This window comes from Protopterus annectens, chromosome 12.part0 (genome assembly GCF_019279795.1).
Source record: "Protopterus annectens isolate FY-2018-M chromosome 12.part0, PAN1.0, whole genome shotgun sequence".
Taxonomy (NCBI): domain Eukaryota; kingdom Metazoa; phylum Chordata; order Ceratodontiformes; family Protopteridae; genus Protopterus; species Protopterus annectens.
The window spans coordinates 961,443,926-961,516,014 of NC_056746.1; positions in this window are offsets into that span (position 1 = coordinate 961,443,926).

The following is a 72,089-nucleotide window of genomic DNA, read 5'->3' on the forward strand; positions in this document are numbered from 1 at the left end:
ATGGGACAGCAGCCGCATAGAGGTATTGGAAATCGACCTGAGAGTGGCCATTCGGGTAGAGTACACCTGTTTGTCCTCTGCCGACATGGACTCTGGGGGCGATCCGGCGTATTCTTTGATAAGATCACGCTGGAGCCGTATGACATGTGCCATGTAGTTCAGCGACCTTATGGAGAAGGTGGCTGAAGCAAACATCCGTTTCCCCAAATGGTCCATCGCCCGGGACTCCTTGTCAGGGGGATGGACCGAGGGACTCTCTTGGGCCAGTTCCCTCTTAGTGGTCGCCGCCACCAACATGGCATCTACAGGGGTTTCCTTGCTCCAATGAGACCTGTCCAAAGGCGGGCTGAGAACTCTGTCAGGCCTCTTAGGGACGGGCTCCACAGTGTCCGGCTCCTTCCAAACCCTGGTAGTGATCAGATCTACCAGGGGATCAGCCAGCGGGGACACTCAAGAGGTAGACGGGCCTGCTTCAAATGCCTCCAGCAACACGGACTCATCCGAGGAAGGCTTTGGGGCAGACCACCCCCCCAATCCTGAGCATCTCCATGATGTCTCCAAATGAGATGTCTTCGGGGGGTGATATTGGGGAGCCTTCCCCTTCCTCCAAGGCCGTGTCCTCAGTCAAGGACTTGGGGGAGTCCAAGTGCTTCCTTTTGCACTTGCGCTTGTGAGGGAATTCCTAAGGGGGGCTGTCTGAGGAGGCCTCACCAGCCAAATCTTGTTCCAACAAGGGAACTACCTGGGACGTCTGAGCAGGCTGTCCCTGGGGCCGGGTGATGGAAGTTGGACCCATCTGCGAGGGAGTGCAGGGTGGAGCCGTAGCTAAGGCGGGGGGCCTGGATTCCATCAACAGAACCCTCTCTACCACGTAGAATGCTGAAGGAGAGTCGCTCACCCCAGGATCTGAGAGCCGACTCTCCCTCGGATCCGATGGGCAGATCGGGGCCGGGGCCGAAGCCGTCGGATCCGAAGGGCCAGTATGCTCCGACTTAGTTAGAGCCGAAGGCACACTGACCACCTCAGATCCGAAGCTCAGCTCTCAGCTCCGAGAGCTAGGATCCATAGAAAAGGGACCCAACAGGCTTGAAGGTACTGTCGGTACCAAAGTACCCAAGACTACCGGCGCCGACAATCCCCCGGCTCCGACACTACTCGGCTCCGAAGACCCGGAGCCCAGGAAGCGGGTTGGGGAAGGAGCTATCGGGGTGAAAAAGGTGGTCGATCCCCCCCCTCTGGGGGAGCAGGAGCACTCCCATATGCAGCTGGGCCTGGAGGAACCTTCTCATCATCCGGTCCAAGTCTGCATCCGTCAGGCTTCTGATCAACCTTTAAGAGGCCACCGAGGCGGGACGGGAGTGCCACCTCGATGACCTCGAGGGAGATTGGGTCTCCTCCTCCTCCGGCCCCAGCGAAAAGCAGGGAGAACGGGTCCAAGAAGGAGAAGGCCCGGCTGTCCCGGGGGGAGAGACCCGCTTGGCCGGCGGGGCCGACGCAGAGGCCTCGGCCCGCCGCTTGTATTTCTCGCGGCGCTTCTCCATCCTAGCTTTCCTATCCTCCTGGCCTGAAGTGGGAGGTTGAGTCCTGGCCAAAGGAAGGGAAGGGTCCGTGGATGCTGCTGCAGCCACGGCAGGAACCACGGAGGGGCCGGAGGATGGAGCCAAGTCCGGGGGCAGAAGTCCCGCCAGGATCAGCTTCGACCTCCAGTCCCTGATAGCCCTGGGGTTGAAAGCTACACAAATAGTACAGCCAGAAGAAAGGTGTTCAACCCCAAGGCTTAAAACGCACCGAGTGTGGCCATCAGCCGGGGAAAGCTGATGGCCACACTCAGTACATTTAGAAAAGAATGTCTTGGAAGCCTCAGACATTTAACTAAAAACACAAGCACTAGGCCCCAAGACCACACACACACAAACACACCCTAACACTCTAAAATTCAAGGGGGAGGGAATGCAAAACCCGAGGGAACTCTCTAAAATTAAAACTAAACTAGTTCCAACACTTAAAAATCACTCAAACTTTAGAAAGTTTAAAGAAAAAAGGAAGGATTTTTCTCACAAGACTCAGACGCTCAAGATCAAGCTGCTGTCCAAACCGCAGCAAACTAGATCTGAGGTCAGGAAGGGATGGCAGGGAGTTATGGGTAAGGGGGAGGAGCTTGGAGCTCAGATCTTAGCTGCTGGAAACTGCTGGTTCAGATCTGATATGGATCCGATAACCCATAGGTTGATGCACAAATTAAGTTAACTACTTCAGATCTGGGTGTTTGGGCGAGGTGCATCCTGGGATACCGGTTAGCCGAGCCAATTAGAGACTTTGTGCTAGAAAATAGTCGGCCGAGTCGGAGCTGATTATCAGCTCTGAACCCATCAGTAATGAATGTAGGCGAGATAGGACCACATGACATCACTGATTTTTCTAAACATAAACCTAGGGAACAAAATCAAGAAAAGAGAGGCATAAATGATGACAAATGATCAAAGGATCAAAGTCGAAATAATTCAGGGAAATTAAGGTATGTCCTGTAGAATACACAGGGAACCTACCATATAATCCTTCATATGGCAGGGGTCAGGAAATAAAACGTGAGATAGAGAGTACAAAATACACTCTAGATAGTGATGACATGAACAATTAGCGAGAAGCAGAACATGTTGCCTGTGTAATCAGAGATGTACCCAGGATAACTGATCAAAGCGAATTTGATTCTGATTAGCGATGTGCCCCCCATCCAAGTAACTTTTCTGACTACTTTCAAATGCAGAGAGGATGGAAGTCCATTAGTGGACGTATGGATGGAGGGGACATTATAGAAGGATGCATTAATTGACACTGGGGCAGCAGTCTTGGTCACTAACAAACAGTTACCTGTTAATCCATTAAAGCAATCCTATATTCAATGTTTTGATGGCAGTACTTACATGGCTGTAGCTAGCAAACTACTTAAAATATGTTTCACAGAAAAAGGAGCTCCAGTGGAGGGCACATGTCTTATAAATTCCAGCTGTGAGACAATTCTCAGGATAGAGATCTTAGGTAAACTAGGAATAGTAATTGACTTTACTAACAGGGTCTTGTGGGCCACCAGTGAAGATGACAGACCTAATACTGTCAGTTTTCCTGTTTTGTGATAGATGTAGACAAGAACAAAAAAAGACAATGACAAAAGGCACTCAGAAATTCAAGACGAATAGGAAAAAATTAAGCAACAATTTCAGCCCTTATGGGCAACTTCAGAAAGAGATTGTGGTAAATTAGAAGTGCCGGTCAATGTAGGTAGTCACAATGATTACATTCTGCATTTCAGAAGCAATATCCAATTTCCAAAGAGGTGGAAAAGGATATGAAAAGGTGTATAGAACGGGAATGGGCAGGCATAATACAGAAAGGTCATAGTCTGACAAATTCACCAATTTGGCCACTGAAAAAGAAGGATGGGAGTTACAGATTAGTTATTGATTTATGCAAAGTTAATCAATTCACAACCCCTCGGGCACATTTGGTTCAGGGGGTGTCGGAATTGGTAGTGAGAATAAAATCTCAAAGTAAATGGTTCACAGTCATTGATTTTGCTAATGGACTTTTTGCAGTACCTTTACAAAAGAAGGATTGGCAACGGTTTCCTTTTACCTTTGACATTCAGCAGTATGTAATGACATGATTGCCCCAGGGATTTCAAAATAGCCCTGTGATTTTTCACCATGTTGTAGGGGAAATTTTAAAACCCTTAGAGACATATGACAGCATCATTCATTACATTGATGACATCCTCGTTCAATCAGAGATGGTAGAACAGCATGAAAAACTTCTTAAGAAAGTTTTAAATACATTACAGGATCTAGGATTCAAAGTTAACTATGAAAAGGTTCAGGTCTTTTCACTGGAAGTGGTTTTTGGGAACAATAGTCCACCCCACTGGCAGATCTCCTTGTAAGGAGAGAGTAAAAAGAATTCTGGAATTGCCTCAGCCATTGACCATTCCAAAATTGTATACATTTCTAGGGATTATGAACTATAACAGAGGGTTCCATAGACGATTACGCAACGGCTGCTGCACCCCCATATAAAATGTTAGTTGATCAAAAGGAGGAACCACATTTGAAATGGGGACGGAAGGAGGAAGAGGCTTTTGAACTCCTAAAGAAAAAATTGTCACAGGCCACTGAACTAGTAGCACCTGATAATAGGCAAAATTTCATCTTACAGGCAGCTGCAGGAAATGAGACCATTCTGGCAGTTCTCCTGCAATATTGGCCTTGAGAAAATAAGGGAAAGCTAGAAAGGGCACTCCGACCAGTGACTTTCTGCAGCCTGAAGTTAAAGGAAAACTCCGGGCTCCAACATATTTAAACTCAAAAGCTAGTTTTCCTTTACCCTCATAAACTCAGCCTAGCCACCTGCTGTTACAGGAATGCACAAAAAAGTTTTTCAGTCCTATATGTCTCCCCTACCTAAGTGTAGTGTAGGGTTGCCCATCCCCCGTTCTTTTGTATCGCATTCTTTCTGGTGGAATTTGGCACCACCTTCATGATGTACCTTCGACACAGGCAAATCAGTAGTTCCTTGTTCTGATGTTCCGCCCACACTGTGACATAGACATTATCACACCTGCTTGGTAAACAGCTGCTACAAATTAACACATTGTGGAACTGCATTAATGACCACAGTTTCCTTCAGGGCTGAAACATTATCGGAGCCAGTACTGCCTTTAGTGAAACTGCTGCCAAAGTGCTTGAAAACTAACACCACCTGCACTGTTTCGGTAAGGTGATAGCAGAATGCACCGCAAGTGCAGCTGAGCTTTTTATTTTTATTTATTTCTTTTTTTTAGTGTTAATAAAATTGGTCTCATACCTCGCAATCTCTTGGAGCATGAAAACTGAATAAACACTCAAAAGCATATGGGCATTGTTTAAATATTGCTGTTGCAAACTTAGAAAGTTGCGAAAAGAACAGTTTTTGGATTAGGTTAGATTTTCTGAAGATTAGGAAGCCTGAATGTCAAATGTCTGTTGTTATTTTGTAGCTTCAATCTTTAATAAATTGCCCCCGATTTCCTAGAAAAACAATTTTTTTTGGGATCACATGAACAAAAAATATAAGCCATAAATCAGGGCATTCGTGCGAAAATCTGTATGGTATAGAGTATTTCGGGCATGCCTTGGTGTGTGTGTGTGTGTATGGTTGGGTTTCTCCTGCTGATTGCATGTGGGTTAATGAATGCATGGGTGAAAGCATAATGTCTCCATGTGTGAATGTTGAACAGACTGTGTGTGTGTATGAGAGAGTTAGCGATGCCTGAGAGAATGAGCAGTGAATGTGTGAAAGCAGAATGTGTGTGTGAGTGAAGAAGAGACTATGTATGTGTGTGTATGAGAGAGCGTTAGCGATGCATGAGGGAATGAATGAAAAGTACGTGTGTGCAAGCAGAATGTCTGTGTGTGTGAATGCAGGAGAGACTGTGTATGCGTGTGTATGAGAGAGTGTTAGCGATGCATGAGGGAATGAATGAAAAGTGCGTGTGTGCAATCAGAATGTCTGTGTGTGAATGCAGGAGAAACTGTGTATGCGTGTGTATAAGAGAGTGTTAGCGATGCATGAAGGAATGAATGAAAAGTGCTTGTGTGCAAGCAGAATGTCTGTATGTGTGAATGCAGGAGAGACTGTGTATGCGTGTGTATGAGAGAGTGTTAGCGATGCATGAGAGAATGAATGAAAAGTGCTTGTGTGCAAGCAGAATGTCTGTGTGTGTGAATGCAGGAGAGACTGTGTATGCGTGTGTATGAGAGAGCGTTAGCGATGCATGAGAGAATGAATGAAAAGTGCTTGTGTGCAAGCAGAATGTGAACACAGGAGAGACTGTGTATGCGTGTGTATGAGAGAGCGTTAGCGATGCATGAGAGAATGAATGAAAAGTGCTTGTGTGCAAGCAGAATGTCTGTGTGTGTGAATGCAGGAGAGACTGTGTATGTGTGTGTATGAGAGAGCATTAGCAATGTATGAAAGAACGAATGAAAAGTGCGTGTGTGCAAGCAGAATGTCTGTGTGTGTGAATGCAGGAGAGACTGTGTATGTGTGTGTATGAGAGAGCATTAGCAATGTATGAGAGAACGAATGAAAAGTGAGTGTGTGCAAGCAGAATGTCTGTGTGTGTGAATGCAGGATAGACTGTGTATGCATGTGTGTGTTATCTTTCCAGTGGCTAGAGCAGTTTATTTTCACAGAATAGCAGACAGTGAAAAGGTAAATGTCTCTTTTTATAAATGAGGGGAAAGAATGTAATATGCTCACCTTTTCTAAATAAGGATGCCATCTAAACACTTCTACATTTTGATTTCCATAACTTCCAAAGATTTCTAGGTGCACTTTTGCAGAACATTTGCTTCAGCAGTTTAGCACCTGCCTAAAAACTGCATAAAATAGCATGTACATATTTCATAGGTTCATATGTGTAAACTAGGTTGACTACTGTTGGGGTGTTTATAAGCCTAGCCATGCATACCATATGTAACTCACAAGTTGTTTGAGCTTTAGAGGTTATTTTAAGAATTATATGTATGCGAGGATATGATTTTCAGAATGCCTCTGTCTATTGGAGGCATAGGTGTTAGATGGGAGCAGATTTCTAATTTCCCATCCACTGGTCCAGGATATACTTGAATAGGGTTAGGGGGGAACTCTGCCACACATGGATAGGAAGCCTGTTCCAGAGGAGGAGAATTCCCAGTGACACATACTTGTTCCTCCAATATGTCCTATTTTAGTTGCAAGCAAGGTTCAAGTCCCTAGATCGAGTAGTTCTAATGCTACTGGTTTTGCAGATGAGCAAAAGGCCCATCAGCCTGGGATCCAAGGATGCCTTATATGGCAGGCACAGATCACCTCTCAACAGCCTGTAGGAAACCAAGTATAGAGACAGGGCTTTGAGGCAATCAGTATAGGACGTGTTGTTTATACTCTGAATTCTTTGTTTTTTTGGGTGTTAGACCTTTCTGTAGGATGCTAGTATCTTGTTGGGATATTATAACAGCTCCTAGTTTGCAGTCATCTGCGAATTTGGTCAGCCAGAGGCTTTTTACATTGGCTTTGACTTCAGAAAAGTAAATGCCATAAAGGAGCAGGCCCTGCACAGAACTCTGAGGAACTCCACTAGTCACTGGCATTTTTATGGAGGTGGTCTCTCTATCCTAACTCTCGGGTCCTATCTGAAAGCCAGCTGGCTATTTAGCACAGAACATAAAGTTTAATGCCTAATTCGGTGAGATTGTTTACAATGCCCAAGTATGATATTGTATCAAATGCCTTAGCCAGGTAAAGGTAAACAGTGTGCACCCATTTTTCCCTCATCCATTGCCTTGGTGACTTTTTCAAAGAAGTCCACCAGCTGAGTAGGTGTGACCTGCCTTTGAGAAAGCCAAACTGTGGTGGATCCAGTGTGTGAAGGTTTTCTATGTCATTATTAATCATATCCATGATAATTCTTTCTATGATGTGCATATGAGACTAGTCAGACTTATGGTTCTGTAGTTTCCTGGGTCTATTGATGGACTGGCCTTGTGCAGAGGGATGATAACTGCAGTCCTCCATTCATGGGGTGGAAAGCCTGTCTGGAGGCTGTGGTTAAATGGTGACTCCAGAGGTTCAGAAAGGTCACACTTCAGGCTATTTAGGAGGCATCCTGGGATTTTATCGGGACCCATCGATTCATTGTTCTTAGCCTTAGACAGTGCATTTAGGACCTGCTCCTGGGTGATGATTGGAAGTGGGAGTTTATGTTTGATGGTATTATATGGGGGGGGGTGTCCAGTGGCTGGGTGGGAGGGTAAATTTGGAGCTGAATTTGTTGGTCATCAGATTTGTTACATATATTTTTGGCTCCATGCAAGTGGCTCCATTAACAATCAATTCTGCAGGCTTTTTTTATTGCCTTTGAGATTTCAGATATTGCTAAAGGAAACCTTGTGGTTGTCCTTCACCTGGGGGGAGCTATCTTTATCTCAAAACTGGCTTTGTTAGACTTACTTTGCCCTCTAGTTGTTTGTTTAGTCTGATGAGGGAGTTTTTATCCTGCCTAGTGTTGCACTCTTTAATTTTAACTGTGACATTTTCCTTTTGTTCTAAAATCTGTTTATGTTTGGATTCCACCAGGCAGGCTTGTTTTGTGAGTTTGTTCAGGGCTTGTTTCTGATAGCCACAGCTGTCTCAATGCATCTATTAACATTATTGTACAGGGTTTCTATGTACAATTCTTCACAGGCAGGTGTGTTCTCTGGGTTTGGAGGGGATTGAAATTTTGTCAGGTAATCGCTTAAAGGAAAACTCCGGGCTAGAACTAAAAAAATATGTTTTTTTTTCAGTCAAAAGTGCATGTGCGCAAGCAGAATATGTGTGTGTGTGGGAATGCAGGAGAGACCGTGTATGCGTCATGTGTGTATGACAGAGCTTTAGCGATGCATGAGAAAATGAATGAACAGTGCATGTGTGCAAGCAGAATGTCAGTGTGTGAGTGCAGAAGAGACTGTATGCCTGTGTATCAGAGAGTTAGCGTGGAATGTCTTGAGTATGCAAATGCAGAAGAGACTGTGTGTGTGTGTGTGTGTGTGTGTGTGTGTGTGTGTGTGTGTGTGTGTGTGTGTGTGTGTGTGTGTGTGTGTGTATGCCAGATAATTATCGATGAATGAGACAATGAACAGTCCCCTGTGTGACAGCAGAATGTCTGAGTGTGGCAATGAAGAAGAGACTGTGTATGCGTGTCATGTATCTGGCCATCTGGTTTGTGTGCCACAAAAAGGAACATACGTTTTTTTTTATTGTTTGTTTGTTTAAACAGCTGGGGTTATAGCTTTAACTGTAATAAGCTGATCTATTACAATCGATCGATCAGCTTATTACAGTGATGTGCTCTATTTTTTTGGGTATTCTTTTTAGCCTTTAACTAGCATCTGCCACTGCAACTAAGAGCAGCGGGCTATAGATCTAACTGTAATAAGTCGATACTATCAATTGGCTTATTACAGTAAAGCCTTTTTGTGGGGGGGGGGCTGTTGCTGAGGGGGTGGTGCTGGATCATAGCCATACGCTTCAACCTCTTAGAACAAAAAATCTTGACAATGCCACAAATAATGGGGGACAAATATCCAAAAAAATAGGGACACTTTTTAAATATTGCTCTTAAAAAACTTAGAAAGTTGATAGGACAGGTACATAGCTTTCAACCTCTTAGCATAAGAAATCTGGCCAAAGTCCTCAATGATTTTCCACAAAAATCAAGAATACCATAACTTTGAGGAGGAACAGATTAAAAAATATGAGGCACAAATCTGGATTTTCTGCAAAAAATCTGGACAGTTGAGAAGTGGGAATTTAGCATGAATTTTCTAAAGGGTATGAAGTCTGAAAATTCTCTGGCCTTTATTTTTCCTTCGACTTCACTGAGTTACCAACTGTTTGCCAAAAAACACAGGTTTAACAGAAACAGACCAAAGATATGAGGCAAAAATCTGGACATTGTGGAAATATGTACAGTTCAGAGGTATGGTTCATAGCACTGCCCATCCTTTTCTAACTTACAACTTTTGCCCGTAAACAACTATATACAACACAGAACAAAAAATTTGCCCTAAATCCAGACTTTCCGGCGAAAGAATATATAGTTGAGTGGTATGCCAGACGTGTTTCGGTGTGTGTATGTATGTGCATGAGTATCTTTCTTGCTCTGATTGCATGTGGGTTCCTGAATCCATGCACGAAGGCAGAATGTGTGTGAATTCAGAAAAGACTCTGTATGCTTGTGTAAGAAAGACAGCGATGCATGACAGAATGAACAGTGTGTGTGTGTGTGTGTGTGTGTGTGTGTGTGTGTGTGTGTGTGTGTGTGTGTGTGTGTGTGTGTGTCTAAGCAAAATGTCTTTGTGTGTGAATGCACAAGAAACTGTGGAAGGCGTGTGTATGAGCCAGTTAGCGATGAATGTCTGAGTGTGTGATTGCAGAATAGACGGTATGTGTGTGTATGACAGAGTTAGCAATACATGAGAGAATGAACAGTGTGTGTGTGAAAACACAATGTCTAAGTGTGTGAATGCAGAAGATACTGTGCGTGTTTCGGTGTGTGTTTATGTACTGTACTATTTAAAAAGCTCTGTATACACCATTACATCACAACCTCTTTTTTCTCAAGTGAGTTGTTCACGGGGTTATACAGAAGCCATCATCAAATTATATAGTGCAGGGAAGGGTTCTAAAGCCAGAGGGTGGTTGTAGGAATGCTCTGACTTTTGTTTAGGTGATAAGTGGTATGAAGGGATACTGGCTAGGATTCAAAGACAACAAGAGCTCACCTGCATAGCACTAATTTTAGATGAGCTCATTGCTCCAAGTACCAGTGAGCGAATTATTGATATAACATAATGGGATTGTGTCTGCATGCTGTGCAAAGGACAATGTAATATAGCAGAGTTACAGTGATACTATGATGAACAAGACTATAGTGCCATCATCTTCACCAGCCCCCTTCTTCCCATTATGTACATGGGGTTGTGGTGTCGGACCAACTGTTGCCATCTCTCTCTTGATTCAATGCCGCTCTCATGCCCTCTTCACCCATTACTGACTGTCACAGCTCTTCTCTCACACACAATCCGTCCACCTCTGCTGGATGACCACATTTTCTCTTGCCTTCTTCCTGTATGCCCCAAACTTCTTCTTCACCATATTGTCTTCTGGCTTTTATGCACATGTGCCTGAGTCACTGTAATCGATTGTATTATGCTTGACCTTTTCCTGCAATTGTAGCTACTCTGGATTTTGCCCTTATGTCCTAATTTCTTCATCTATCCCACAGTGTGCATCCTACCTCCCACCTGAGGAACTTCATCTCCATTACATCCAGCTTCTCAACTGCTCTGGCTGTACTGCCTACGTTTCTGTGCGATACATTACTACTGGTCGCTTCACTGTTTTGGATGCCTTATTTTTCAGCTTCTTTAGCATTTTGGGGTCATACGCAACACTTAACACTCTGTGCAGGATGGCTGCAGGACCTCTGATTCATGCTTTGACATCCTCATTCTGAACTCCCATCTCCTTAACCACCCCTGCCAGATAGTTGGAGATGTTAACCTGTTCGGTTATTTTGTCAGTTCTCAGCTTCTTTGGAAGTGTGCTATTTGCTGCCATTACATCTGTCTTATCTGTACACAGTTTCATCTCATGTGCTTTGTTTTGCATTCTCAAGTCCTTTGCTAAAGTTTTTGCTCAGAGTCTGCTTATAAATTCACCTCAAGTACTTGCTAATCTATTCCATCATCAGTATGAACAGCAGTGGGCTCATAGATGAACCCTGCTACACACCCACACCCATTGCGAATCACTCTGAGACCGAACACTGCTCATACTGGAGACATTGGGTCCTTATACATAGCTTGCACTAATTTCATCAATGCTTCTGGGACTTTGAACCACTGCAGGACTGCCCGAATCCACTTTCTTGGAACCTTATCATATGCTTTCTCCAAGTTTCGTAATGCCCATTTGGACTCCTTCCTCAGCACTAGCTTCTTCTCATCTATCTGTCTCCCTGCAAACATTGAGCCAATTTTGCTCTATCCTGATCTGAATCTGAAATTCTCATCTCCCATCTTACTTTTAACTGTTTTGCATACATGTTTATCATCTCCCAAATTGCTTTCATCTACTCTGTGTATGTGTTTATCAATCACTCTCTTCAGAACTTTCATGTAATGTGACAAGATTTTGATACCTCTGTACTGCCCACAGTTGTAAATGTGCCCTTTGTTCTTAAACACTGACATAAGTATGCTTATTTTTCAGTCATCTGAGATACACATTTTTATCCACACTACTGTGAGTACCCTCAAATGCTGTTTCTCCTCTATCTCACCCAGCATCTTTGTCATATCTGCTGTGACCTCACTTGAGCATGCTGCTTTCCCTGACTTCATCTTTCTTACTGTGCCTTCCAACTAATAGTTTATTTGTCCCATCTACTAGCATATTTCCCAAAAACCTGGTTGAATGTCACAGATGCCCTGTTCTTTGCTTTCCCAGGTATTCCATGTTGGGCAACTGAACACTGGCCGGCCAGTATTGTATTGACGCAGGGCTGCTAGGTTTCAAGGCAGGCACATACTGGCCAATAGGGGCACATAACACCAATCCCACCATTAGTATTAGGTTACGGGTTCCTGGTACTGGGCACTCTTTCAGACTTCAATCTGTAATCATTTGCTCACAATACAAACTAGAAAATAAAGTCCTCTGTCACATACTGTCTAAACACTGGACAGTAAAATAGTTTTACTACTGAAATGTTCTGATGAGAGGTTACAACCAGCACTCCAGTCAGTATTCATGTGAGGCAACACATGATAAAAGCACCACACGTAAAGTGAAGATGATAAAAAAAAAAAAAAAAAACGTTTTTGTAGTAGTCGCTCTAGCGGGTGTACTCCACCAGTCTAAAACATGAAAAAGTCCTTCTATCAGTCTTATTAATGTACTCCTTGTGACGTCTAGTGCCAAGTGACAGTACTTGAAGGTACAAACAATCAGGCTGCAGAGAAAGGTCTGATGCTTTGTGGTCCTTAAGTATTACACAAACATTGCAGCCATTTACTTATATTATACTTGATATCAGTGTGTACTACATCTATTCAGCAAAAGCTAACCAATCTTAAAGTTGTACATGTTTACTGCAGTCTTAAGATGCAACTATATACCCCCTTAATCCTTTTTATTTCCTCCAAGTATGTTGGGTTTCTAATACCAGGACGGGAATGCATCCCATTCCTAAGTCAAAGTATGGTTACAGTTAAGGTGTACAAGTGGGCTATCAACTTGCATTCTGTTAACCACAGTTGTAAAAGTGGAGACTATAGCATTACAAATAATCAAATAATATTTGTTGTACTCTCTCTCCATATATATATATATATATATATACATACATATATACATACTTATACATACTTTATTTTCTCCAAATCTTTAGGGTTTCTAATACCATGACGGCAATGGACCCCATTCCTAAGTCAAAGTATGATTACAGTACATGAAATTAGTATTGTTTCAATCTTTGTCAGCCACAAGTGCTCTTTGAATCAGCTCCACTGTGCCCAGTAATGACTCCTCCTGCAATTAGCATGGGATTACATGCAATGCTAACATAACTAAGATTGTATACTCTTTCTATAAGGCCCATTGTTCCTACTACTATTGGAATTGTCTGTCTGTAATCCAGATTGCCCTTGTTTCTGCCTGCAAATCCAGATATTTTACAACTTTGCATCTCTCTATATGCAACACACTGTTGTCACTGGGTGTAGAAGTTTCAAGGATCACTTCTACTTTTGTCTTCTCTTCATGGATCACTACATCTACTTTTCTAGCAGCTATCTTTTTATCTGTTGCTAATAGGTGATGCTGTACAATGTACACTTCAGTATTTTCCATGATTCTTTGTAGATAATATTTCTAGTGTTTTTCAGCCACTTCAATACTATAATGACTGCACAATCCTCAGTGCTACAGTCTTGCTGCATTATGAAGCCTTTCAGTATACAGTCCTCCTGCCACTGATATATCACAACCACCGATGGGTTGTGTGACTGTTTCCAATTCTGTTTTACAAAATCTACATTTCTCTGTTTCTCCTGTATGCTCAATAGACTTTCTAAACAAATGTGTATGTAGTCCACTGTCTTCAGCCACCAATAACAAACTTTTCATGACTTGGTTTGATTTTGCCTAACCATTCATGCTTTCAGTCCTGATCACCATGAGGTTCTTTCAGAAGTTTTCTATACTCGGAACTCTCTTATGAATTTACCTAATTTCTTGACTTCTCATCTGGTCCCTCACCTTATATTCTTTAATTTGTTTTTTGGCACATTCAGTTGTTTCCTGATTGTGATCTACTGGTTTGATTTCCATTCTTGCTTGATGCCGATATGCTTCTGCTAGATTAAGCAGAGAAGTTATCTTAGATTTTTCTCCTCATGTTTTAAACCTTTATCTATGTTTGGGTCTTGGGAGGTCATCAGATCTGTGTGTGTTCCCAGGATTACAGATCAATACATGTAATCAGTTTCAAGGAGACCCATACCTCATTCAGAATGGCTAAAATGTAGTCTTGGTATGCACTTATTTTTTTTAAATCATTTGATAAGCAGCAAGCATCCTTCTTGTTTTCCTCTGTAATACATTTTGTGGTCATTCAGTCACTCCAAAACTGTAAGTTATGACAGGAACAGCAAATTGTTTTATAGCTTGAATTTTGTTCTTAGATGTCATCACTGTTTTCAGCATTAATTTGTCTAATGTATTCCTTAAGTTTTATTTGCATTTGTTCATGCTTTAGTGTTCATCCTTCATTAGTTCCCTTCCCAATTATTTCTACACTCTTGCTCGCGTTGTTTTAAATCACATTCCTGTCCCAAACAGATATTTTCTTACTGCTGAAATTTTTCTTCTTTAAAGGTTACCTTAGCACCTTCATCATGACCAAATCACATTCTTATATATCATCTGAAAAAAATTTGACTCCTTGCACTTGTGCTTTCAAATCCTCATCTGATGAGCAATACAGCTTTACAACACTGGTGCAAGAATCATCTCCTCAAACTGAATGCTGAGAAATGCATCATAATCCCCTTTGTGGAAAATGTCATTCCCAATAATTGTCACAGTAATAACAATGTACTAAGCATGCAATCAGTTGTGAGGGATGTGGGCACCTAGGTTGATTGAAACTACCATGTTGATCACCACATTGCCTACATACCACAGAAGACTTTCTAAATGTCACACCAAATAAGTAAGGGTATTTCATCCCTGAACAAGGATGTCATAACATCCTTGTACTCTGCCTTTCTCACACCCATTATGAAGTACAGTGCCCTGTTCGACATGTACCTTGCAAAGCCCATGCAGCAGTTGGAGAGACCTCAGAGGTTCCTGACCAGTAAGATACAGGGACTCAAACACCTATCCTGTACTGATAGGCTGACAGCCCCTGTCCCTCTACTCAGTCTTTTCCAGACTGCTCAGAGGTGACCTGTGTGTGGCACCCAAGGCCGTATCAGTTGCAGCCTTGATGGAGTTGCTGCATATCTGTAGGTGTCATTAAATGAGCTTGTTGTGTGTCCCAAATACTCCACCACCTGTTGAATAGACTCCTCTCCATGTCAAGCAGACTACCTCAATAACCATCTTAAAGGTGAACCGGGATGACTGGATGACAAACAGGTAATACACCTCTGGGATACCAACCTGTGTTCCTGGTGGACAGCAGAAACCGGTGCTATGTGGGATCATGGGTGAAACTTTTAGCTAGGCTTATAAGGGCCTCCTGGCCAACTGCCTAGTATTGTCTTGTGAACCTATGAAATATCATTCAGCTGCAGAGTTGGTGCTATTAAAGATAGGGAAAAGTTGAAGCTACATAGGATCATTGTATCATAGGAAGCTACTACGCTAGTGTCTGTAAGGCCCTAGAAGGCCTAGCCAAGTTCTACCCTTATTTCCACGATAAGCACCAGTTGCCCCGGTCCAAGATGGACACAAGTAAAACATCCCATGGTCAATGTGCTGTTACCCTTCCAATTGTCCAGATAGCGTTTGAAGAGGGCAAGTGACTTGTTCTGTTTGACATGAAGTGGGAGTCCATTCCAAAGATGTGGTAAGTTCTGTGAGACCAATCTGTCCCTCTCTCAGGTTCGATTAATGTCACCTACCAGGTTCAGTTCTTTAAAGCAAGTAACCTGTCTACTATTTCAATGGTGGATATGCAGAAATTCCAGTAAAGCAGGGTCAAAAGATTGCTTTATATGCATGACATCGACCATCTCTAAGTAGTCTGTATGAGACAGAATAAAGTGACAATGAGTTCAGATGATCCACAGAGGACAGATGCTAAAATCCTTGAATTTTCCATGTCAGCAAGCTTTGTGGTCTCATGAATTCATGCAGGTGCTTGGTCACGTACATAACAAAACGGACATTCTACTAAATTATTGACCTGATGAGGTACATAGCTGATATAACCTTTTTTTTTCTGGATGCATTGCCCTTACTTATGAGATGAGCAATATACAATGCCCTTCTTACCATAGTGGACACAAGGTAATCAAAATAAAGGTTGCTTTGAGTGTGTACTTAGGGTGTTATTGATGTGGTAGTTAGCACAAACATAACACTAACAGAAATGGATGATAATGCATTTCTTTTTCATAGAGTTTAAAAAAATTACTTTGGCACCAATCATTTGTTTGTGTTAAACCCTCATGTAGGATATTAACATTGTTTGGAGATTCACTGACTGCATCCAGTTTGCAGTCTTAAGCAAAGTTTGTCAGCCACAGATTCTATAGTTTTAGCTTGTACTTTGGAGAAATAGATTCCAAACAGTAGAGGTACCAGGACTCATGCCTGTGGAACACCACTGGTTACAGGTCTGCTGTTTGCGGTGCATTCCCCTATTTTGACTGTATGGGTGCTATCAGTGAGACACTTAATGACCCATTTAATGATCTGAGGGTTGCCAACTAACTGGGTGGGTTTCTCAGTGATGCTTCGGTGGGGGACAGGCAAGGATGCCCCCCCCTAGTCCAGGGCCTTGGACTATCTCAAAGTCGTCCACCAGGTTTAACAGGCATGATCTCCCTTTCACAATTCCATAACTGAGTAAGGTGAAGTGTGTGGCGATTAACTAACTATACTTTATTTTTCTATGCGAGGACCCCCACCACCATTGAAATGATGTCTCTTTCAAGATACTCTAATGGTCCGTGATAACCAGACAAAGCAGAATGATTGTGTGTAGGACAAAATTAAGGGTGAAGCATTTCTTCAATTCCAAATGGAATTGGGTCCCTGGCCAAAGCACAATTTCAGTTCTGCAGCCAGCAACTGAATGAGACTTAGTAAAGCCCCCAAGGACATACCTTTACATTCATGTAACCAGACAGGTATCAAGGAGCATAACTAAAAAGGAAAGTAGCAGTGTGCATGTGTATTATTAAACACCGATCACCACATACACACACACACACACACACACACACACACACACATATATATATATATATATGTCTTTACTTATAGCAAAAGTACTATACATAATTCTGAAAAAGTAGACTTGTGAATGCATATGTCTGAGAGTTTTTCTAGCTGCCTCCGTTTGTGTATGCTTAGTTATTTATGTGCATATATGTATGGTTCAGTATTGGTATGTGTAGTACTATTTATGTATTAAGTGCTTATTGCATATAGATATATATGCATATAGAATTACACACACATATATCTATATATATATATATATATATATATATATATATATATATATATATATATATACATATATATAGATATACATATATATATATATATATATATATATATATATATATATATATAAATATATGTGTGTGAATGACCTGAGACGTACCTCCCTGGACTACATGAAAAGAGACATAAAGGAGCTCTCTGAGCATGTAGCCCAGGCCGGTATGACCCTGACCTTGAGGAGCATCTTACCCTCACCAAGAATGATGCCACAATATGAAGACAAGATTATCAATTTCAACAATTGGCTTAAGTACTGGTGTCATTCAAAGGGGATCCAATGCCTGTCAGCTTGGGATGATATGCTCGAGAAGCCACGATGCTTCGCTAGGGACGGCTTGCACCTGTCACCCCTGGGCTTTCGGATATTGGCAAAGGCTCTTGCTACCCCCATAGTGCCTTTTTTAGGCAAGGCTCAAAAGACAAACCCACCTCCATAGGTATCACAAGGGATAAGAAACTAAGAGTAATGCTACTCAACGCCAGAAGTCTAAACCTCAAGATGCACTCAAACTCTCCTTAGCATGGAGAACATCGATATCTGTGCAGTAATAGAAACCTGGTTCAGGGCTCCCGAGAGCACCCCAGCACTACCAGGTTATACCTCATACCATGCTTTTCGGCCCCAAAACTTGGACCGAACCACAAAAGGAAGGGGAGTATCAATATTCATCAAAGATACCCACACCTCCAGGTTGGTGGCAAAGCACGAAGCATCAGAGACTATCCATGTGCAACTAACAGTGGGTAAAACTGCCTTCCAGTTTATAGCCTGCTACAGACCACCCTCCCAAACCCAGGTACCCCACTCGACCTTTCTGAGAACACTGGAAAATATGAAGGTCTCTCCAAACACCATTATATTGGGCGACTTCAACTACCCAAACATAGACTGGGAGCATTACTCTAGCTCCAACACCCTAGCCCAAAGGTTCCTAGAATTTATAAACTCAAATGCTATGGAACAACTTGTTACCACTCCCACAAGTGGGGAAAACATACTGGATCTGATCATCACCAACATGGGGACTCTATGCTCCAGACCAGAAGTGTATCTCTCACTGGTAAGATCAGACCATAAACTAATCTCACTGGATATTCACATCCCGACCCCACCCCTGCCCAGAAAACCACAGTGAAAAACTTCTCTAAAGCAAATTTCACACTCCTCAAAACCGAGGTGGAATCCTTCAAAGCCCCCGGGCCTGTGGAAAATACGGCCCAGACCGCAGAATCCTTTATAAACGCATTCTATGAACACCTTCAGGAATGCATGGATCATGCGATCCCAAATAAAACCAAGACCCAATCCTCCAAAGGCAGACGTCCTGTCTGGTGGACCCCAGCCATAAACAAACTATACAATAGAAGGAGGAAGCTACTAAATGATAGAGCAAAATCCCAAAAAGGGAAGGTATCACTGATCAGTATTAGCAAAAAACTAAGGGCACTCATAAAATTGTCTAAGGCCAGCTTCGAGAGAAAAATTGCACAGGACACTAAGGATAATCACAAGGCTTTCTTTAATTATGTTAGGAACCTGGGTGGTAATTCCCAGATATGCTCAGAATTAGTCCAAAATGACAAAAATACACTGAACCCACAGACATTGCCAACATCCTAGCTGACAGGTTCAGCGCAAACTTCTCCCCTCCCACCAAAGGGCAAATATCTATTCCAGCAGAGTGGTGCACCCTTGACATATCACATGCTCACGTTACAGCCGCCCTCTCCAAAGCAAAAAACACAGCATCAATGGGACCAGACGGTGTCCCGGGCTGCATCCTACATGAACTCCAAGAAGAGCTAAACCCAAACATAAAACTACTGTTCAATCTCAGCCTTACTACAGGATATGTGCCCAAAGAGTGGCATACAGCAACAGTGGTCCCTCTCCATAAAGGTGGTGAGTCAACGGATCTTGGAAACTATCGCCCCATAAGCCTGACTAGCATGGTCTGCAAAGCTATGGAAAGGATCATCATGGACCTCATAAATAAAGATATTGGGGACCTACAGACACTGGATCCTACCCAGTTCGGCTTTGTTAAGGGCAGATCCTGCCTCTTAAACCTGGTTGATTTCTTTGAAACAGTCACCAAGGCCATTGACGAGGGGAAGGTGGTCCACACAGCCTACCTGGACCTCGCAAAAGCCTTTGATACAATACCCCACTCGGGCATTATAGATAAGCTCACCAGCTTAAATATAAACCCCTATTTCACTAGATGGATTGCAAACTGGCTCAAGGACAGAACCCACATGGTTAGAATTGCTGGAGCCATGTCAGACTCCAAACCAGTTACAAGTGGTGTCCCACAAGGCTCAGTTCTGGGACCTCTCTTGTTCGGTATATATTTCTCGGAGGTACAGGCCAACACAGAAGGACTGTGGCTGACCAAGTTTGCAGATGACTGCAAAATGGCCGCCATAATCGACTCTCCAGCCGACACAAGCATCCTCCAAAAGGGCCTCATAGAAACAGACAACTGGTGCCAGAGCCATGGCCTCAAGCTAAATGCCAAAAAGTGTATAGTCTTCCCCTTTGGCAAAAACAAACTGCCCACAAATTACCACATAGGTGGTAATCCATTAAGTACAGAAGAAGTAATTAGGGACCTAGGGACCCAAGTTGATAGCAATCTCTCATTTGACAACCACGTGGCCAAAGTGGTTAGAAAAACATTTTATATAGCCCACCTAATCATGAAGGGATTCACATCTAGATCAGGGGAGGTCATCGTGCCTCTTTACTCATCCCTCATCAGGCCCATAATTGAGTACAATGCCCCTTTTGGGATGTACCTTGCCAGACACCTGCAGCAACTGGAAAGACCCCAAAAGTACCTCACCAAGAGGATCAAAGGGCTCAAACAGATGCCATATGCTGCCCAGTTAAAGAAACTCCAGCTCTACTCAGTGGCATACCGTCTGTTCAGAGGCGATCTGTGCCTGACGTATAAAGCCATGTCCAACTCGGAATTAATGGACATGCTGCACCTCAGAAAATCCAAATCCCATCGAGCTATGCGCTTGAGAGACTTGAACCTCAGCACTGAAATAAATAGGACATGCCGGAGGGACAGATTCATAACCCAGAGGCTCCCTTCACTCTGGAATAAAATCCCAGTCCAGGTTAGGCAGAGTCCCTCATTGACTCTCTTCAAGAGGAATCTTGATGAGTGGATGGGAGATCGTAGGTTTACCCCGGGTATCACTTCTGTGTCACTGTTAGACAGAGGTACAGTATACTAACCTCGAAAAAGGGCATAGCAAAATAAATTTAAAATGGGTGGCGAAAGCCAAACACATTCTGGCTAGGCTTATAAATGCCCTAGGGAAGATAGCCTAGTATGAACCTATGAACCTATATATATATATATATATATATATATATATATATATATATATATATATGGTTCCACTTCATATCATCGAATTATCATTTCATTGAATTGCAAACCATCGAGACCAAATCGTCGAAAACCCATTTCATCGAAAACTCATTTCATTGAATCTCAAATCATTGAAAACTATGAAGCAACTACAAATAACATTCCACAATGTTTTTACTACGTTTATGCAGGGGGGCAAGCCCCCCTGCACCCCCCAAGTGGGGGCTCCACCCCCATAATTAAATATAACTCCAAGGTCGCACTACGGTGGGGTTGGGAAATTAACTTTTTCCCCCACTGAAGTGCAACCTTGGAGTTGGTATATTTAATTACGGGGGGTGTGCAGGGGGGGTTGCACCCCTGCATACACATAGTACAAAGTGTCTGGGATGTTATTTGTAGTTGCTTCATAGTTTTCAATGATTTGAGATTCGATGAAATGAGTTTTCGATTAAATGGTTTCTAATTTGGTCTCGATGGTTTGCAATTCAATGAAATGATAATTGAAGGAATGATATATATATATATATATATATATATATATATATATATATATATATATATATATATATATATATATATTTATGCATATGTGCATATATAGGGGTCTGCCTAGGAAGTCTGACAAACCAAAAGCCTGATTCCCAACAGACTGAAAATTCAACTTATTGATCAACTTTGTATTGTGGGGGTCACACCAATCATCTTGGGGCCAGCACCCCCCACACCCCCCTGTAAAGTAAGTTTACCAACTATTACAATCACACAACAATGGAGAAGGAGCAAATTCCCTCCTTTGGTATTTATATATAAAAATGTCTTACAGCGACTAGCAAGCTTGTTTGTTTACTGTATTGATATAGCGACTAGGAGGCTAGTATGTTCACTGTTTCATTACGGTTTTAACATAACATTGTTTTACAACTGAAACTGCACTGTGATTAAAATTACACAAGTAGCAGCTATAGTAACTAATTAGCGACAGGAACATAATAGTAAGAGTAATATTAGTTAGTGATAGAAGTTTATAATATTCTGTACTGAATTGTCTCAAACACTGTAATTTTATTTTTGTCTGTCTTGAACATAAAGCGCCGCACTGTTAAAAGTATTTTGAACCTGAAACTACCTGTGCTTGGAACGATATATGACGTTAATTGATTACTGTATAGCGACTAGGAAAGTAACTGAAAAGCTGGTTTAATTATCATTTGGTGCACTGCAAATCCCTTAAATTAAGGAAACTGCTTTACTTTTCTGCTCTGTTCAGAAAAGCCATAGGTTAGCTAATTGCATCTGATATGATAGGCTCTTTGTAATACCATCTATCACCCATGTGTACTAGTTAGGCTAAAACAGGAAGTACTACTGGTCATATTTACTACACCAAGGTGGTATTCAATGACTATGTGTGGATATGTTGAACTAGTTACTCATGTTATCTAATTAATCTTTTCCCCATCAGGTACTATCCCCTTCTAACAGCTGTCCTGCAAAGCTTGTATTATTATAAGGACATTACCCTGTGGAAACTTAAGCTGAAAACCTGCTATCCCTTATGTTAATTCCATACCTTCTCTCCACTTATGAAAATGAGTTTTACCTAGGATTTCATTACCCAAAATGTCAAACCACCACCCCAGTTGTATAAAATAAGGCAGGTCACCCAATAATTAGTCCTACATCCATCTCCTTAACCACAATACACTATCAGCCTTTTAAATCTACATACATCAGCTCAAATTCCAAACATCATCAAAAACTAATAAACAAATTCCTGACGCTTACTATAAACTTACACTATAACCTCACAATGGATGGAGATATTCACCCAAACCCTGGCCCATCAACTCTAGATGGCTCAACCTTATACGGTAATAACCCTACCAAAACAGTACCTATAATTTGGTCCCCCAACTCCCTCCTGGTCTGCCATCTAAATATTAGAAGCATAAACAATAAAGTACATAACTTACATGCTCTTTTAGAAGTCCACTCCCCTGATATACTGTGTCTAACTGAAACCTGGTTAAAGCCATCAACCTCAGATAATGAAGTCTTACCACCCGGGTATAATATACTTAGACTTTACCGCACTACTAGGAAGGGAGGTGGGGGTAGCTGTACTCTTCAAATCTACACTAAATGTTACTTTAGACCCCATACAGCCACCCCAGGTCAATAATGTAGAAATACTTTCTACCAAATTTCAGATTAATAAAAACAAATGTATAAATATTGTCTGCAATGCACATTAATGGATGGAGAATCGTAAATTCACTCTAGTTTTCAAACCAATAGGATCCTTGAACCAGTGCTAAATCTTTCTGGTCTAAACCATTTTGTTTACACTTTGAAGTTCAATATGTTATCTTTCACTATCTTGTGCCACTATTCCCTCTACTACCTTTCATGGTAAAGCTGGATCTAAGACATGCCTATTGTCACATTCCTATTGCCAAGCATTTCATAATAGTAGTAATTCATAAGATTAAAACCATATATGATGTTACTGTAGTTCATGATAGTGGCATTCTGTATTTTGGCCAATTGCTCCTCACTTTGTTCATAGCATATGAAGTGGTTCATTGAACACGTCTGGTGTACTGGGTGTTCCAGCTGCTTGAATGTCAGAAACATGCAGGCAGGGACTCAAATGTCTGTAAACCCATCTGATCATCTGCTCATGCTCAAACTTGAATGTGAGTTCAACACAGCTGCTGCACCATCTGCTCTATTCCTAGGAATCGGATGCAAGCAAGTGTTTGGCGTGGACCACATAAGTGGATTTGAGGGAGATGGGAAGGTGTTTTAGATTTAGGTAGGGGAAAAAGAAGTGGAGTAGAGGCTACAATGTTATGGAGCAGGACGGGGATTTTAGGTTTAGGGAGCAATAGAAATGTTAAGGTTATGGAGGGGACAGGGATTTTATGTTTTTGCCTACCTCGATCTGGCTAAGGCCTTCGATACAATACCCCACTCGGGTATCATTGAAAAACTCATCAGCTTAAATGTTAACCCATACATCACAAGATGGGTTGCAAACTGGCTGAGTGACAGAACCCACAGGGTCAGAGTTGCTGGCGCCATGTCAGACTCAAAGCCTGTCACAAGTGGTGTCCCACAGGGCTCAGTCCTGGGCCCACTCTTGTTTGGCATCTACTTTTCCGAAGTACAAGCAAACACAGGAGGGTTATGGCTGACAAAGTTTGCAGATGACTGCAAACTGGGTGCCATAGTAGAAAACACATCTGGCACAGATATCCTTCAGAAGGGTCTCACAGAAACGGATAACTGGTGCCAGAGCCATGGCCTAAAGTTAAATGCCAAAAAATGCATAGTCATACCCTTCGGAAAAACAAGGTTACCCCTAGCTACCAAATAGGTGGCAATCCACTGAGCACAGAAGAAGTTATCAGGGACCTGGGGACCCAGGTTGATAGTAGTCTGTCATTCGACACCCGTGTAGCTAAAGTAGTTAGGAAGACCTTCTACATTGCCCACCTTATCATGAAGGGATTCTCATCTAGATCAAGGGAGGTCATAGTCTCCCTTTACTCATCACTCATCAGACCAATGATTGAGTACAATGCCCCATTCGGAATGTATCTGACCCGGCACTTGCAGCAGCTGGAGAGGCCACAAAAGTTCCTCACCAAAAGGATAAAGGGTCTCAAAAATCTGTCCTATGCTGCCAGACTGAAAGAACTCCAGCTCTATTCAGTCGCCAGCTTGCTCAGAGGTGACCTTTGCCTAACATACAAGGCCATGTCAAACCCAGATTTGATGAATATGCTTCACCTCAAAAATCTAGATCCATCAGAGCCACAAGGGCGGGAGACTTAAACCTCGACACGGCTATTAATAGGACGTGCTGGAGGGATAGATTCATCACCCAAAGACTCCCTATGCTGTGGAACAAAATCCCGGTACATGTGAGGCAGAGCACCTCGCTGGCCTTGTTCAAGAGAAATCTTGACCAATGGATGGGAGATCGCAGATATACCCCAGGGATTACCTCAGTGTCACTGCTCGACAGAGGCACAGCAAAATAATGGGTATAGTTCCCCATACTAAAGGAGTGGCGTAAGCCACAAAACGATGGGCTAGGCTTGTAAATGCTCTCGGGCAGATAGCCTAGTATGAACCTATGAACCTATGAACCTATGAGTATTTTGTGGTTGGGGATAGGGATTCCAAGTTTAAAGACAGATCATAGACCAGAGTGGGAAGGGGATTTTAGGTTTAAGAAGTAATGAGAATGCTATGGTTAGGGGGGGTGGGAATTTTAGGTTTACTGAACCACAGAGAGCATGAGGTCCAAGGCAATTTAGGTTTAGGGAATGATCTAGAATGGGGGGGGAAGTGGAATGCAGGTATAAGGAGCAATTGGGGCTTTAGGGCTGGGGAAAAGGCATGTTAGGGATCTTCATTTATGACATTCTTTATGGTTATTATAATTATTATTTTTGTGTGTGTGTGTGTGTGTGTGTGTGTGTGTGTGTGTGTCTTCTCATTTTATTTGTTTTCTGAGTTTACTAATTTATTTGTAAACAGTTTTTGCAAAGGACCGTAATAAACATGATTTTTTCTGTAAAAAGCCTTAAAATAGGAAAAAAGTGGCCTGCTCCTCTAATGTGGTAAATAGCTGCATATGTGTTAACAACACTGTGGGTGTGTGGGGGGGGGTGAATGTTGTGTGTCATATCTTTCAATATTTAGCCCCAGAGTTACAGACAAAAATATTTATTTATTTATTTATTTTTATTTTACATTTGTTGACCGGGATAGTCCGACTGGATGCATGTCCATTTTCAGTGGACGCCCGGGGAGAAAAACTCCAAGGGTAAGCAGATACAGCATTACATAATACCAGCGTTACATAATAAAGACTATTTACAGAGATTACATAAGTAAGCAAGTTAAACAAGTTCAACAGGTTTGAGTTAATCCCGAGTGCAAGTCAGGATTAAATTAAATTACACAGTAAAATGGTTAACAGATTTTTGCACATTCTAGAGAGAGTTAGCCAGGCTTGATACAGTGACATTGCCAGTTAAGTGACAAATGTTGTTTGAGTCTAGTTTTATATTGACCTAAGGTGGAAAGTAAGGTAATATCAGCTGGAAGAGAGTTCCAGGATCTACTTACAGAGTTTGCAAAGACAGAGTGACTAGCTGTGTTATTAATGTTGCTAGTCTGAATTAGTAGTTTGTTAGAGGATCGAAGCGGTCTAGGATTGTTACAGGGGGTGATAATATTTTTAAGTGCAGGAGTATTGTTCGGATGATAGAGGATTTTATAGGCCATAATCAGTTGGTTATACTGGATTAGGCTGGGTAGTTCAAGCCACCCAAGCTGATTTTGATTGATGCAATGATGTGTCCTAAATGGCCTTAGGGAAATTAGGGAAAACCCTCCATATTTCATACTTTTACTGGTGCTGTTATCTCAAAATAACTTCAGAATTTAGAATGGATGTAACAAAAGTTTGAGAACAAATTAGAGGTGTTCCCCCAAATTCAGGCGGGACGAGAGGTAAGTGTGGGCTTGTGTATTGGACCTTTATGGTTTATGACAAAGTGAATTACTTTTTAGTTTCAATAAATAAATTAAATATATCGATACATACATACATGTGTACACACACACACACACACACACACACACACACACACACACACACACACACACACACACACACAGACGCACATAATTAAATATTTATTAGCAAGGCTTCAGTAACAAGATGCATGAGGGTTACTAAAGACATTTAGTACCTTCAGAGAAACCCAGCTGTGAATCCCCCCCACCTCTGAATGCCTTTTTGTGTTGTGTTGTAACTGGTGGTGATAGAAGATGCAAGCTCAAATGATGTGCTAACAGCTTGTCTTTGTATTGTACAGAGACAAGTTTGCACACATTTAAATATCTCCAACTTGTGAATGTTCTTCTTTGTCATTTAATGAGATTGTTTACTACAGCTGTGGCCTATGCTGAGACAAATTTGGGTATGAGGATGATTTGTGATGAAATGATTTTGACCTAAACTGGCTGAAAAAATGTATTATGAAGTACATCTGACCTAAGTAATACTTTTTTTTTGTTTCTTTGTTGTATCGTACCAGACAGTACATAACATACCCAGACTCCCAGTAGTAGTTTTCCCTGCTGGAAAATATAATCTTCAAAGATAAAACAAAAAACATCTGCAGTTAAAATAATTACAATAAATTAGTGATAAAATAAAAACTTTTAGTTATGTACTCACCATAACTTCAGATGTTTGGGATCCATCTCGCCTACATTCTGACTGATGGGTTCGGAGCCGATCCCTCGGCTCCGACTCGGCACGCTTATGCCAAAGAGCGAAGGCTCTTATTGGCTGAGCTTACTATATCCCAGGATGCACCACTACCAGTCCCCCAGATCTAGTTTGTCCGCATACATGCACACATGCACGCACTGCTTATATAACATCGTCAGATGAAACAAGATAAAACAGTAGAACTCAAAACCGCTCAATCTCTTCTGATCTCCAAGGCCGGGGAAGGAGGGTGGGTAGGAATGTAGGAGATGGATCCCAAACATCTGAAGTTATGGTGAGTACATAACTAAAAGATGTTATGTGATCCTATCTCGCCTACATTCTGACTGATGGGACAGCGTCCTAGCACCTGAATCCTGGGTGGCTCACTGGAAAACACTCCTGAGTACCGTGGAACCAAATGATGCTCGCCCTTTAGATGCCACATCCAATTTATAGTGGGAAATGAAAGTGTGCGGGTTGGACCAAGTAGCCGCAGCACAAATCTCAGAAATAGCGAGCTTGGAATGAAAGGCGATAGAAGTAGCCATAGCTCTGGTAGAGTGAGCTTTGATAGATGTTGTAAGTTGCTTATTTGAAGAGGAATAAGCCTGAGTTATACAATCTCTAATCCATTTGGAGATAGTAGCTTTTGTGATGGTTTTACCCAATTTATTGTCTGAAAAGGACACAAACAACTGGTCTGATTTACGAATTTGCTGAGTCCTGTCTAGATAGAAGCGCAATTGCCTGTGAACATCCAATTTATGGAGAGTGTACTCTGCTTCGTTGGAGAATTTTGGAAAGAAAACTGGTAGCTCTAGAGATTGTTGGAGACAGAGATTAGAACAAACCTTTGGGACAAAAGATGGGTTAGGCCTAAGTGATACTCTATCCTTGTGAAAAATCAAGTACGGTGGTTTGATAGATAGGGCTTGAAGCTCTGAAACCCTTCTTGCAGAGGTAATTGCAACTAAGAAGGCAGTTTTCCAAGACAGATATTTTAACTCACATGTAGCAGCCGGTTCGAAAGGGGAAGATGTTAAGGCACGAAGCACCAAATCAAGATCCCATGGAGGCAGGATGAAAAACTGGGGTCTTAACAGCCCCGCACCTTTAATGAAAGTTTTGCATAATCTGCTGCTCATCAACGGTGGATCCATGAATTCGTGAAATTTAGAGATAGCTGCAAGTTGCACTTTAATAGTAGAGACTGAAGATCCTTGATTAAACAAGGATGTTAAAAATTTCAAGACCTCTGGTATCGGGGCAGTGATAGGGTCTAAGCCCCTGAGTTGAGCCCAGATAGCAAACCTCTTCCACTTACTGAGGTACAATTTCTTAGTGGTGGGTTTGTGGGCCGAAGATAAAATGTGAATAACTTCCGGGTCTAAGGTGTGATTTCTGACTAAAGTCGGAAGTGGAGGAGCCAAGCTGTCAACTTCAACGTGCGAAGGGACTGATGTTGTCGTCCCGACTGATGAATTAGCAGATCCGGGGTTAGATCCAAAACCCAAGGATCGCCCACCGCATGTTTCTTCAGGTAGGGGAACCATACCTGACGAGGCCAGTACGGAGCAATTAGTATCATTGTGGACCCCAATTGAGAAGCTTTCTGAATGACTTTGGGGAGAAGTGGAACCGGAGGAAAAGCATAAAGTAGCCCTGTTGGCCAAGGTTGTGCTAGAGCATCCATAGCTGCCTCCCCCTGATGTGGAGTCAAGGAGAAGAACCTTTTGCACTTTGTGTTTTGTGGTGTTGCAAACAGGTCGCAGCACGGCGTCCCCCATCTTCTGAAAACCTGAGCTGCTACTGTTTCGTTCAGGGACCACTCGTGAGGAGAGAGAATTGTCCTGCTTATTTCCCTGGAATGTGGGTCGCTACCAAGAAGCGGTTGGTAGCTACAGCCCATTCCCACACCCTCATGGCCTCTCTGCAAAGGGGGTAAGATCTGGTCCCTCCTTGTTTGTTTAGATACCAGACCACCGACATGTTGTCTGTGTGGATAGCGATAATGCCTTGAGGGAGAAACTTGTGGAGGGTCTGTAGGGACAGAAGTATAGCCCTCATCTCCAATACATTGATGTGGAGAAAGGTTTCGTCTGGAAGCCAGGAACCCTGAACTAACCTGCCCAGACAATGCCCCCCCCCCACCCTGTCTGGGAGGCATCCGTCGTCAGAGTGGCCACCGGAGGGGGGATAACAAAAGGTCTTCCCTGATTCAGATTGGACGGGTGAAGCCACCAGCGGAGGTCCCGTTTGCACGTTTCTGTAATCATAATGGGGTGATTGAGGGGAAGATTCTGAAAGGACCATTGAGTCGATAATAGCCACTGAAGAATCTTCATGTGCAATCTTGCCAGAGGAACTAGGAGAACCGTGGCAGACATCGAACCTAAAAGTTGCAGGACCATCCTGGCTGGGGCTTTGGATCTTGAAAGCAGGGCTTGAACTTGACCTTGTAAAGTTTGAATCCTTTCAGTAGGAAGAAAGACGCGCATCAATTTTGAGTCTATCTCTGTTCCTATGAACCTTATGCGCTGAGAGGGCAGCAAGACAGACTTTGACCAATTGAATGTAATTCCCAGGGTAGCACCCAGGGAAAAGGTGGCTTTGAGGTTGTCCATTAGTAGATGTCTGGTGGTGGCAGTCAGGAGCCAGTCGTCCAGATAGGGAAACACTTGGAATCCAAGACTCCTCAGGTGAGCAGTCACTACTGCCAAACACTTGGTGAACACCCTGGGGGCTGTGGTGAGACCAAAGGGCAGTGCACAAAATTGGAAATGACTGTCTCCCAGGCTGAAGCGCAGATACTTCCTGGACGCCCGATGTATCGGTATGTGATAATAGGCGTCCTTGAGATCTATGGAGCACATCCAAACACCCTTCTCCAACAATGGGAGAATGGATTGTAACGTGACCATTTGGAATTTGGATTTCGTGATGGATTGGTTTAGTCTGCTGAGATCCAATATTGGTCTCAGGTCCCCTGTCTTTTTTGGCACTAAAAAGAACCTTGAGTAATTTCCGGATCCGATCTGGTCTGTGGGGACCGGTTGGATGACTCCTTTTCTAGCAGCTCTAACGCTTCGCCGGCTGCAATTTCCCTTTGATTGGGTGGTGGGTCCGGGATTTTTTTGGACGGTGGGTGTGACTGTGTGAAGGGAATGGTGTAACCTCCGGCAATAATCGAAGCACCCATCTGTCCTGAGTGATAGACTCCCAGGCTTTTAGGTGCTTGGCAACGGCACCCGACTGGCTCCGGAGCAGCACAGCCGGGCAATCCCTCATGAAGTGTGGGAGGCTGAAGAGCCACGAAAGGACTCGCGGTCTCCAGAATTGCGGGGCCCTCTGCCGCCTCTGGGACGGCGTCTCCCAGAAAAATTTCTCCGTCCTCTGCCTCTGGAAGGGGAATCTTCCTGCTGTTGAGGAAAAAACTTACGTGATTTACGGAACCACATCTTCCCTCCTCCTTTAGCCTTGGAATAAGGCCGAAAGGGAGTGGAATAACGTGCACCTACGGCAGATAAAGTTTTTCCCTCTTGCTCACAGCGGGTAAGAGTGTCTTTAACCTTAGGTCCAAACAAAGAGGACCCATCAAAGGGAGCGTCAGCGAAGGAAGACTTGAAGGCCTCCGCAAAATGACACAAACGGAGCCAGGCTTGTCTCCGTAGAGCCACGCCTGTGCCTGCCGCTCTACCCCCTTCGGCCGCATATGAAATGAGCCTCATGGACGAAGTTAGAAATTGAAGTAAGGATAGCCAACTGAGAGCTAACCGACTGGGCTAGCTGCTCAGGTAGGTTACCCGAGAGGGAATCTGACAGCTCCTTGACCAGATCCCTCTGTAGCCTGGTAAAATGTGCCAAATAATTCAGGGACCTTAAAGTAAAGGCCGCTGAAGTCAGGGTGCGCTTCCCGTACCAGTCCATGCTCCTAGACTCCTTATTAGGAGGATGGACGGACGTTGAAGCCTCTGCCACGTCCTGTTGTGTAGCAGATGCCACCACCATGGCATCTACAGCCACGCCTTTAGTCAGGAACTCCTTCTCGGGTGGGGCAGACAAAAATTTGTTAGGACGAGAAGGCACTGGTTCCACAGTATCTGGATGTTCCCACGCCCTCCGACAAACCAAATCCAGGAGCTCGTCGAAGGGCGGAGACACCCAGGAGGCGGAGGGCTGAGCCCCAAAGGCCTTGAGAAGCACTGACTCATCAGCAGAGGGGGGTTTGGACATCCAGCCTCGTTGTTTGAGGATCTCTAAAATGTCTGCAAATGAGACATCATCCGAGGACGACTTTGGGGACCCCTCTGCATCATCAAGATCAGTGTCCGATGTAAGAGACTCGGAGTCCACGTGCCTCCTCTTGCACGATCTCTTCCTTGGGGGCTCCTCTGAAGACAACTCCGAAGAACCCTCAGGAGGAGGGGAACCCCAGAGGGGTAACCTCAGGCCCCGGGGCTCCGCTGCCTAAGGACAGGGGAACTGCCAAAGACCCAGTCTCCACGCCCAGGGAAGGTGCCGGTAAAGCCGGAGAGATGGCCGAAGAAGACTTGGCCAAGGCACTCCTCATAGCTCTGAAAGCCGGACCCCCAGAATCCTGGGAGTGTCCGGTCCCGGAGCCATGATAGCAGACGGAAGTCCCGCAGCAAGCACCGAGAGGGAGGCTCGGAACCGACAACATAGGTCCCGAAACTTCACCCCCGGGTCCAGCCGAAGAAGTCCGTGTGCCAAACTCGGACCCGAAGGCCGGGGTTGGAGTAAGGGTCGGAGCCGACCCTAAGACCTCCACCGGCTCCAACAGCACCTGCTCCGACGGAGCCGCGGTCGGAGGAGGAATGGCAATGACATGGGCATGGGCTGTCGGCTCCAAGCCAACTGGGTCGGAGCCGAAACAAATTTTGAAAGACTGGGGACTGGAACAGTCTTTGGAGCACCCTGTCTATGTCCAAATCTGACATCCTCGATGACCTAGAGGATACTGAACGGGTTCGAGATGGCCTCTCCAACGGCCCCAAGGGGCTAGGGGACCGGCTCGGCGACTCGATGACTATCGGTGCGAAGGAATACCCAAACTAGCTTCCATCGGTGCCGAGGAGGACTTAGGCGCCGAGGAGGAAGTGTCTGAGTGGACAACCTTCATCGGCTCCGAGACCAGTGGAGCCGAAGGTGACCCGCCTCGATGCCCCAGCCATCGGCTCGAAGCCAGAGGAGTCGAGACTGGTGGCATCGAGGCAGACCGTTCCGCCTCGGCTCCAAGTCCTTGGAGCCGAAGGAGAAGCCTGCCTATGTCTTTTGGCGGTCGGATCCGGACGGACTGGTCGGAGCCGCCTTTCTTTTAGCAGGAGAAGGAGAGGATGCTAAAGCTTCTTCAAAGGAGGGTTTTATAAGGCCTTTAATATAAGCTTATTTTTCCTCTCTTGGAGGACCCTCGAGGAAAAAGCGTGACACACGCTGCAGGACTCCTGCAAATGTTTTGCACCCAAACAATAAACACAGAGAGAGTGGTCATCTGTTATAGACATTTTAAAGTTGCACTTGGTGCACTTTTTAAAGCCTGAAGGCCTAGGAACCTGAGACATTCCGGTAAATTATTCAGTGAACTAGCCAAACACAGTACAAACACTGTAATTATGACAGAAAAAGAAATTTTCTCTGCTTTGTCCTTCTTTTTAAAGAAAGAGAAACTATAAAGGATCCGAGATCCCTAAATAGAACAGAAGTCACCTAACAACCAAAAAGACCGGGAAAGGCCTTTCCACACAAGAGGTACTTCTAGTCAAACAACACTCACAACACAAGAATTTACCAAGTAAAATTCTCCAAACGCACTCAAAACACAAGATAGCTGTTAAAACAGCTTTTAGTTGAAGTATAAAGAAATTCCTGACAGGAAGTTAGTGAAAAATAATCACTACTTAGCTCAGCCAGCTCGAGACCACGTCTTCACTTGTTAGTGGCAAACGAGATCTGGGAGACTGGTAGTGGTGCATCCTGGGATATAGTAAGCTCAGCCAATAAGAGACTTCGCTCTTTGGCATAAGCGTGCCGAGTCGGAGCCGAGGGATCGGCTCCGAACCCATCAGTCAGAATGTAGGCGAGATAGGATCACATAACATCATTGGTTAACAATCAATACCGGTTATATGACAGTCATTTAATATTTAGAGACATTTTAGACAGTTTGTAGAGAAATTATATGTAAGTTAGTCTATTACAAACAGGAATTGCAATATGAAGTAAGGGAAAAACAGGGTTATGGTATATTTAGAGAGAAAGTCATGGAACAGAATTTGATGGAAGTAAGTGAAGAAGGGAGAGTAAAGAGGTACAAGGATTGAAATTTTGTCCTGAATTCTTATAGTTATCCACATTGGTTTTAAAGGTTGCAAGGTAAATACTTTTTGCTTGATATGTAAAGTCATTCCATTTTACAAATGTGGAATGCACTGGGTAAGGCCAACTGAAATCGTTGATGTGATAGTGCAGGTTCACAACTAGTTTAATTGTGATGAAGGTGTTCTTAGAGTGCTAGGTCATTCATACCATGAGAACTGTAGTGGACATGACCCTGTGAGGGATTTGTAGGATGCTTTGTAGAGGAACATATTTTTTTACTCTATCAGAATATCTGGGGGTACTGAAACCAGAGATTTTTTGTTGAGGAAACATTAAAGGGCTTTCTTTTGACAAATCCAAAACTGATGGGGCTCCACATTTAAGAGATTTTTCAACATCCAGATTGAGGAGGTCTGCACACAGTACAGCCTGCCTTAGTCTATCCCTCTCTGCTGACTGTCTTTGCTATTTTAACATATGTTGCTCCTGTAGTCTGCACTGTTGGTAAGAAAAAGATCCCCAGGTACCTCAGTTCTGATACTAGTGGTAGTGGGTTGCTGTGTGTAGCACTAATAACTAGACAGGGGAGTGCTCTGTGGTTCTCCACTGGTGTCCGAACTGGAGATATAGCCACTCACCTGAAATTTCTGGGTTGTAATTGTGAGTCAATTTACTATCTATCAAGTAACTCAGGTTCATAGATTGTTACTAGGTTAACGACCACTAGAGCCCTTACAAGCCTAGCTGCTCACCCCTAACCATTTGGGTCCCGAGTGTCAGGGACATCCATACTGGGAGGGGGGCATGTTAGGGAGTTAACTAAGGATTTGTGGGGCGGGTGTTAGGATAATACATTTCTTATTGACAGTCTCTGTCCATAAAACTGAAAGAACTCCAGCTCTATTCAGTCTCATACCGCTTGCTCAGAGGTGACCTGTGCCTGACATATAAGGCCATGTCAAACCCTGATTTGATGAATATGCTTCACCTCAAAAAATCTAGATCCCTCAGAACCACAAGGGCGGGAGACTTAAACCTTGACACGGTTATTAATAGAACGTGCTGGAGGGACAGATTCATCACCCAGAGACTCCCTATGCTGTGGAACAAAATCCCGGTACATGTGAGGCAGAGCACCTCGCTGGCCTTGTTCAAGAGGAATCTTGACCAATGGATGGGGGATCGCAGATATACCCCAGGGATTACTTCAGTGTCACTGCTTGACAGAGGCACAGCAAAATAATAGGCATAGTTTTATTCAAACTAAAGGGGTGGCGAAAGCCAAATAACTATGGGCTAGGCTTATAAATGCCCTTGGGCAGATAGCCTAGTATGAACCTATGAACCTATGAACCTATAAGGGATATGCGGGTGAGAATGAGGGGAAAATTTATGATTTCCCATCCAATTGTCAAGATTTCATTTGGAAAGGGTCAGTTTTACATGGATGAGAAGCCTATTATATAGCATGAGGATCCCTTGGGACACATATATGTGTCTTTTCTGCTTGTCCTGCTTATGTCACAAGTGAAGTTCTGATTCCTGGATCTAGTGCTTTGGTGCTGTCTGCTTTGCCCATTTGCAACAGATCCATCAGGGATGAGTCTGATGAAGCCCTGTAAGTCAGGCAAAGATCCCCTATCAGCAGTCTGCAGGGGACTGACTACAGTGACAGAGCCTTTAGGCGATCAGTGTAGGACAGAGTATTCATGCTCTGAACTCTCCTGGTGAGAAATGTTTGTGGGTATTCCAATGGTTGCAAGTGTCTGCTCAAATACATGCCACAGGGGGCATTGTACTCCATGATGGCCATGATAAGGGCTGAAAAGAGTGGAACTATAACTTCCTTGAACATGGATGGCATAATCTTACCTATAAGTATTATGTGGGCATGGTAATTACGGAGTCTCAGGAAGGTAGTATTAAAAAAATTCCACTGCGTCATCAAGACTGAGGTACTTCAGAGGATGCCAGTTACATTCTTTGAGGGATGAGAAGAATGTGAGTGGGTTAAAGTTTATTTTTTGACGTAAATTACGTAGATGACAGGTTTAGATTGGTATAGGTATTTTTTGAGTAGGAATGTTGTGGAGTGATCACTGAGGCTATCTGATAAGCTGCCTGTTATATATGACTGGGTCTCTTACTGACTAGTACCCAGTCCAGGTTAGTGTGCTTGTTGGAGTTTTTATTTATCCTGGTTGATGACTGGACTAGTTGGGTGAAGCCATGAAGGTTGAAGTGATGGGTTGGCTGGTTGCCAGAACAGGATTGCCAGTCAATATTGAAATCACCTAAAATTATGGTTTCTTGTGGGAGATGGTGGGTAGGCCAGCTGAGGAGTTTTTCTAGTGGAGGGATGTTTTGGCCAGGTGGGAAGTAGCATCCAACTGTGTTGATGGTTTTGTTTTCATTTATTTTGAGATTGGTATATATTATTTTTTCATTGCCTATTTGTGGAGCTGATGAAATTAAAATCTGGATGTTTAGATGCTGTTTAAATATTATAGCTACAGTGCCTCCTTTCTTGTTTTGCCGGTCTACTGTCAGTATGCCGTAACTGGTAGGGAGGATTTGTTCACTGTTAATGTGAGGTTTAGCCAGGTTTCTGTCAGGATGACTATATCTGGGGAGTACAAGTATATGGTGGCATGGAGTTCATGGACCTTGTTGGATATACTTCTAATATTTACGCTTAATAGAAGGAAGTCACTTGGCTTTCTATTGGCTGTGATTTAGGAGAAATTGTGGTTTCTAGTCTGACTATGAGCACTGTTGTTGGAGATGGTAAGGCCAGTATTAGGGTGGATGTCTACACTTAGGGCTATTTCTGATATGCATGAGGTTATTAGTTTTCTCAGTTTTTGAATGTGTTTGTTTACTAGGGAAATTTTATGATATGTGCTTTGTGGGTAATAGGTATGGTGGAGGGTTACTTTGTTTAGTTGTAGGGATGCTTTTTGTTTGAGTAATTTAGTTGATAGAATATGTGTGGGGTGCATAGGGGTGGTTCTTGAATTGGTGGGAGGGGAGCTGAGTGAGGGTGAGACAGGAGTGGTGGTGTGAGTAGTAGTACAGTGGCAGTGGTTGAGTGGGGGAATGATGGAGTTTTGGTAGTATGTAAGATGAGTGTGTGTGTGTGTGTGTGTGTGTGTGTGTGTGTGTGTGTGTGTGTGTGTGTGTGTGTGTGTGTGTGTGTGTGTGTGTGTGTGTATGTGTGTATGTGTGTGTGTGTGTGTGTGTGTGTGTGTGTGTGTGTGTGTGTGTGTGCACGTGCGTGTGTGTATGCACGTGCGTGTGTGTGTGTGTGGGGGGGCTGCTTACAAGCCAAAGCAGAGTGCTCTCCAGGGGATAATGAATATTCGCTCATACCGACTGCGGTGGTGGTGCTGCGGTAGCGTTGTCGCCTCACAGTTAGACATTGCCCGTTCAATTCTCAGTTAGAGCGTCTTCTGTGTGGCGACATGCGTGAACAGGCGTTCCTTCATTGAAGATTGTGCGTTAGGCCCGGCAAGCCAGCACGTAAAACTCTACTGCCAATCATTAGCGGACCGGAGTTCCGCTGTGGCGACCCCTAACCGGGAAAAACCGAAAGACACAAACAAACTGGTAGACACATACGCAAAGTTAACTTTAGCTGTTTGTGTTTGCAGACAGTTTAGACCTGGACTGCTCTTTTCTTATAACAAAGTATCCACTGGTTGGATAAAAGATAAAGGTGGTACCACAGCTTAATACTTAGAGTGGTGTTAGGTTGGAGAGACTCTGCTTCGCATCGAGGGGCATCCTGTTACAGAGCATGGAGATACTGTGAGACACATCTATCTCACCAACGTCTTATTCATGTCACCCTTTGGGGGCATTCCAACTGTTGCACAAGTCTGATCAGGTACATGTGAAAGGGGGCATTATACTCAAAGATCGGTCTAATAAGGTCAAAAAATGGTGCGACTATGACTTAATTTGACATGATGCCATGCCCTAACTTTTAAGTTGGGCGACACAGGATGATTGTCCTACTGTTGTTAACACAGGTTGATCAAAGGCCATGTTATTATCTATATATGTTCCCAGATCCTTGGATACTGTGTCATCTCTTAGGGATTTCTTAGTCAAGGCGTACTTAGCCTGGGTAGCAGTTTAGCCAAAAAGCACTATATTGCACTTCTTGCCAATGACTTATAGTACATAGCTTTGGAACGAGTTAGTTGTGGTAAACCCACTTGTAAGATGTTTGTGTCATGGGAGAATCTGTTATATGTCCCAATTACCTAGTCATCTGCAAACTTGCTTAGACTTTACGTCTCAGAAGTATACGACAAATAGGAGTGATCTCAACATGGAGCCCTGAGGTACCTAGCTTGTAAATGGTCATTTAGTGGACATGGTATCAACAATCACGATTTCCTGAGTCCTGTCTGTGAGAAAGCTTGCAATCCAGTGAGATATGTAGCGGTTTATGGCCAGGTCATTGATTTTGTCAGCTTTACCTGAGTGGGATATTGTATCAAATGTCTTAGCCAGGTCCAGGTTGGTGTTACTGTGTGCACCGTTTCCCCTGCATGCATTGCCTAAGTGCATTTCAGAAAAAAAGTACAAGTTAAGTAGACATAGCCTTCTGTTAACTAAGGAAAATTCAATTTGTGTCCAGTGTCTTGAACATTTCCCAGTGAATTCAGTCTATTGCTTTGCATATTAGACTACTCAGACTCATAGGCTTGTAGTTTCTGTGCTCATTTCATCGTTCACCTCATAACACTGCCCGCTGGTGAGACACTTGAGTATGTTTGCGATGTGACACATGTTGGCAGTGTATATACAGCTGATCGTGGCCCTATTGTTCGGCCGGGCGAGTGGTACATCAACGTCTGTACAATTGCACATACCTGTGACTAACACATGTTTGATTTCACCCGGGTGAACATCAGTTTCAGACCTGGCATTTGTCCACATGTTGCCAGTCATGACAAAGTATGCAGGTTCCTTATGTTGCATCCTGATTTTTTCAGAATCCCTCTTGAGACACAGCAACACAGACAATGGAACCACAGATCTCAACACCTCTGAAATTTTTTAACTGTTACTGGCATTTACCTTTTATCATGCACATCATTATTTAAGGAAATTCCAATTGCGTTTAGTCTAAAGCCTAGTGGCATAATTAGAGTTAACTGCAGATGCACCTGGAGGCATCACTCGGACATAAATTGGCTATAATAAGATGATTAGAGTTACTACATCTTAGGTAGCCATACACTGACAGGATGCTTTGTTACTCAATCTGTAATAGCCATAGAACTAAATACCAGAGTCAAAATCTAAGGAACATGAATCAATTCAGAAGCTTACACACAGAATGTATTTGTTTTTAGCTCTTGTAATATGCGTTGTTTTGATTTATTATATTTTAATATTACATATATATTCATCTCTAATTTGGTGAGATAATTATGTTTTTTGGCATAAATGGTGTCTTCCATCTTATTTCTTACTGACCCTGTCATCGAGCTAGGAAATCTTAGCTTGACAGTCTGCCACTGTGAACCACGTAATGGAACTCAGAAATTGTCCATTCTTTACCAGAAGTAATGTAGGTTTAAGAATAAGAATGTCGCCCTGGCTTTGTTGACCACTGAAGTTAAACACAATGGTCTGTTATGTTCTAGGTTGCCCATTGTGGCAGCTTTGTACATAAGCACTGCAATTACTTGCATCCTATCCCATATATTGACAAATTCCTGAAAATTACTGCTATATAGTTCTTTCAGACGTTAATCCAAAAACTTCAAAGTCAGTTTTAGGATCTGTGCTGAAAATTCCCTCTAGTCCCTTTTTGTTATCCTCCTTCAAATTCTAGTTCCCTTCCCATCTCCTGTTACTACATTTTTCATCTGACCATCCTGATCATGTTATCATCTTCCTGGATTTGGACTAGGCTGTATGATTCTATAATGAACACAGATGTGAACTTGTCATTTAGAATTTAATTTCTTCCTTGCTCTCCTTTTGGCACTTACAGGTTAACTTATCAGTTTCACACTCTACCTTCTATTCTTTTCATATGTACCTAGAAGAAGCCTCTTGCTTATTAACGTTTATTTTTAATTGGTTCATATGTTCATAGGTAGGTACTAGGCTATCTGCCCAAAGACATTTATAAGCCTAGCCGGAATGTGTTGGCTTTTGCCACCCCCTTAGATTTGTTCCCTGTGCCTCTGTCCAGCAGAGCCATTGAAGTGATGCCCGGGGTAAACTTTCTGTTTCCCATCCACTCTGTCAAGCTTTCTCTTGAAGAGGGTTAGCGAGGAGCTCTGCCTAATGTAGATTGGAATCTTGTTCCAGAGCATGGGAAGTTTCTGGGACAGGAATCTATCCCTCCAATACGTCCTATTTATTGTTGTGGTGAGGTTTAGATCCCTGGAGCATGTGGCTCGAGGGTATATGGTTTTCTTTAGGTGGAGCATGTCCATCAATTCTGGTTTGGACATGACCTTGTATGTCAGGCAGAGATCACCTCTGAGAGGGCGGTATACAACTGAGTACAGCTGGAGTTTCTTCAGTTGAGCTGCAAAGGACATCTGTTTGAGGCCAGTGATCCTCTTGGTGAGGTACTTCTGTGGTCTTTTCAGTTGTTGCAGGTGTCTTGTAAGGTACATACCAAATGGGGCATTGTACTCTATGATGGATCTGATGAGTGATGCATAGAGGGGCCCAAAGACCTCTTTCAATCTGGATGCAAACCCTTTTGTGATTAGGTGGGCCACATAGAAAGATTTTCTAACCACTTTGGTAATGTGATTATCAAAGGAGAGGTTACTATCTACTTGGATCCCCAGATCCCTTATTACATCTTCTGTATTTAGGGGGCTACCACCTATGTGGTAATTTGTGGGTACTTTGTTTTTTTTCCAAAGGGGATGACTATGCACTTTTTGGCATTTAGCTTGTATCCTTATTTTGGCACACTGAATGGAGGCACACCCGTAGGATAAGTATATTGCTGGTCGAGCATGGTTTTGTGTGTTCAGGACTATTTCATATATGTAATTGCATCATTATTTTTATTTGTGAGACCTTGGTATTACAGATAGTCTGTTAGTTGCAGCAGGGTACTGAGTTTGATTAGGCCATGCACAGGGATAAAGGCAAAAATCATACTAAGCAAAGCCGTTGTATGTATGAAGTATGTACTGTAAACCAAAAATACATTGTGCTTACGTAACTAGCAGGAACCAGTTTCCATAGACACTCTTGCACAATCACTGAGAAGGCATTCATTGTTAGACATGAGCCTGAGTAACAAGTGGGTGGTGACATGGCACAGGAATCACAATGTTCAAAATCCTGTGTTGAGGTTATGCCCTCCTAACAGCATTTATAGTCCAAGCCTTTGTACAGTGTGCTCCCTGTCACCTGTGCAGATGATGATAGCTGGTAGCCTTGACACACTGTAACTTGTGTGAACATGTACTAATGTCTGATGCACAGTATGAGACAGTGTAACATTATACAGCAGTCACCAATTTGATGGCAAAGGGGTGTGTGTGATGTGATACATGTATTTTATGTATTTTAGGTATCCTTAAGTAATTTGTAGGGCCTACACACATTTACACAAAGGGGAGAGCACTATGACATGTGCTTTTGGATCTCAAGTGGCAGTATTTAGGAGAACTTGGAGTAAGATGTGCAATATTGCCAAAAGGGCACACAGCACTGCCTGGTACAGTGACTTGTAATAACGTAGACAGGAAAATTATGGAGTCAAAATTGTCAGTCTGTACTCATGACATTGACAGTAGTATTACTCTGGTGTGCTTACTGCCTGACTTGACAAGTTTAGTTAGTACAACTGCAAACTGGATGCTGCAATCCTTATTTGAATGAAGGGTGTAAACCCTCTTACGTGGTGCTTTCTGCAAACTGCACGTCTCTTTTGTTGTTTTAAAAAGACCTAAGTCAAATTAGTAATGTGAAAAATATGAATAACTGTGTTCGGCCGAGTAGTGTCTACTGCCAATTAGCTCGATATATGACCAGTGGAGCAGTAAGATTTGAAATTAACACAAAGAAAGGCAGGGAGGGCCTCAAAGTAAATTTACTAATATGAATAAAAGACTAAAGGCTTGCTAAATAGTTTCAGCTGAATTAGAGAAAATCACATTAAGCTCCCAAATGCCTCAGTTATATGCATTATGCAAGTGATACATACACACGCAAAATAATTAGTAGCCTCCCCCCCCCAAAAAAAAAAAATCACTGCATAGAGTATAGAAAACAGTGAGTTTTTAGTACATAATTTTACTGTGCCAGCATCATAGACGCAGGTTTGCTATCTACTGTTTTACAATCCTTCAAAATGTGTGGCGATGATGAAAATGTCGTGTAAAATACAAAAACAACATGTCACTAGGCTAATGTTCCTCAAAGAGATTGTAAAACAAACATAAGTTAACATAATAATGTCTTGTAGAAATAAGGAGGAAATAAAAAAGTGTACACAATGAAATAATCAAAAACTATCCTCAACTGTTTTACGAAATTGAATTTGAAATTTTTTACATAAATCTTTCTGCTGCTGCCTAACAAATGATTCTGCAGGCAGAGGGGAAGACATTTGAAATGGCACTCCCTTCCTTTCTATTGTGAGCTGTCAGTTGCAGTGACAGTTTTCACACCTCTGCAGTAGTGTGGGAGGAGGGGACTGTCAATTCATGCTGGACTACAAAAGAACACTTGGAACAAAGGCATCCAATTTAGCTACAACTCTGTCTGCTGCTAGATAACTTCAAATTATACTGTAAAGCAAGCTCTGGTCTAAACATAAATGAGGGTGATTAGCAACAGAAAAGAAGCAGGCCTACCACAGAAGGAATACAAACTGACAATGAGTCACAGATTTCCCATTATATGTCAATGGCATGGGAATTCACAGTTACTTCCTCATGTCTGGCATGAGTCACAGAAAGGAGACTTGAAATGCTTTATGGGAAAGAGAAAGGCTTGAAGGAGAAGTAGATCACACTGATATAGCAAGCCCCATCGGTAGCCATGTTGTGGTATACAGGCTAAAATTACAAATAAAGCACTTCGAGTCAATTTTAGGTGTTAAAATAGGTCTGCAAACAAAGATAGACTGAAAAAAACATATTTTTTTAGTTCTAGCCCAGAGTTTTCATTTAACCACAGTTGAGAAGGGGTATCACCCATGCATTCAACAACCGTTGGACATCTACTAGGGAATCAAACAAATGTAATACTTGACAGTCTTTTCAAAAATAATTGTGCAGACACCACATCACACTATTAAGATTTTACTAAATTCTACGGAAATGAATAAAATCACAGAAGGGGTGAGTCAGACCATCTTTGTGAAATGGATGACTATTCAGTACCAAGAATGTACAAATACAGACAGGGGGCAAGTATTATCTTTCAGATCTTGTCAATTATGATGAAAAAAACATAATTGTGTTTAAAGTCATAGAATCAGATACTGGACCACAGTTTACAAGTCAAATAATGTGGTATTTGTGCAAATTGTTGGGGACTCAGCACAGGTTTCATGTCCCATACCATCCACAGTCCAATGGAAGTGGTGAAAGGATGAACCGGACCATCAAAGAAAGGTTAAAAAAGGAAAGGATTAGGTGAGATATTTGCCAGGTATTCTATTAGACATTAGGGCTACACCTAACAGTAAAACAGGAATTTCACCTTTTGAGGTGATGACAGGGAGGAAAATGCTCCTCACACTTCCTTGTGACCCAGAAACAGTGGGTAATCAACCATTACTGACAGCAGTAAAACACCAAAAATTGTTGAAAGATATACATGGGGTATGTGACACAATAGCCAGAGAACAGGCTTAGCATCTGTGGAAGAAAATGCCAGTGCTTCCCACGGAAATGAAACTACAGTGCGGAGATGAGGTACTTATAAAAAACTTCCAGGAAGGGGGACTGTGGGATAGCAAGTGGCAGGGTCCTTATGAGATGATACGTCCATTAGTATACAGGGTACGAAGGATAAGCAAGGAGAAGATTAATCCTAGGAAAGCGGGAACATCCAAGCAAAAGCAGCCCACCATGTTGGTTCATAGAGATTAGTGTAAGTTAGTAAAAGTCAAACACTGTCAGGAAAGGGGTCTACTTTTATTAAATGAAAGCGGAATCCGTCAATACGTAAACAGCAAAATGAGAAAATGTCGAACACACTAAATAGCAAAATCAGAAATGTCGAATTGTCATAGTTGGCCCATCTGCGGTATAGCTCAGCAAGGTAAGTATGCGATAGTTACGGACCTTAGGGTTAGGGTGTGGGTTAAGGTAAGTGCATAGACAGGTAATATATGTAAGGTTTAGTGTAGGGTTTTATTAAGTGTATGTGTGTGGAATATTTACTTTGTGTGGGTATAGTTCTGTAGGGTAAGCGTGCGGTAGTTACAGACCTTAGGGTTAGGGAGGGGTTAAAAGTAGTGCATAGATAGTTGTGTATGTGGGGTTTAGTGTAGGGTTACAAGTGGGGTTTTGGTGCTTTCATTTAAGGTTAGTAGTAGGGTTTTGGTTAGTGTATGTATATGTTTATTGTTGTTATGTTTGCATAGGTAGTATGTTACGGGTGGTGGGGTTGGCCGACTATTGCGGTTTCGATGTTTAAATTTAAAGGCTTTGCGTGTTTGACGTTATCATGTTTCGCTGTTTATGTGTCGACGGATTACACTTTCGTTTAATTAAAGTAGACCTCAGGAAAGTAACACTCTGTTAACAGTGTTAGGAAAGTAACAGTCTGTTTACATATGTTTCTAGATACCGATATACCCATTTGGAAGGAAGCCAAAAAAAACAGAGGAAACTAGACCTCACACATGCAGATGCAAGCTTTGGGGGTGCATGTTAATACTCATATGCATTCTGATACTATTGTATATATTGTTTATAATAGCAATGTATGGACAGGACAAGGCAATCAAAAAAGAGATGTAAATACAAAAGAAAATGAAAATAAAAAAGTTGCAAATAAAAAATATATGCAATGAAGAGAGATAATCAGATATAACAGATCACAAGAACAAGGACATCATGATTGGATACCTGATTTCAATACATTTTTGACCATGCAAAATTTGTTTGCAAAGGCAAATAATAAGTCAAATTGTTGGGTTTGTAGCCACATTCCTTACAGAGGGAAAATGCCATTACATGCTGTCCCTGTAGAATTTACAGATACAGGATATGTTTAAAGGGTCTTATAAAAATAGAGTCGTAAAACAATTGGCCATAAAAGAACATTTACAGCTGATGGAAGCAGAAAGAGGGATACTCTGTTTTCAAAAGAAAGGGACAGTCAGGGTTGGTATTAGTAATTGTAACTATTCCATCACTTTACACCAACTCTAGTCACATGAAAAGCTTGAGTATCATGGAAGGGTTGATAAAATAAAAACAGTATGGGAGTTAACACATAATACTTCTTTTAAGGAAGGAAGACTTCTTTAAGAATGATGCCACAACTAATTAAATGGACCAAGAAAATGTTACAATTCTGGCAGAAGGGTTATTTTTCATATGTGGGAAGAATACTTACAAATGGCTACCGATAGGATGGCGAGGATCCTGTTACATATGATATGCAGTTCCAATGATGAGAATTACTCATACATTACTGGAGGACATGGTAAGAAATCACAGGAAAAAGAGGGAGGTGCATAATAGTTTTTCCAAAATAGGGGAAGATTTGAAACAGTTGGACATAGGAAATGGTGTTATTTCAGGAGCTGGGATCCTTGCCTCGTATGGTGCTCTTAAGGCAATATAGGAATTACGGAAAGTTGCAAAACTGATGTAAGTTTTAGCAAATGTAACTTATGGAGCTATCCAGCAAGTTGGGAGGGTGGCCTAATGGTTAAGGTGTTTGCCTTACAAACACAAGGTGCAGGGTTTGAGTCTCACAAGGGATAATTGGCTAGGCTTAAAATGGCTCAGAAGGGCAGTTAGCTTAGTATGAATCTATGAACCTATGAACCTATCTCAGATATAACAGAGGAGATGGTAGCAATGAGGATAATGGTCTTCCAGAACAGAATGGTTTTAGATTACTTGCTTCCTAGCCGGGGGGGGGGGGGTATGTGTTCTGGTGGGAGTAGAATGCTGTATGTTTATTCCTGATAAGTCAGAATCTATATAATGACATGTAGGGAGAATTGCCGAGGTTTCCTTAAAATCCAGGAAAACATGGAATACAGAGTGGTCCAATTGGTTAAGCGAGCTGTTTTCAGGTTAGTGGGGTACTATAATCACGGCACTGATTGGCTTCATTGTCATTATCTTTTTATGTACGACAATTTGTATGTGTGTAAAAATTTGTGTTAAGAAAAATATTAATCAAGTAACTGTCATTAACAATGAAGAAATGGTATTAAGCACAGAGGATGAAAGGGTACTAAGTACAGAGGATCGCAATTTTCTATAGATTGCATTTTTCTTTAGCTTAATTAAAACAAAAAGGGGGAATTGATGGATATTATATAAAGTAAAATATTTTTATCCAAAGCAATAATAAAATAAGAGATGTTTGCTATAATGCAAAAGAAAAGTATGCTATTTATTAATACAAGGTGGGATACCCGTGCACTGGCCCGGTAATCAAGGCGCCTCAATCCTCACCACTAACACCGATGAGGGACACCAACATTGGGAGGATAACAAGTACACACACACTAGAGTACAATGTCCCTTAAGGGCACACAGAGATCACAGTCAGTCTGGGGCTGGTTTCTCTCTTTCTCTCCAGATCTCCAATAAGACTCCCCATTGGCACAGCTATAGGATTCAGATCTTAGCCGAGTAGTCAAGCCAAAACCTCCAGTACCCTCTCTGTCCAACCAGTGCTTCATGACCCTGCCCAAGTAGCTGACACTCACACACACACAAACACACTTTGAGATTTCATTTATATACAAACACACAGACACTCCTGGGAAAGGCTGGCACAGGTTCTCCAACTATGCCCCCTTCTGTTCAGACTATATGGTAATACTACCTTCCACCAACTACTCTTATCAACTACTCTACAGGCCCTTACCAAAGGGTGTCAAATTCTACTATGCAATGTTACTGTTATCCAAATTGTAAGTGTGACTGAGACTTGAAGGCTATTTAGGAGTGGCCTATACAGTATCACCAAATACATGCAAGTACTCTACAGAGATTAAATTATCTCTACACAAAACAGCCACAATTAAAAGTTTTAAAATATTTAATAATAAATAATAAAAACACAAGACAATACTTATTCATTCAACACAGTGACACTAGTCACACGCTAGGGAATTTTTCATCCCAAAGGGCATCTTTGTGAACTCATAGAAGGCAAAAGGAGTCACAAAGGCTAACCTCTCTCTAGCACTGAGAGTCAAAGGCACCTGCCAGTAGCCCTTGGTTAGATCAATGGTGGTAAGATACTTAGCCCCACCCAGATGATCTAGGGCCTCATCTGCCCTAGGCATGGAGTAAGCATCTGACTTTGTGTGACTATTTAATTTCCTGTAGTCCACACAGAACCTGGTGCTGCCATCATTCTTTGGCACCAGCACCACTGGGGAGGCCCAGGGACTGTTGAACTCTTGAATTATCCCTAGCTCCAACATTTCCTGTATCTCCTCTCTCAGAGTCTGTTTGACTCTCTCAGGCACCCTATAAGGGGCCTGCCTAATAGGCCTTTGGGGTCCTGTATCCACCTGCTGCTGCTGCACCAGGTGAGTGTACTCTGGTTTCCCATTGAACATGTCTCCAAACTCCTGCAACACTGTTCAGATTTCGGGAACTTTGGTAGTAGATAGCTGCTGGGATATTGCTACCCCTTCCATTGAGGTGTCAGCCCGAGCTTCACTGAGGAGATCAGTCACCAGATCCCCCTCATACTTCTCCTGCAATCCACTGTAAATACTCAGCTCAAGGGCCTCCCTATCATGGTAAGGTTTCATCATGTTAACATGGTACAATTTGTGCCCCTGCCTCCTGCCTGGCACTTCTAACATGTATTTAACATCATTGACCTACCTTACTGCCTTGTAGGGTTCCTCCCAGGCTGCCTGCAGCTTGTTGTGTCTGACAGGAATGAGAACAATTACCTGCTGCTCAACAGCATACTCTCTAGCTCGAGCATTCCTGTCATACTAGACTTTTTCTGTTGTTGGTCTTCTGCCAGGTTCTCCTGGGCCAAACCCATGTGTTCCCTGAGACTTGCCCTGAGGTTTAGGACATATACCACAACAGACTCCTGCTGAGGTTCACACTTACCTTCCCACTCATCACAAATTAAATCTAGAGGCCCCCTCACCTTATGCCCATACAACAACTCAAACGGTGAAAAATCTGTGGCTTCCTGGGGAACCTCTCTGTAAGCAAACAACAGATGGGGTAAATATTTGTCCCACTCCCTCTTAAACTGGTCTGCAAATGCCCATAGCATGGTCCTTAATGAAGAGTTTAACCTCTCAACAATACCATTAGTCTAGGGATGGTAGGGGGTGGTCTTTATGTGCTTCACCCCACAGTACTTCCACAAACAAGCCAGCAGGTCTGACATGAAATTGGCACCTCTGTCAGTCAGTATTTCTTTTGGGAAACCTACCTTGCTGAAAATCTCTAACAAAACATTTGCCACCTTTTCTGCTTCAATGGAGGACAAAACCATTTCCTCAGGGTATCTTGTAGCATAATATTCTACCACTAGGATATACTTTTTCCCTGTGGAACTTGGGGTACCCAGAAGCCCCACAATAGCCATAGCTACCCTCTGAAATGGCTCCTCAATCACAGGCAAAAGCATCAAAGGAGCTTTCATCTTGTCTCCTGCCTTGCCTACCTTTTGGCACTGCTCACAGTCCTGCAGTACCCTGTTACATCTCTGGAAATCCCAGGCCAATAAAAATTGTGCATAATATGTCTCTTTGTATGTTTTATGCCCATATGACCTGCAAAGGGAATATCATGGGCTATGGCTAAAAGTGCCAGATGGTAGGCTCTAGACACTACCAACTGTGTATCCTCTCCCCTTCTAGCCCTCCCTCAGGGGGTCAACTCTCAATACAGTAACCCTTTGTCCCAGTATACAGATTCCCCCTTTCCTTGAGAATCAGATGCCTCACTAGCTACCTGACTGAGGCCTTGTAATGCAGGGTCTGAGAGCTGAGCCTGTCTCAACTCTCTCTTTGCAACCCTTCCCAGCTCCCCTTCCACAGGAAGTCTGATATCCTCTGACAGCGGTGCCTCACTGTCAGCCTGGGTACTACTACTCACCTCTGCCCTTGCAGTCACTCTGTCCAAGGGACCATCAGTACCAACAAGCAGTTGTGGCTCACCTTCAGCCTCACTGCTACAGGGTATCTCCCTCCCTGAAGTAACCACATCACCAGTCATGGCTGCAAGTGTGCAGTCTGTCTGGGTCTCCCCTAGCTACTAGACCCACATGTTTGTCTCCAAGCTTGACTGTGTGTAACTGTATAAGCACATGCATTATCAAAATCATTCCCTATCAAGACATCTGCAGGGCTATCCTCAAACACACCTACTTGCTGGCTTCGTTTTCCACCCTCCCAGTCAGGGTGAACCCTAGCCAAACGTATTTGGAATGGGGTCCCTCCTAAAGCTCTGACTGGGTAGACTTCCCAAACAAGTAGTGCTCCGCTGTAACCACTGCAGGCTTCACAATGGTTAGGTCAGAGGCTGTGTCTCTCTTAGCAATGGCCTCTTTGCCATTCACTATGCTAGGATATAATCTCTTGTGGTAGTTTGGTACCCTTGTTGTCTCAAGACAACCTACTCTTGGCATTTTGTTTTTCCCACTTACTGGCCCTCCCACCTTTTGTTCCCCATCTTGCCTCCGTGGAGATCTATATGTCACATGGCCCCACTGGCTGCATTCAAAACATTTAACCTTAGGTCCTGGACATGTACCTGGACCAGTGGTTTCCCTGCTACTGGAAGATTCTGTTGGGGCAGCCTGGGCTCCCCACCATGGGTTCCCTTAGACCCATGAGCAGTACTGGGTTTCCTTTTACTGTGCAGGGATGTCCTGCTTACTAGGTGTAGGTCTCCCTTCTTCCCCAACTCATCTACAGTGGAGAATTGTCTATCAGCTAACCAGATCCTCATGTCCTCAGGCAAAGTGCTAAGGGCTTGTTCCCCTCACCAAAATGTCTGTCAGCCCTTCAAAAGTGGTGACCTGACATCCACTCACCCACCTATGAAAATAAGTGCTTAGTTTAGCAACATATTCACACACACTTTCATCTGCCTTGTGTCTATGCTCACAAAACATTTCCTATAATATTCTGGTGTCAGCATAAAAATTCTAGGAAACAATTCTTTGCAGTATTATAATTTAAGAAATCATTGTCAGACAGTTTGGACAAAACAGTTACAGCTTTACCATGGAGTAAGGGGGTCAGGAACCGTACCCAGAGCCTTTGGTCAACATCATACTGTTTACATACCCTCTCAAACAGATGAATGAAACTATCAAAATGATGCCCCTCTGTAAACTGTGGAAGAAATTTACTGACCTTTTGTGCTTCTGGGGTCTGGTTACTCCCTTCCCCATTACCTCCATGACTCTGGCGAAGAGTCAGCATCTCCTTTTCATGTTGCCTCTGCCTCTCCCCCTCAGCTTCCAGGTGTAGCAGTTTCTTATTCTCCTCAGCTTGCAGACATTGCGGTTTCACATTTTCCTCAGTCTCTAGACACCTCATTCTCTCTGCTGCTTCTATTTCCAACACTTGGCCTCCAACTCAAGTCTTTTTAACTCCAGATGGATTTTTAAGTCCTGTGTGGAAAGGTTGAGCTGTCCATTCTCTGAGTGTTATACATCTCCACGGCCAGTCTGATCATCCTCCTGATTGCTATTTTCTGATAAAGCTGTGACTAAAGCTGCAATCATGTCTGCTTTAGTCACGTTTCCATGCACCAGTACTTTAGCATGGCACATCTCAGCCAACTAGCTCCTTGTCAGCTTGCCATACTCCTCTGCTGACATGCTTGCCTGTTCTCCATGACTAACTAACCTAACAAAAGAAATAAAACAACTGTGATTTGAACTCTGAATGTTCAATGAGTGGCTGATTTAGAGTACAAAAACACCTTCAGTGATCACTGTAAACAAGCTACGGGAATTCATTATCTACACCACTACAAGCCAATTAATATGTGATGTGGCTAATTCACCATTATCAAACAATTAATATTTGATCTGGACATCCCACCACTGCCACCAATTAATATGTGATGCCTGTGCACTGGCCCAGTAATTAAGGAGTCTCAATCCTCACCACTAACACCAGTAAGGGGCATTCACACTGGGAGGATAACAAGCACATACACAGTAAAGTACAATTTCCCTTAACAGCAGACAGAGTTCACAGTCAGTCTGGGGCTGGTTTCTCCCTTTCTCTCCAGATCCCCAATAAGACTCCCCACTGGCACAGCAATAGGGCTCAAATTTCAGCTGAATAGTCAAGCCAAAACCTCCGGTACCCTCTCTGTCAAACCAGTGCTTCATGTCCCTGCCCAAGCAGCTGACACACACACACACACACACACACACACACACACACACACACACACACACACACACACACACACACACACACACACACACACACACACACACACACACACACACACACTTTGAGATTTGATTTATATACAAACACACAGACACTCCTGAGGAAGGCTGGCACATGTTCTTCAGCTATGCCCCCTTCTGCCCAGACTATATGGTAGTACCACCTGCCCCCAACTACTTTTATCAGCTACTCTACAGGCCCTTACTAAAGGGTGTCCAATTATGTTTTGAAATGTTACTGTTATCCAAATAGTAAGTGTGACTAAGACATGAAGGCTATTTATGAGTGGCCTATACAGTATCACCAAATACATGAAAGTACTCTCACAGCTTAAATTATCTCTACACAAAACAGCCACAGTTGAAAAGTTTAAAATATTTAATAATAAATAATAAAAACGCAAGACAATACTTATTCATTCAACACAGTGACACTAGAGAGTTCAGAAATCACAAGAAATACTTTAAAACAACATTGTAGGATAGTCTCACATAAATATAGAAAACAGCTAGACTAATATGGCTATATTTCTATCTCTAAGAGAAATCACTGTTCTAAATATTACTTACAGAGCAAAGGCAAAGTGCTGGGGAGCTGATGTGTTCGGGTTCATAACAAAATACAAAATGCTATTCTTACTTTCTGAGATAGCCCTTAAATTGATAATACACATTACTGCTGATTCATTTTAGATTACATCATTCTTATTATGTCTTCTTAAGTTTCCCAGGTTCACAGAACTTAAAATTTAACATTTCTCTTTTGATCTGCACCTGCCAGGAAACCACAGCAACAAAAGACATTTTGCATATGAAACCCAGTAATTTATCTATGTCTTAAGACAACAGAAAGAATTTCTAGCAGCAAACATCATGTCTCCGAGCTTGAGATCAAACACAGTTGTAAAATCCTTTTATCCATTTTCTTCCAGAAGGGTGCACTGTGATTACATTTTTGAAGCTCAGAACATAACACAGTTTTCTTACATCTGTGAAACTAGCTTGTGGATCATATTAATATTTTCAACAAAAGAATTATTTATAAAATTCTATCTAGCTGGGCTGGCAGCCCCTCAGTTTTTCACACAAGGTTTTGAAATAATGCAAAATAAATGATTGCTTCTAATGCAAGGTTTAACTTAATACAAGGTTTGAAATTATTGTTCTATTTCTAAAAAGCAGAAATGTGGAAATATGTGGCTGTGAGCTTACACGTTTACCGCAAATGGAATCCTATTATAATAAATTGGAACATACAAAGAAGGAAGTTGTTAAGACATTTGACATTTCAAAAGAAATAACAGGGACCTTTTGTGAGTCTTCAGATGCAGAAATGAAAGAAATAAAATACAAACACTTCAGCCAACGCAAAGATGACATAGAACAAATCTCAGTCATTTAAACCACAATGTCACGTAAAGCAACACCTGCTGCTTTCTAAAAGTGTGTGTAAGCTGGACACTGCTTGCTCCTCTTTAGAGCCATCTTGATCAAGTATGCATTGATCTTAAGCACTACACAGTTCGTGATAAACAAAGACTTTATAATAGAATTGAAATAACTCAGACAGTATAACTGCTTGGCAATATGTTGTCTCTTGTAATAAAGTATAATGGGATACAGTAGTATGTTATGCTTCTGGTCACGTCACCATTATAAATAATTTAACAGCCACACTCTGGGAGCTTCTCGGCACAATGGGTAGAATTTGGTTCTTCCCTGTTTGTTGATGTGCCAGACGACCGACATGTTGTTTTACTGTACAGCAATTGTCCCTAAAGGGAGAGCATTCTGAAATGCCTGCAATGCTCTCAGACCACCCCCACCCAGCTGGGAAACATCCGTGGTTACTATGGCCTAGGGTTGAGGGGAATGAATGGAGGACCTTGTAAAACCTGGTCCAACATTTTAGATCTCTCTTGCAGATGTGAGCGATTCTTATCTTGTACGACAGGTTGATAAACAATCAACCATTGATCAGCTAACATCCATTGAAGAATTCTCATATAAAATCTGGCAAGTGGTACCAAGTTATTGCTGCTGCTGCCATTGATCGCAGAGCCTGGAAAACCAGTTGGGCTGAAATTGAGGTGCTGCAGATTATCTTTTTGACTTGATGTCTTATTGCCTAAACTCTCAGTAATGTAAGTGAAGCAGTGGGTGCCTTTGTATTGAGAATTGCTCCTATAAACTATAAAGTCTGAGTCGGTTGCAGATGAGATTTGTTGTATTTATGATTATCCGCAGAAGAGAGCAAGTCTGGAGAATCTGGTTTCTTGTATATATGAGTTGATGCCTGGTCGGAGTGGTAATGAGCCAGTCATCCAGATATGGAAACACTTGGAATCCTTGCAGTCTCAGGTGAGCTGCTTCTACCATCATAGGTTCATATGTGTGTACTAAGCTAATGGCCCTGGAGCCTTCACAAGCCTAGTCCGTAGAAGTGTCCTGGCATCATGCCGCCAGACATTAGTTCCCAGTGCCTCTATCAAGTAGAGCTACTGGAGTGATCCGTGGGGTGAACTTTCTATTTCCCATCCACTCATCAAGATTTCTCTTGAAGAGGGTCAGCGAAGTGCTCTGCTTGACATGTATGGGAAGTCTATTCCAGAGCATGGGCAGTCTCTGGGTTATGAACCTGTCCCTCCAGCATGTTCTGTTGATTGTGGTAATGAGGTTGAGATCTCTGGAGTGGGTGGTGTGGAGGGATTGGGATTTCTTTAGATGTAGCATTTCTAACAGAGCTGAGTCAGACATGGCTTTGTAAGTCAAGTAGAGATCGCCTCTTAGTAGACAATATGAGACAGAGAATAGCTGGTGTTTTTTGAGTCTGTCCATGTAGGACATGTGTTTAAAGCCTAGGATCCTCTTCGTTAGGTACTTTTGTGGCCTTTCTACCTGTTGCATGTGTCCAGTGAGGTACATGCCAAATGGGGCATTATACTCAATGATTGGCTTAATGAGGGAGGAGTAGAGAGATGATGACCTCTTTCTTCCTGGATGCAGTTGATAAACACCCTGGTTGCAGTGGTGAGTCCAAAGGGCAGTACACTGAACTGATAATGACTGGCTCCCAGCTGGAAGGGTAAGCACATTCTGGACCTTCTGTTCATCTTTATGTGACAGTACACATCCTGAAGGTCTATAGAGCACATCCAGTCATCCTTGTACAGAAAGGGCAGAATGGACTGAACTGTGACCATCTGAAATTTGGTTCTTTGAACTGTCTTGTTTAGTTTGGAGAGATCCAGGATTGGTCTCTAGTCCCGTTTTCTTTGGCACCAAAAAAGAACCTTGAGTAAGTTCTGGATTCTATCTGTTCTGGTGGGACCTCTTGGATTACTATTTTTCCCAGCAGCCTTTGTGTTTGAATTGCTGCTTGTTCCCTTTGATTGGGTGGAATATCAGGGATTTTCCTTGGGATTAGGGGAGAAAGGGAAGAGGGTATAATATAGCCTCTGGAAATAATCCTCTGTGCCCAAGTATCTTTTGTTATATAAAGCCAGACTCTATGGTGCAGGGATAAGCATCCCCCAACTGTCTCCAGAGGTGAATAACCGGGCTTCCTTTTAAGAGAGCTGGTAGGGTTTATCAAAGAACGATTCTCTGGAACACTGGTTCTACAGGCCTCCTCTACCACGGAGGCATCTTCGTCCATTAAAGTTCCCTTCTCTCCCTCTGGGGGAACCTCCTCCACATGTCTCTTGAAAAGGACCCTGCAACTTCTTGAACCAGATTTTTCCACCACCTCATTGATTCCTGGAAAAGATTCATTGAGGAGTCGAAAAATGAAAGCCCATGGCAGACAGGGTCTTTCTATCCTTTTCACATCTGGACAGAGTGCCTTTTACCTTGGGGCAGAATAAAGACATTCCATGAAAAGGAGCATTGATGAAAGAAGACTTGAAAGGCTCCGCAAACTCACAGAAGCATATCCAGGCATATCTTTTATGGAAACCCCTGAACCCACTGCCCTTGAGGTTCCTTCCGCTACATGTGAGATTAACCTCATGGATGAACTGGGATATGGATTGCAGGGTCATCAGCTGAGAAGTAAGAGATACCTGAATTTCATCCTCTCATCCAAGAGGGTATTTGATAATTCCTTGATCAAATCCTTCTGTATCCCAGTAAAGTGTGTTAAATATTTCAGGGACCTCAAGGTGAAGGTCACTGAAGCATAGACATACTTCCCAAATCTGTCCATCACCTGTGACTCCATGTTGGGGGCATGAACAGTGGAACTTTCCTCAGCTAATTCCTTCTTGGTGGCCACCGCAATGACCATGGCATCAACAAGATCTCCCTTCCCCCAAAACTGTCTGCCTGCCGGTGGTGCCATTATCTTATTTGATCTGCGAGGAAAGGGCTATATGGTGTCAGGGTCCTTCCACACCTCCCATGAGATCAAGTCAATAAGCTCACTGGCAGGTAGAGTCAGACATGAGATAGAGGATCAAGTATCAAAAGCCTCCAGGAGAAGAGATTCCGCAGATGTAAGGTTGCTGGATGTCCAACCACCTCTCTGCTTTGGGATTTCCACGATATCTCCAAAGGAGACATCTTCATGAGGTGATCATGGGGACTCTTTGCCTTCATCAAAATCTGTGTCTTCAGTGATGGACTCTTCCTGGGAGTCTAAGTGCTTCCTCTTACATATCCTCTTCTTAGGGACCTTCTCAGTGGGGTGCTCTGGGCGGTATCAGAAGAGGAGATAATAATTCCATGAGTGGGAGCCTGGAGTTTTGGTACTGACTGTCTTTGTGAAAGGAGATGGTGAAGCTCTGAGTGCTGAGACATCATGGCAGAGTACCAAGAATCTGAGGGGGAAGGCTCCGTCAGTACTGTTGAAGCAAAAAGTACTCTCTTCACAGCCTCGAAGGCAAACCAGCTCAAACAGAGAGAGAGAGAGAGAGAGAGAGAGAGCATCGGATCTGAGAATACATGCTTCTGAATTGTAGGCCTCCCCTCCTCTGAGGGCAAAACCCTTGAGGTAGAAGCCACAGCCAAGATATCCAGTCCCAAGGCTCCGAGGTGCAGAGATGGCTATGAAAGCATTGGAGTCAAATTCAGCACCTTGGATCTGAGAGGTAAACTTATGGCTCTGGGAGCTCTTCAGATCCAATGGGAGCATAGCCCTCAGAGAAGATCTCGGCGACAGGAATCAAGTTATCCTCTGACAGGAGCCAGATGGATCTGAATGACTTGGATACAAAAACTTTGAAGCTACATGAGTTAGTGGAGGAATTTGTGAAGGGGGAGTAGTAGATTTATGGATCTCCTGACCCAGAGGGGTAGGAGCCAGGAACTCCAATCTGGCCCTGCACCAAGAAAATATTTTTCACCAGTCTCTCCACATTTTCTTCTGTAAGGTTTCTGGAAGACCAAGTGGAGTAAATGGATGGAGACCTGGGTCTTTCTAGAAACGGAGAATGTACCCTGTCAGGAACCAGATCCAGTGATGGAGAGTACCTTGTACTGGTACATAATTTGCAGATTGCATTGAATCAGATAAAGTTGGATCCGAGAGCTTTAACTCCTTTGGATCTGACTTACGAGGCATCAGATTTGATAATGTTTCTTTGACAGTATCTTGAGTTTTAGCCTTTTTAGGATCCAGGGTTGAGAACAGGTCCTTATGACATATCTTTCTCAAGGATTCTGAAGCAGAAGAAGAGGAAGATGGCTTTGGAGAAGAGGATTTTTTAACTTTTGTACTTTTTGTTTTAGAGCAGGAAGAATCAGCTGATATAGTTTACCAAAAAAAGAAAGATCTTTCAGAATCAGTTTGTTTTTTCATTCGACTAACACATGAGGGTTAAAGCCGTGATATACTGAACAATCTTCTTGTAAAAGGAGAGGACCTAAACAGTAGACACATAGTGCGTGGGCATAAGAAAGTGGCAGCCTGTCCCCACACTTCATACATTTCTTAAAACCTGACTGTTTACCTGCCATCACTAACAATACAGTACAATACAATAAGACAGAGAAGAATTTTTTTTTTTTTAAATAGGGGCATAAAAGAAAAAGAGAGATGGGAATACCAACAATGGTAAAAAAAAAAAAAAGTGCTATGACAGTGTCACAGAGGTAAGAAAGATACTAACAACAGTATCTGAGAGGTACAGAAAATTGTACTATAGATAGAAGAAAATGTATGAAATTGCAAGAAACAACAAGAAATATATAGTTGAAGGTAACAGATAGTAATATAAAGGTTTTTGAAGTAAGGAACTGAAAAAAAAAATATGAAACGTATCTGACGAATGCTCAAGAGAGATAGAAGACCACATCTTTTTCTTGAAATGTCAAATGAGATCTGAGGAAATTAGGATTGGTGCATTATGGATAAGGAAGAAGCTCAAGAGTTTTTGGTTGCCACAAGCTTTAGCAATGGCTCAGTCGGATCCAAGGGATCAGAGCCAACCCCATCACTTGAGGACAGAATGAAAATTGACAACATCAGATCAAAGGTTAAAGTACTACAGAAGGAAAATCCAACAGAACAAGAAAAGAAGCACTTGAAGAGTGATAAAGAAAAATAAGGGAATATTTGGACAATATACATGCATTTAGAAAGGTTGCTGTTAAACAACATTTTTGAGAAATGACTCTACAGTGTAAAAAAAGTTTTAGCACAGTGACTCAGGCAACAGAAATTAGAAAGAGTTGTTTTCAAAATTAGACAGCCCGTGACAGCAAAATAACTAGAAACCCATGGAGGTGTTACACATATTTCTAAAATTTTAAGAAAAAATGCATAATACAGAGCAATGGGAAAACCAAGAAAAAGAACACACTTGAAATAGGTTTAGTTATAGCAAGGTTAGAGTAAAATCAGGCTCAGCAGCTAGCAGTTAAGTCAGGAAAAGAAAAACAGAGATGTGCCCTCAGTCAACAAGGAAGTCTCCAGTATTCCTGTCAAACATGAAAAGTTAGGAAAGAACAGCGTGTTAACAATATAGAACGCTTTCTTCAACAATATTTTACAAGGGGGTAGGAAGGACTGGTGTTTTGGAAGAACTCAGTAGTGGAGGTATTACTATAAGAGGGTAAATAGCTTTCATATACAGCTTCATATAGACCAGTTCCAGTTGTAAATTATGATTATAGAATGTTTGTGTTTATATCAGTTAAGAAAATGTCAAAAGATGTTACCACTATTGACAGGTATTTATCAATGTGGCTTAATGGAATCCAGGCAAACAGCTGATAACATTAATAGGATAATGATGATCTAGATGGAATCAGAATCTAAGAAAACACTGCAAATATTGGTGAGTCTTACTGCAGAGAAAGCATTCAGTAAAGTTAGTTGGGATTTTCAGTGTACTGTCTGACCTTCTAGTAACCCTTTCGACTAATAATACCTGTATATATGTATACAGTCTTGCTGTATAGAGGCTTAGGATGCATATACTGCTTGTTAGACTAGCACTATAACTGTTTCAAATCATAATGCTTTAACCTTGGTGCATCTAATAGTTGTAACCTTGTCTTATTTCTACTGATACTCTGTACCTGTACTTTCTAATTGATGTCTCTTGTTCTTTTTATACTACCTGGGTTGAGCTTGCAATTGGTTGTGTTTGATCAGTGATCTACCCAGTAAACAAACAAACAGAAAGAAAGGGCCAAAAACAAGAATAAAGCAGGCAGGACTATTCTCTGACAAGCTGCGTTTTAACAGAAGAGCAAAACAGGAATGTCCTCTTTCCCTTCTATTACTTCCATTACATTTACAGACGGCAAAGAACATAAGGATCTCACAAACTGAAGAAGATAATTGAAATAGAAACCAAGAAAAACTGGCATTATTTGCAGATTATATTATTTGAGGGTTGCATTGTCTCCTAATAGAGTCATCAGTCTCAGACCACACACAAGAGGTAGATGTACGGGTTCTGTCACTCACCTCTCTTCTTGGCTTTTTCTTTTTCTTGTTTTGAAGGAAAGGTGTACTGCTGGGGGGAATCTGAGAACATGGCTGTTCACACCAAATCCCTCAGGCATGCATCTTTTAGAAATAATTAGAAGGAATTAAACCTACTTCTGACTGTTTTTGGTGTAAATGGAAAAACAAATACAGCATGACCTAATGCTGTGCTCCTCACCTAGATGAAATACACAACTGCAATGACTATCTTTATTAGGAATTTGTTTTCTGCAAGCTCACTTGACCTTTCTGGCAGACATATGATAAGATTTCTATAAATCTTTAGAAAAGAAATAAGGATCCCCAAAGTGGTACATATCTGTTTGAAGTCTGAGTAGCTGAAGCTGACTGCTGATGCTACAAGCTGGGAAGTTGACAAATGTCTGCATGAGCATACTAATGGCAAGAAAGTTTTTTTAAATTTTGGCACATTCATATGTTTCTGTTATACTAGCATGTCCTCTTGTGGTAAGAGACGGTACATGGCCTATTAAGAAGGATCTTGAAACTTTATAGACTGGTCAGACATACTGTATCCTTGACAGGATATGTTCCATATTTTAAAGATTACTGCAACAGTGATCTAATAAAGAACATCAATATTAGTTCCTAAACTGAATATAAATAATTCTGATCCCTCTAATTATAAATGAACACCCTTTATAAATCTGGATCTAAAATGTTCACTTAAATGTTGGCTCAATGAATCAAAAAATGAAAGTTCTGTTCTTATCATAACAATAGATTCTTTCATTCATGCCCATCCAATATGACATATGGGCCCTTAGAGCTGCTTGCCACACCTGATCCAGCAATATCATCGCTCAAGCCTAGAGCCACTTAAAAATGTTCCCTCCCATAATGCACCTGTCTGCTGATTTATCTCAGATCTTGATTTATACTAAGAACTCTCTGCTAAATATTAGCATGAAACACAGTCCTAAGGAGACTGAGATAATCCTTCAAGTCTTATAAAAGAAGGATGGGGAATGGAGGGAGGGCTGTCATATCAGGCAACACGAATGTAAGTATCTATTGTTATAGTAAATACATAACTTTTGCATTCTATCTGTCTGATCCAATATATGGTTCAGAATCCCTTGCTGCTAATATTCCTGTGAGGCCTCATAACCAAAGACCTTTCAAAATGATAGAGCCGAAGGAAGCTCAGGCTCTAGAGGCAATCCAACTTGTAATGGCTGATGAAGGTATGCATGGAAGACTAGGTGGCAGGATCACAAATATTAATCAAAGGAGACCTAAAAAGGCCACAGAGGTAGCCACAGCTCTGCTTCAATGAACTTTAGGTTTGCTTAGTAAGGGCTTTTTTCTGATTAGTATAAATGAAAGTGATATGATTTGACAACCATCTAGGAAGGGGTACTTTGGAAACATTTTGCCCATACTTGTTAGGATAAAAAAAAATGAAAGAAGGATATCAGTTGCAGGTCTTAACTTCTGCATCCCCTTACATTGTTTTCCACAGGGAAAGTGTGTCATACAAGATGAATATTTCCTTCATTCCTAAAGTGGCTGCAGAATCAAATTTGTCCCAACCATTAATTTGTCCATTTTTCTTTCACAGTCACTGTAATTGAGGAGAATACATTTTGGATATCTTAAATCTACATTGACTGTTACGTCTCCACCTTCAAAGAACTAAGCCATTCTGGAAAGATATGCAGCTCTTCGTTTTTTTTATTGCTCCTAACAAGTATGGGCAAAATGTTTCCAAAGTATCCTTTTCTAGATGGTTGTCAAATCATATCACTTTCATTTATAATAATCAAAAGAAGACCTTTAACTTTGATATCCTCCTTGCTGGTGTGATGGCTACTAAAACCAGCGACTTCCATAAGAGGAATTTCAATTCAACAATGGAAGCTGGTTCAAACAGTGATCTAATAAGAGCTTCCAGAATAAAATTCTGATCCCAAGTTGGGACAGGATCTTTAATAAGAAGTCTAAGCAGAAAAATATCTTTAAGGACAGTATTGCATAAGTTACAGGCAGCGAACGAGTGACCTGCAAAACCAACATGAAAACTGGAGATTGCCACTAGATGAACCTTGATAGTAGAGTAACTAGTACCAGAGTGAAAAAGATTGACTCTAAGAATCGGAGAATGTTTGAAAAACATGAAGAAAAGGGATTGATGTCTTGGCTGTCATCCCAGCTTGCAAAACATTTCCATTTATTTTGATAAACTTTACTTATGGAGTCTTTCTGAGATGTTATATGAATTATGATTACTTCCTCAGAGAAATAATGATCTTGATCATCAATGGAATTCCAAAAAACAAGCTGTTATCTTTAGATATGGTATGTCTGAGGCATGCCAGAGGGGTGACCGACTAGATCCAGAATGGGATCCAGAAGATAAGGGATCTTCAATAGGAAAGGTTTTAGAAGAGGGAGCCAAATTTCTTTGGGCCAAAAGGAGGCTATCAGGATGACTGTTGTCTTGGATATTATAACTCTCTAAATGAATTTGGGCATTAAAGGTAGAAAGTAGGGATAAGTATAAAGTAGTCCCAGAGGCCATTGATGAGACAGAGTATCCCTTGGTGACTGTCCTGATAGAGCAATCAGGCAAAGAATTTGCTGCACTTAGTGTTTTGAGTGGAGACAAAAAGGCTGCAGCAACAATTGTCCCACTTGTGAAAAATCTAACTTGCTACCACTGGATTGAGGGACCACTTTTGAGTTATGAGGAGAGACTTGCTGAGGCTGTCTGCTAGGCATAAACCAATGATATCAGGACAGGCATTTCAAGAACACACCTTCTCTCTATCCTCCTTAATGCTTCGCCTGTACTCACCAACATGAAAAACACAGACCTAGGCAAACTCAAAGCTTGCCATAAAATAGCAAAATTTGTTACAGACTCTTATTATCGATCACACCACTTTCTAGCTCTGAAACACCTTTCCTGATTGGAACTACCACATCTGCTAGCCTATAACCAGCTGATAACAACTCAGAAACTACTGTACCAGCCAGATAAAAAAAGAAGTTATGTACCTACCATAACGTTTCATGTTAGTTGTCTTCATCTCGTCTTCTTTCTTGCTGGTTGGGATCGGAGCCGATCCTCAGCTCCGACTCAGCCATCTTCAATAGCTCGAGAGCTGTTTACTGGGTCAAGGCTACCCCTTATCCCATAATGCCTAGCGATAGCTACCCAGATGTTGTTTTAAATAGCTAACTCCAGACATAACAAGAGAATAAACCAGTCAAAAGAACTGGTTGACTTATACCTCCCATATCCTCTAAATCAATAAAGGGAAACAAAGAATACTCAGCCAGTGAAAAGAGACTCCTCTCGATCCACTAGGACAGGGGGACGGAGGGCGGGACGCAAGAAAGAAGGCAAGATGAAGACAACTAACATGGAACGCTATGGTAGGTACATAACTTCTTTATGTTAAGCTGTCTATCTCGCCTTCATTCTTGCTGGTTGGGACAGCGTCCCTAGCACCTAATATCCTGGGTGGCTCAGTGGAACAGACTCTTCAGAACAGTGGAACCAAAACCAGATCCACCTTGTAATGAGAAATAAAGGTATGAGGATTTGCCCATGTAGCAGCTGCACATATGGAATCCATGGGCAACCTAGACTGGAAAGCTACAGAGGTGGCTAATGCCCTATTAGAATGACCTTTCGGTTTAGATGGTAATTCCTTATCCCGTAACTGATAAATAAATGAAATAGTATGGGATAGCCATATAGATAAAGTAACCTTGGAAACTGGGAGACCTTGTTTGCTTAAGGCATAAGACAGAAACAATTGGTCTGATTTTCTTATTTCTTTAGTTCTATGAAGGTAAAAACGCAATTGCCTGTGCACGTCCAATTGGTGAAGTTTGTACTCTGCCTTGTTGCTATGATTGGGGAAGAAAACGGGAAGATCTGTATATTGATTTAAATTATGTTCAGAGCAGACTTTGGGAAGAAATGAAGGATTTGTCCTCAGAGAAACACTATCCCTATGAAAAACCAGATAAGGGGGGCGGACACATAGTGCCTGAAGTTCTGAGACTCATCTGGCTGAAGTAATAGCAACCAGAAAGAGTGTTTTCCAAGAGAGAAATTTGATGGAGCATGATGCCGCTGGTTCAAAAGGAGGCAAAATTAAGGACGTTAGGACTAGATTAAGGTCCCAGGGAGGAGGGGGGTCTCTCACTGGAGGTCTAAGAAGAGATGTCCCTCTCAAAAAGGCTTTACAGAGCTTGTGAGACATGATACTTGAATTCTGTAAGCCGATGTGAAAATTAGAAATGGCTGCTAATTGCACCCTAATGGTAGCGGAAGCGGCTCCAGAGTGAAACAGTTGTGTTAGGAACTCTAGGATCTCATGGACTGCGGCTGAGAAGGGATCCACATTCCTAGACTCAGCCCAATAAGAAAAACGTTTCCATTTGTTAGCATAAATAGTCCTGGTGGTGGACTTGTGAGGAAACGATAATCTCACGGACTGTTGGGGAAATGCTAGGGAGCCTGGCTAGGGTTGGAAGTGGAGCAACCAAGCTGTGAGCTGGAGAGTCTGAAGGGACTGATGCAACCCGCCTGATTGATGGTGATGAACTAGTAGATCTGGAATCGGGTCCAGAGTCCAGGGCTGATCGAGAAGATAGAGGTGTAGAAACAGAAACCAAATCTGTCGAGGCCAGTAGGGGGCAATGAGGATAATTTTGCAACCCAACGACTTTGCTTTCTGTATGAGTCTTGGTATAAGGGGAAAGGGAGGAAATGCATAAAGGAGTCCCTGAGGCCAATCGTGGACTAGAGCGTCCCTGGGTAGGTGACCTGGAAGTGGAAGGATGGAGAAGTAGTTGCTGCATTTGCTGTTGAATGGGGTGGCAAAAAGATCGTAGCAAGGCTGTCCCCATTTGCGGAAGATCAGGTCCACAACTTCCTGATTCAGAGACCACTCGTGAGGCATGAGGATAGCTCTGCTGAGCCTGTCCGCTATGACGTTGGATCTCCCAGGGATGTGCGTCGCAATTAGAAAACGTTGGGAGGAAATCGCCAACTGCCACAGTCTGAGTGCTTCTCAACACAAGGGGTAAGATTTGGTCCCACCCTGTTTATTGATGTACCACACTATTGACATATTGTCTGTTTGGATTGCAATGGTCCCGGAAGGATGACAGTCTTGAAGGGCTTGCGATGCTAGGAGCACGACTCTCATCTCTATGTGTAGATGGTACTCATGAGGTTGCCAAGTGCCTTGGACTGTCCTGCCCAGATAATGCCCCCCCCCCTACCCTATCAGGGAGGCGTCTGTGGTCACTGTGGCGACCGGAGGGGGCTGAATGAAGGGTCTGCCCTGAGTCACTAGTGGGGAGACCATCCACCAGGAAAGGTGTCTTTTGCATGCTTCTGTAATCATGATCATGTGAGACATGGGTAGCTCCTGGAAAGACCACTGTGTGAAAAGAAGCCACTGAAGAATCCTCATATGGAAGCACGCCAATGGAAGGAGGAGGATGGCAGCTGTCATGGAGCCTAGAGTTTGAAGGACATATTTGACTTGTATCTTCTTGCTCTGCATTAGAACTTGCACTTGTTGATGAATAGTGGACACTCTTTCCAGTGGTAACCTTGCGAACATTTCCTTTGTGTTTAATTCTGCTCCTATGTAAGTGATAGACTGAGAGGGCAACAAGGCAGATTTTTCAAAATTTATGGTAATACCTAGCTGGGTGCAAAAAGTGATTGTGTAATCCCGTGCTTGTAGGAGTTGATGCCTGGTGGCAGCAGTGAGGAGCCAGTCGTCTAGATATGGAAACACCTGGAATCCTTGAAGTCTCAGGTGAGCCGTGACCACTGCCATACATTTGGTGAACACCCTGGGGCTGTGGTGAGACCAAAGAGCAGAGCTCTGAACTGGTAATGGCTGGCCCCCACAACAAAAGCGAAGAAATCTCCTGGAACGTCTGTCCATCTTGATATAGTAGTACGCATCCTAAAAATCTATTGAGCACATCCAATTGTCCTGACCCAGAAAGGGAAGAATGGACTGTAGCATGACCATCCAAAACTTTGTTCTTTGTACAGATCTGTTTAATCTGCTGAGATCCAGAATAGGTCTCCAGTCCCCTGTCTTATTTGGTACCAAAAAGAACCTTGAGTAAATTCCGGATCTGAGCTGGTCTGTGGGTACCTCTTGGATGGCTCTTTTTCTTAGCAGTTTTGAAACTTCTATAACTGCTTGCTCCCTCAGATTGGGCGGAACATCTGGACAGGCCTTTTTTGATTGTAGGGGGCTTTGAAGAAAGGGGATTCTGTAACCTCTTGATATAATGGATAGTACCCATCTATCTTTTGTTAATTTTTGCCAGGCTCTTAGGTACAGTGAAAGTCTTCCCCCGACTGCCTCCAGAGGCGAGCAGCCGGGCAACCCCTCAGGGATGTTGGAAGGGCTTGTCAAAGAAGGATTCCCTGTTGTCCTGGTTCTGCGGACCCCCTCTGCCATGAGGGCAGCGTCTATTATTGTTATTTCCCCCTCTGCCTCTGGAGGAAAAATCACTACGTGTGCCAGGCAAGGCTCCCTGAGATTTGCGGAACCACATTTTCCCACTCCTCTGACCTTTGGGGAAGGGTCTTGAGGGAGTGGAAAAATGGACTCCCACAGCAGAGAGAGTCTTGCCTTCTTGCTCACACCTAGTCAAAGTGTCTTTCACCTGTGGCCCATAGAGAAAGGAGCCAACAAAGGGGGTGTTGGTGAAGTATGCTTGAAAGGGTTCTGCAAAATTACACAGCCGCATCCAAGCATGCCTCCTGAGGGCCACAGCAGTGCCCGTGGCTCTACTTACTCCATCGGCAGCATAGGAAATGAGCTTCATGGAGGAGTTGACTACGGAATTAAGAGTCACTAGCTGGGAAGTTACTTTGGCTTGAACTCCCTCAGCTGTAGGATCTTGAAGGGTATCTCCTAGCTCTTTTAGGAGATCCCTCTGAAGACGAGTAAAGTGACATAAGTAGTTCAGGGACCACATGGAGAAGGTCGCTGAAGCAAACATTCACTTTCCGTATCTGTCCATCATCCTAGACTCCTTGTTAGGAGGATGAACAGATGAAGAGGTCTCTGCCATCTCTTTTTTGGTGGCGGCTGCTACCAACATGGCATCAATGGGCACACCCTTAGAAAGAAACTGCTTATCCTGGGGGGCTGTAATGAACTTATTTGTTCTCCTCGGAGTTGGTTCCGCTGTGTCCGGAGCTGACTAAGCCTTTCACGCCACTACAGGCATGAGTGGATCAAAAGGTGGAGAAACCCAGGAGGTGGAAGGTCGGGAACCGAAAGCATCCAGGAATACGGACTCATCCTCGGTAGGGGCTAGGGGAGTCCAGTTCCCCCTCTGCCTAAGCATTTCAAGGATGTCCACGAATGAAACATCTTCAGAGAAGGATCTTGGGGACCCTTCTGAATCATCTAAGTCTGTATCAGAAGTGGCAGACTCCGGGGAGTCAATGTGCTTTCTCTTGCACTTCTTCTTCCAAGGGGGCTCCTCTGAGAGATCAGGAAAGGCCTCAGAAGAAGAGGAAACACCCAATGGGTTGTCCTGGACCATCGGTTCCCTATGCTTGGGATCTGGAGGAGGAGCAGAGGTTGGCACAGATACTATAGGGAACGGAGTCGGTGGAGACGGTAGTGGAGCTGACTCAGGGGACAGCACGCTCCGCATGACCTCAAAGACGCCCCCATCTCAAGGAAGAGAAAGCTCCGGCTCCGAAGAAACAGGAATCTTTCTCCGCGCCGAGGGGGATGGCTCCGAGGCCGATGTTGGAGCCGAGCTCACCTGCGCCGAAGCTCCGAGAGGGAGAATGGGGTCGGTCAAGGGTCCGATGCCACTCCCCCCCTCGGAGCTGACAAGGACGCCCTGGCGACCAGATTCCTTGATTGAAGGAAGTATTGAGGTAATCGGAGCCGAGGTCGGAACCGAAGAGGATATGGTGATCGGAGCCAACGGTTACACTACCCGAACCCCAACGATCTCCGGCTCCAAACTCATTGGAGTCGGGGGAGGGGGAATATCAAGTGAAGTGGACGGTGCCAATACCTGTTGAGGAGGGCTGGACAATAATTTAGCTAGTGCCTGTGACTTTAACAACCTACTGACTACTCTCTCCACATCATGATCCAACAGCCTAGAGGACCGAGAGGAGTGAGAGGACCAGTGGCTACGCTCACTTTGAAGCAATGGAGACTGAGCAGCCGAATGCACCGACTCTAAGGAAGGGGACCTCAGCCTCTTACCACTCTGCGACGGCTCGGAAACATCCAATGGAGCCGATGGGAAGGTTGCCTTGTCGGTGCCAGCCAGAACTGACTTAGAAGGTAAATCCACCACAGGAGTCGGCTCCTAGGATGGAGCCAGTGGCTTAGTGGACTTTGGGGTTTCACTGGCTGTGAACTCTTTGCCGGTGAATCCTGGGGTTTTAACAGACCCCTAAGAATTAGTTTGTTCTTACGCTCCTGCAGGACTCTTGGACTAAAAGCATGGCAAATAGAACAAGAGTCCTGCAGGTGAACAGTGCCTAAACAGTAGACGCAACTAGTGTGCCCATCTGTCAGAGACATTTTCTGACAGCATGAGTCACACTTCTTAAAACCAGAAACCTTAGCTTCCTTAGACATGCTGTACTAAGGAAAAGGAGGACTAAGAAGTAACTACTGACAAAAAAACAGTACTAACCTAGACAAACACACCAGTACTATGATAACTATAATATATATATATATTTTTTATAACAATAAGAGAAAAAAGAGAAAAAGGAGAGCCTCTAAGTTAAACGGCTAACCTAGGGATGGAGGAGGGGCAGAGAGAACTCTCTTAACTTAAACGAGTTCTAACACAAGGACGAGATACAAGAAAAAATAACAGCAACAAGTATAACTATTCTAAATAGAAAAAAATACTAGAAAAAATTTTAAATTTACAAGGAAAGTTTACACAAAAAGCTAAATATACGAGCCTGAGCCAGAAAAATGACACCCTCGCAGCTAAAGCGGCAAACGAGATCTGGGTAGCTATCGCTAGGCATTATGGGATAAGGGGTAGCCTCAAGCCAGTGAACAGCTCTCAAGCTATTGAAGATGGCCGAGTCGGAGCTGAGGATCAGCTCCAATCCCAACCAGCAAGAATGAAGGCGAGATAGACAACTTAACATCCCCAGTTCTCCAAAACATAATCAGAATCTGGAATTCACTCCCTCAAACCATCAGATCTGCCACTAACACTGCTCACTTTAAAAACCTACTCAAACCACTTTTACGTAGTACATGCCTCTGCTCATGCAACAGTTCTGGTTAACTTAGACCTTCTTCAACATACTTCATTTCTCCATATAATCAAAATAAGCTCTATCCTCATCTTAAGAATTTACCTCCATGTCACTTCCACTTACTGTTCTACACAACCACCTCTATATCTTCCTCAATTTCTGTAAATCAAAAACTCAGTTTTCACTTTTGTAAAATTTAAATGCATTTCTACTGACTGTCATTTGCAGAATTTATACATTTTTTTACCAGTAAACCACTTTATATTATGATTTACATATGAATGCACACTGTTTACCTTGTTAAACTTGTACTTATTATTGTAATAGGGAAGAGGGACTAATGGTATGCATTATGTATATCTAATTGTATGAATTGGCAACTTATGTCATCTAACTTATTAATTTTTGTCTTTTCATACTATATCTGGTATACCATCTTAACTTATGTGTGTGTAACTTTTATATGTCCTTCTTACATTGTTTTGCATGTGGAGCTTTTCTCTCCATGCCTCTGCTGAAAATGGGTTTCACCTATTCAGACGTTCCTGGTAAAGAAATGAAAAATAAATAAAATAAAATAAAATAAAATAAAAATAATAAACTCTGGGGATATGTGTTACAACAAGAAAGTGATTGGAGGCCATATTTCACTGCCATACCCTCACTGTTTCCCAACATAATGGGAAAGATTTGGCTCCTCTGTTTGTTGAAGTACCAAACTACAGTTGTATTATCTGTTTGGATGGAAATTGCATCCTGGGGAAGTTGATCCTGCAGTTCTTGTAACACAAAAAGTTCCCACAGCTCCATGACATTTATTTGAAATCTGACATCTATCTCGGATCACTGACTTTGAAATAATCTCCCTTCATAATGGCCTCAACACCCCAGAGAGGACACATCCATGGTCACCGTAGCTACTGGGGATGGTATTGCAAATGGTTCCCCCATGGATATCAGAGGTGACTCAAGACACCACTTTAGATAGGCTCTGCAAGAGTTTGTGATAAGGAAGGTCTTGGATAGAAAGTTTTGACATTGGCACCACTGACCTTGTAAAAGCCACTGTAACAGTCACATGTAAAAATGTGCAAAGTGAACCATTAAGATGAAGGGGGCCATGAGACCCAGTGCCCTCAAAGCCAGAGATGCAGGAGAGGTAGGACTGAGAAGTACAGTCTGCATAGTAGAGATTAGATTCCTTCCTGTGGGAGTGAGATTATGCAAGTAGTGGTATCCAGGTTGCATGCTATGACTGTAATGGCTTGGGAAGGAGTCAGTTTTGACTTCTGAAGGCTGACTGATATCCCTAGGGAGGAAAAAGAAGTTATGTCCTTACCATAACGTTCCATGTGGAGTGTTCATCTTGCCTTTGTTCTTACACATGGGTGTCGGAGCCGATCCTCGGCTCCGAGTCGGCCGCTTAGCAAAGCTCTGCATCTAGGAGAAGCTCGAGACCAACCTACCTCCCACAATTCCATCTGCCTCTACCTCAGATCTAGTTTGCAAAACAATACCAGATCCAGCAATAACCAAGGTAATCAAGCATAACAGGGATACATAAGTATACATAAGGAGCGGACACTAGCTCAAGCCAGTAGAAACAACAGAGAGACCACTAGTGGGAGACAAACAGACCAGACTTCTAAATCCATACGTTCTTCCAGACCTGAGGGTGGGAGGGTGGGGATGTAAGAACAAAGGCGAGATGAACACTCCACATGGAACGTTATGGTAAGGACATAACTTCTTTATGTGAGAGTGTTCAATCTCGCCGTTTGTTCTTACACATGGGTAGCGTCCCTAGCTCTGTTACCCTGAGTGACTCATGGAAGAATGTTCCTGAGCACAGTGGAACCAAAAGATGCTCTATCCCTGGAAGTCCTATCAACTTTATAATGAGTAATGAATGTATGCGGTTTAGACCAAGTGGCGGCTGCACAAATAGTGTCCAATGGCAGATGAGCCGCATGAGCCAGAGATGTGGAAACTGACCTAGTAGAATGTCCCTTTGGTTTGGTGGACAAAATCTGGTTTGAAGCAGAATACACGAAGGTTATACAATCAGTTAGCCATTTAGAAAGTGTGCGCTTCGTCACTGCCATGCCCTTTTTATTGTCCGCAAAGGCTATAAACAGTTGGTCCGCTTTCCTATGGTCCTTAGTTCTATCCAGGTAGAATCTGAGTTGTCTATGAACATCCAATTTGTGTAACATGTATTCCAATTTGTTGGTGTGGTTCTTGAAAAATGCAGGAAGATCAATGGACTGATTAATGTTGTTAACCGAACAGACCTTAGGGAGAAAGGAAGGGTTGGTGCGTAATGATACCCTGTCAGGGTGAAAAATTAAATATGGCTGTTTGATGGAAAGTGCCTGAAGTTCTGATACTCGTCTGGCTGAAGTGATAGCTACTAGGAAAAGAGTCTTCCAGGACAAGAACTTTAAGGAACAGGAAGAAGCTGGTTCAAAGGGTGGTAAAATTAACTGGGACAAAAGTAAATTTAGATTCCAAGGAGCTGTAGGTGACCTAACTGTTGGTCTGAGATGAAAGGACCCTTTCATGAAGGCCTTACAAAGCCTATGAGCCATAATAGGAGCTCCGTTTTCTCCTATGTGAAAGTTGGAAATAGCGGCCAACTGAACTTTTAAAGTGGCAGTAGAGGCTCCTTGGTGAAACAAAATGGACAGGAATTCCAAAATCTTGTTTAGGGGGGCTACTAAAGGATCCAAATGCTGTGTAGTCGCCCAGTAGACGAAACGTTTCCACTTACTGGAATAGATTTTAGTAGTGGAAGCCTTATGGGAGGCGACCAGAATGTTCTGAACCACCGGAGAAAGAAGATCAGACCTGGCTAAGTAGGGAAGCGGAGCAGCCAGGCTGATAACTTGAGGGATAGGAGCGACGGGTGAGGAGCTCCTGATGAATGAGTCAGCAGATCTGGCACTGGGTCCAGAATCCAGGGCTCCTGCATTTGGTGGGCTTGAAGAAAGGGGAACCAAATCTGTCGAGGCCAGAATGGGACAATGAGAATTATAGTCCTCTCCTGGTCTGTGGCTTTCTGAAGAAATTTCGGGATCAGTGGTATAGGAGGAAAAGCATACAGGAGACCCGGGGGCCAATCGTGAATCAGAGCGTCCCTGGGGACATCCCCTGGAGGGGGTAAAAGGGCAAAGTAGCTTCTGCATTTGGTGTTCATTGGAGACGCAAACAGATCGCAGCAAGGCTGGCCCCATTTGTGGAAAATCCTTTCCGCCACTTTCTGATTGAGGGACCACTGAGGTAACAGGATGGCTCTGCTCAACCTGTCCGCTATGACGTTGGATAACCCCGGGATGTGCGTTGCTAATAGAAAGCGACCCGTGGACTCTGCCCATTGCCAAATTCTCATGGCCTCTCTGCACAACTGGTAAGACTTGGTTCCTCCCTGTTTGTTTATGTACCAGACTACGGACATATTGTCCGTCTGTACTGCAATAGTCCCTAGAGGTAGAAGGGGGGAGAAGTGTTGCAACGCTAGAAACACTGCCCTCATCTCTAGAACATTTATGTGCAGGTTGTACTCTAAGCTGGACCATTCGCCTTGGACTGTCTGCCCCTGAAAGATGCCCCCCACCCTATCAGGGAAGCATCTGTGGTCACTGTGGCTGTTGGTTTGGGTAACACAAACGGTCGGCCGCTGATGAAGTTGTGATTCTGTAACCACCAAGACAGGTGTGCTTTGCAGGTATTCGTTATGTGAATCTCGTGTGTCAGCGGTAATTGCTGGAATGACCACTGTGCGAACAGCAGCCATTGGAGAACTCTCATGTGTAGCCTCCCCAT